The sequence below is a fragment of the Scomber japonicus genome, chromosome 2 (assembly GCF_027409825.1).
Source record: "Scomber japonicus isolate fScoJap1 chromosome 2, fScoJap1.pri, whole genome shotgun sequence".
Lineage (NCBI taxonomy): Eukaryota > Metazoa > Chordata > Actinopteri > Scombriformes > Scombridae > Scomber > Scomber japonicus.
This window is the reverse complement of record NC_070579.1, coordinates 2,009,960-2,080,410: the sequence shown is the minus strand read 5'-3', so window position 1 is coordinate 2,080,410 and position 70,451 is coordinate 2,009,960. Positions and strand designations below refer to the sequence as shown.

The following is a 70,451-nucleotide window of genomic DNA, read 5'->3' as shown; positions in this document are numbered from 1 at the left end:
TTCCTTCCTTCCTCCCTACTCCTTTCCTCCTTCCTTCCTCCTTTCCTCCCTCCCTCCATCCTCCTTTCCTTCCTTCCTCCCTAGTCCTTTCCTTCCTTCCTCCTTTCCTGCTTTCCTTCCTCCCTTCCTTCTCTCTTAACTTCCTTCCTCTTTTCGTCCTCACTCCTTTCCTCCCTCCTTTCCTTCCTTCCTTCCTCCCTACTCCTTCCATCCTTCCTTGCTTCTTTCCTTCCTCCCTCCTTACTCCTTTCCTTCCTTCCTTCCTCCCTACTCCTTTCCTTCCTCCCTTCCTTCTCTCCTAAATTCCTTCCTCTTTTTGTCATTACTCCTTTCCTCCCTCCTTTCCTTCCTTTCTTCCTCCCTACTCCTTTCATTCCTTCCTTCCTTCCTCCTTTCCTTCCTTCCTTCTCTCCTAAATTCCTTCCTTTTTGTCCTTACTCCTTTCTTTCTTTCCTTCCTTCCTCCCTTCCTTCTCTCCTAAATTCCTTCCTTTTTGTCCTTACTCCTTTCTTTCCTTCCTTCCTTCCTCCTTTCCTTCCTTCCTTCCTCCCTACTCCTTTCCTTCTTCCTTCTCTCCTATATTACTGTTGAGTTTAGATAATAATGAAGTGTCTCTTCTTCTTCTCTGACAGATATTAACGAGTGCCAGTCGTCTCCTTGTGGCTTCGCTTCGACCTGCGTGGACCAAATCAACGGCTACCGCTGCGTCTGTCCTCCAGGGAGAACCGGCCCTCGATGCCAACAAGGTAACATATAAGGAAGGAAGGAAGGAGGAAGGAAAGAAGTAGGAAGGAAAGAAGGAGGGGGGAAGGAAGGAAGGAAAGAAGTAGGAAGGAAAGGAGGAGGGGGGAAGGAAATAGGAAGGAAAAGAGGAAGGAAAGAAGGAGGGGGGAAGGAAGGAAGGAAAAAAGTAGGAAGGAAAAGAGGAAGGAAGGAAAAGAGGAAAGAAAAGACAGTGTTGATGAAGGAAGTGATGTTCCCACAGAGCAGAGTGTTGATGTTCCCACAGAGCAGGAAGTGATGTTCCCACAGAGCAGGAAGTGATGTTCCCACAGAGCAGAGTGTTGATGAAGGAAGTGATGTTCCCACAGAGCAGGAAGTGATGTTCCCACAGAGCAGGAAGTGATGTTCCCACAGAGCAGAGTGTTGATGTTCCCACAGAGCAGGAAGTGATGTTCTCACAGAGCAGGAAGTGATGTTCCCACAGAGCAGAGTGTTGATGTTCCCACAGAGCAGGAAGTGATATTCCCACAGAGCAGGAAGTGATGTTCCCACAGAGCAGGCAGTGATGTTCCCACAGAGCAGGAAGTGATGTTCCCACAGAGCAGGAAGTGATGTTCCCACAGAGCAGGAAGTGATGTTCCCACAGAGCAGGAAGTGATGTTCCCACAGAGCAGTGATGTTCCCACAGAGCAGGAAGTGATGTTCCCACAGAGCAGGAAGTGATGTTCCCACAGAGCAGGAAGTGATGTTCCCACAGAGCAGAGTGTTGATGAAGGAAGTGATGTTCCCACAGAGCAGAAAGTGATGTTCCCACAGAGCAGAGTGTTGATGAAGGAAGTGATGTTCCCACAGAGCAGAAAGTGATGTTCCCACAGAGCAGTGATGTTCCCACAGAGCAGGAAGTGATGTTCCCACAGAGCAGGAAGTGTTGATGTTCCCACAGAGCAGAGCAGTGATGTTCCCACAGAGCAGGAAGTGTTGATGTTCCCACAGAGCAGGAAGTGATGTTCCCACAGAGCAGGAAGTGATGATGTTGCCTTTATGTTCTGCAGTATCTGGTCGGTCCTGTCTGGTCGGGGGCTCGGTGGTTCTGGATGGAAGCAGATGGGACGAAGACTGTAACAGCTGCCGGTGTCACAACGGGAGAGTTTCCTGCACAAAGGTACGAAACAGGAAACAGGAAACAGGAAACGCTCAGTCTGAGATCATGTCTGGTAATAAATGACAGCAGAGTTATAAAGTGCTTCAGAACTCATTAACTCATCTCCCCCCAAATATCCTGCTTTGTTGCTCAGTGGCTCCCTCCTTACTCCTTTCCTTCCTCCCTCCCTCCTTACTCCTTTCCTTCCTTCCTCCCTCCCCCTTCCACCCTTCCTTCCTCCTTTCCTTCCTCCCTTCCTTCTCTCCTAAATTCCTTCCTTCCTTCCTTCTCTCCTAAATTCCTTCCTTTTTTGTCCTTACTCCTTTCTTTCTTTCCTTCCTTCCTTCCTCCTTCCCTACTCCTTTCCTTCTTCCTTCTCTCCTAAATTCCTTCCTTTTTTTGTCCTTACTCCTTTCTTTCCTTTCTTCCTTACTCCTTTCCTTCCTTCCTCCCTCCCCCCTTCCATCCTTCTTTCCTTCCTTCCTCCCCTTCCTTCTCCCTTCCTCCTCTCTCCTTCCTTTTTTGTCCTTACTCCTTTCCTCCCTCCTTTCCTTCCTTCCTTCCTTCCTTCCTCCCTTACTCTTTTCCTTCCTTCCTTCCTTCCTTCCTCCCTCCCTCCCTACTCTTTTTCTTCCTTCCTTCCTCCCTCCCTACTCCTTACTCCTTTCCTTCCTTCCTTCCTTCTCTCCTAAATGCCTTCCTTTTTTGTCCTTACTCCTTTCTTTCTTTCCTTCCTTCCTTCCTTCCTCCCTACTCCTTTCCTTCTTCCTTCTCTCCTAAATTCCTTCCTTTTTTTGTCCTTACTCCTTTCTTTCCTTCCTTCCTTACTCCTTTCCTTCCTTCCTCCCTTCCTTCTCTCCTAAATTCCTTCCTCTTTTTGTCCTTACTCCTTTCTTTCCTTCCTTCTTTACTCCTTCCTTCCTTCCTCCTTCCCTCCTTTCCTCCCTCATACTCCTTTCCTTCCTTCCTTCCTTCCTCCCTCCCTACTCCTTTCATTCCTTCCTTCCTTCCTTCCTCCCTTCCTTCCTTCCTTCTTTCCTCCCTCCCTCCTTACTCCTTTCCTTCCTTCCTTCCTTCCTGCCTCCCCCCTACTCTTTTCCTTCCTTCCTTCTTTCCTTCCTCCCTTCCTTCTCTCCTAAATTCCTTCCTCTTTTCGTCCTTACTCCTTTCCTCCCTCCTCCTTCTTTCCTTCCTTCCTTCCTCCCTCCTTTCCTTCCTTCCTTCCGTCCTTCTTTCCTTCCTTCCTCCCTACTCCTTTCTTTCCTTCCTTCCTTCCTGCATCCTTCAGTCTTACCCTCGGCTGTAATTATAGCTCTACAGAGAGTTTTATGATCTCTCAACCATCTAACCTGCGTCCCCGTCTCTGGTCTCACAGCTGTGGTGCGGACCCCGACCTTGTATCCTCCACAGTAAGACTCGCGGCTCCGACTGTCCGGCCGGTCACACCTGCGTCGCCGTCCGGGACGAGAGCTGCTTCGTGAAGCCGTGTCCAAGCCAGGGCGAGTGCTGGAGCCCCGCCCAACAGGCCCCGCCCACTTCCAGGTGTCACCCAGAGAGCAGCTGCGCCAACGTCACCTTCACCTTCAACAAGGACGTCATGACAAAGGTATGAGGAAGGGAGGAAAGAAGGAAGGAAGGATAGGAGGAAGGGAGGGAGGAAGGGAGGAAAGAAGGAAGGAAGGAAGGACGGAAGGGAGGAAAGAAGGAAGGAAGGAAGGACGGAAGGGAGGATCCTTAACCCTCCTGGTGTCCTCAGGTCGAAGAAGGATAAGAGGAAGGGATGAGGAAGGGAGGAAAGAAGGAAGGAAGGATAGGAGGAAGGGAGGAAAGAAGGAAGGAAGAAAGGACAGAAGGGAGGAAAGGAGTAAGGAGGGAAGAAAGGAAGGAAGGGAGGGAGGAAAAGAGGAAGGAAGTAAGGAGAAGGAAGGAAATGAGGAAAGGAGGAAAAGAAGAAGGAATTAAGGAGAGAAGGAAGGGAAGTAGGAAGGAGGAAAAGAGGAAAAAAGGAAGGAAAGTAGTAAAGAGGAAAAGAAGAAGGAAGGAACGGAGTAAGGAGGGAGGGAGGGAGGGAGGGAGGGAGGAAGGAAGGGAGGAAGGAAGGAAAGTAGTAAGGAGGAAAAGAGGAAGGAAGTAAGGAGAGAATGAAGGAAAGGAGGAAAAGAGGAAGGAATTAAGGAGAGAAGGAAGGAGGAAAAGAGGAAGGAAGGAAGGAAAGAAAGTAGTAAGGAGGAAAAGAGGAAGGAAGTAAGGAGGGAGGGAGGAAGGAAAGGAGGGAGGGAGGGAGGAGAGGAAAGGAGTAAGGAGGGAGGGAGGAAAAGAGGAAGGAAATAAGGAAAGAAGGAAGGAAGGAACAGTCAAAACAGCCAGGGTCAATTTAACCCGGGAGGACGACAGGATCCTTAAAGAGCTCAGTCCACTTTAAAAATAGGGTTAAAGAGCTCAGTCCACCTTAAAAATAGGGTTAAAGAGCTCAGTCCACCTTAAAAATAGGGTTACAGAGCTCAGTCCACCTTTAAAAATAGGGTTAAAGAGCTCAGTCCACCTTAAAAATACAAAAGACCTTCAACACATCATCCAAACAGACTATTTTGGAGCTTCTTGACACGTTTTCATGCTTGATGTTGTTCCTCTGGTGGTTTCAGGGCGTGACGGTGGAGCAGGTCTGTCGTGAGCTCAGGAGCCTCTACGCCGTCAAGAACCGTTCCTCGGACTCCTTCGTGTCCATGACCTGCGAGCCGTCGCTCAGCGCCAACAACGAGATCCACGTCTCCATCGTAAGTCACGTCTGCTGTGAAGGTTTAACGTCTTCAGGACATGAAAAGGCTTCAGAGTCTAAAACCCCTCCTGTCGTCCTCCCGGGTCAAATTGACCCCGGCTGTTTTGACTGTTCCTTCCTTCCTTCCTTCCTTCTCTCCTTACTTCCTTCCTCTTTTCCTCCCTCCCTCCCTCCTTACTCCTTTCCTTCCTTCTTTTCTTCTTTCCTTCCTTCCTCTTTTCCTCCTTCCTTCCTCCCTTCCTTCCTTCCTCCCTCCCTCCCTCCGTCCCTCCTAACTCCTTTCCTTCCTTCCTTCCTTCCTCTTTTCCTCCTTACTACTTTCCTTCCTCCCTTCCTTCCTTCTTTCCTCCCTTCCTTCCTTCCTTCCTCGTTTCTCTCCTTCCTTCCTCTTTTCCTTCCTTCTCTCCTTACTTCTTTCCTCTTTTTCTCCCTCCCTCCCTCCTTACTCCTTTCCTTTCTTCCTTCCTTCCTTCCTCTTTTCCTCTTTTCCTCCTTTCTATCCTTCCTTCTTCCCTCCCTTCCTTCCTTCCTTCCTCCTTACTCTCTTCCTTCCTTTCTTCCCTCCCTCCTAACTCCTTTCTTTCCTTCCTTCCTTCCTCTTTTCCTCCTTACTACTTTCCTTCCTCCCTTCCTTCCTCCCTCCCTCCTTACTCCCTTCCTTCCTTTCTTCCCTCCTTACTCCTTTCCTCCCTTCCTCATCCTTTCCTCATCCCTTCCTCCTATCCTTCCTCTCCCTGAGGACAACAGGAGGGTTAAACCTTAAACAAAGGGTCTCTAGAAGGTTGGATCAGTTAAAAGTCGATATTTTCTCTCCAGTCTTTTCACTCAAAACATTCTAGACAAAATAATAATGTTGTTTAAAAAGTGAAAAGATAAGAACACCAACGGGGTACAATGCTGCCACAACTCCAAAGCTTCAAGTTTTGAAAAGTTAATGGTTTCAAACCGCTGCTGCTGCTGCTGCCAGGGAGCTGAAGCATCCTGTGTGCCAGATTGTTGGGAAAGACCAACCAGACCCCAAAGTGTTCGGAGCAAATGGAAAATCATTGTGAATCTGTGATTAGAGGGAACTGAAAGGAGAACTTATAGACGGACCATAACGGTGTTTTTCTGCTGAATCTTCCAGTCGACAGAAGACCAGCGGAGAGGCATGACCTTCGTTAAGGAAATCACAGACAGGATCATGGACCTGGTCAGCAAGCGGAGCGCCAACAGCTCCATCATCAGCGCCATCGCAGAGGTTCGAATCCAGAGGCGACAAAACCTCAACCCCAACGGTGAGTCTAAATATGACGAGAACATCATGACGGACAGCTCAAAGGTCCACTTACTAGCTTATAGGTGATGAGTCTTTCAGTCAGGGTTGTTCCATGGTGTTCTGAGCTACTCGCTGACCTCCACTCCTCTCTCTTCAGCAGACCACCTGGTGCCGCTGCTGGTTTCCGTGGTGATCGTGATCTGGGCTTTGGCGGTCGCCTCGATGTTGCTGTGGTGCGTGAGGCGGCGAAGGAAGCAGAGCACGCACACAGGAGTCAGCACGCAGGCCTCGGCCATCGCTCCCCCCCCGGCCGAGGACAACAACGCCCTCCACAACAGCGTCATGGCCGCCCGCGAGCAGCTCAACCACATCAAGAACCCGATTGAGAAGAACCCGCAGCACCACCTCCTCATCCACCACCACCACCTGTACGAGGACAAGAACTCCGTCAACTCCAAGATCAGGAAGTCAGACACGGGAAGCCTGTCGGAGGACGAGGAAGTGGACAAACGGCTGCAGAAGGCCCGGTTCCCCCGAGCACCACCGGCGTACTCGCTGGTAGATCGGGAGGACCGCCCCCCCCACCACTCCACAGGGAGACCCCCACACTGGACTAGCAAACAGGACAACAGGCAGCTGCATTCGCAGAGCGTGAACAGGATGGAGTACATCGTATAGCCGGTGGTGGCTGGACCTTTGGGACCTGCTGGGGGAGTTTTTGGTCTTTTGTATCTTTTGTATGTTTTTTGTACAGAACTGGAATTTGAAGATGGATTTTTGCTGTTTAATTTATGTTTTGACTGACACTGGTCTGAACGGCCCACTGCGGTTGGCTGGATCTCCGATATTGTGGACGCCGTCGTAAACGACAGAATCTGGACAGCAGCGTAGCTTCGTTGCACCTGTAAGCGAAGCATTCCTGAAGCCTTACGATCAGTCGCTCACATTCAACGAGTTTCAATCTAAAGGTGCTGAACCTCAGCACACGAACAATTTGGAAAAAAAATATTTATTTTGTTTTCTTTTTTTTTCAGTTGGAGAAAATTAAGTGAGTCAGCAGTTTGCTGCCAATATGAAGAATCGTCCACGTCGAATGTTTCTGTTCAGATGTGTACATAATTTTTTAATTAATCATTGTGTATATTTGATTTATTAACTTAATCGTCAAGAGCCTTAAAATATTCCTGTTTTTTTTATTTATGAGTAATGTTTAGCGTTGAATGTCCGACAGCTTTGTAAGCTCATGACTTCTTGATGGAAATATTGTTTTCTGATATTTTCCGTCAATGCCAAAAGTGTTCTTTAAAGAATAGATTATTTTTAGCCGTTTTGGATCTGGGCATTTTTGTGCCTCAAATAATGTTTTGTACATTGTCTGTTTGGTACAGTTCTGTTGGCTGTTCTGTTGTAAGTACTTTACATGGAAATGGAAAAGGGGGGGGGGGGGGTGATGGTGGGTTAGAGACTCATTGTGCTGCAGAGTCCTTTTATACAACCCAACGGCCTTTCCTCCCTGCTGCTGCTGGGATGAAGGCAGATACACGAGACCGGCACTGAGAGGCTCGGGAAGAGTCACAGAGTCTTTGGTCTTTAGGATCCTGGATGAGGTCACTGCCTAAAACTGCCCCCCCGACCCCCTGTACATTTTCACTTTAGTGTTTTTTGGACCTTGAGAAATAAAAGTCTGTGTTTGTTCCTGTCAATACTGTATTATTATTTTTTATAGTCAAAGTTATATTTCTTTCTCTCAGAGTCTGAGTCATGTCCTAAAGCTGAAGTTTGATCATAAAAACAGAAAATTCAACTCTTCACAAAAACAGAAAAAATGCATGAACTCAGAAACCATTCATGACCATTTATGTGACCAAATGTTGGCGTGTTTTTTTAACATCTAGCATTTAAAGTAAACTGGGACTAAAAAGGTTCAAGAACATAACAGTGTTTGCAGCTGTGATTAACCAACATGGAAAACCAGAATAATAAATAATAAATATTAGTGACTCACCAGCTTATCAAGACTCAATATCTGCAGGCTAGTGTGGAGTCAGAAAGCATAAACTCTCCAGCTGTTTGATAAACTGGAGCAAATTTAGCCAGATTAAGATTTTGACACGATAAAAAACACAATCAGACTAAACGTTGCCTCCAGAAAAACACAAAATCATATGTTTCTTGGACTTTGTTGAGCTCTCTTGGGGATTTCTGGGCTACATCAGCTCTCACACTGAATAATCAGACCTTGAGTTCAGATAAGAACATTAATCAAAATCATGATAATAAAGACAAAGTCACTAAAGATTTGAAATGTTCAGAAACAACATGGATAAAAGGTCAATTCTGGTGATTTCAACCTGACATATTTGCCTATAAATGTGTCCAGTGTGACTCTGGCTCATGCTAACGTTTAGTCAGACCACGTTGAAAGAAACAGAAGGGTCAGGTTAAATGCTCCACACCGGCGGCTAGTTTCTGTATTTGCATTTGGTCCGACTGAATCTGTACCAGGGTTATTATAGTTAACTAAAACTAAGACTAAAACTAAAACTAGCAATGAAAACATAATTTAGTTAACTGAAATTAAAATAAAAACTACAATTAAAACAAAAACGAAAACTAAATAAAAACTAACTAACATGAACAATGTAAAACTAACTAAAACTAAACTGAACTGCAGATAAATTCAGCTTTGTTTTCATTGTTCGCTCCCTCGATTACTTCCTGTCCCACAGCAGCCGTGGTTAAAGCATGAATTTTTTTTTTTTTTTTTTTTTTTTAAGATTTTGTTGGCATAGATGCCTTTATTACGAAGGAGTATTAGGGCCAGCCAAAAAAAAAAAAAAAAAAAGCCAGCAAAAAAAAAAAAAATCCGGCAAAAGGGGGGAAAAGCAGGCAAAAAAAAAAAAAGCCAGGTGAAAAAAAAAATATTTGTAATAATAACGTGCAATAACGTAAAGCCTATTCTGAAGTACCGCTTAATCAACGCGTCTGTAGAGGCAGCCATGCCATGGCCTACTTTGATATTTCCTAAATGTAGCCTATTTATTTTTATGCCTGACTTTTTTTTTTTTGTACCGGATTTTTTTTTTGGGGGACAGATTTTTTATTTTTTGTGCTGGAATTTGTTTTTTTGGGCGTTTTTTTTTTTTTTGCCTGCTTTTCCCCCCTTTTGCCGGATTTTTTTTTTTTTGCTGGCTTTTTTTTTTTTTTTCTGCTGGCCCTAATACTCCTTCGTACTTTATTCATCAGTAGACCGACGGGGGGGGGGGGGGGTGACATGCAGCAAAGGACCTCCGATTGGGATTCGAACCGGGGTCGGCTGCGTATATGGCATGCGCTCTAACCACTCGACCACCTGCGCGCCGTTAAAGAATGAAATTAAAAAGTACTTGATGATAAACCATATTTTTCCGTTTCTACAAGTCAAGGCTTTCTCTTAATACCTGAAAAACTAAAACTAAATAAAAACTAAACTGAAACTACTAAATCACTTGTTCAATTAACTAAAACTAAACTGAAATAAAAAGCAAACTGAAAAAATAAATAAAAATAAAAACTAAAGAAAATTTCCAAACTATAATAGCCTTGGTCTGTACACCAGCGATGACGAGTGCAAGGTTAGCAAGATCCATAGAGCTGCAACGGCCAGATTTATGGTCAATTCATCAAGTTGTAATAAACTGGCATTTTCATTTTAGGCCTAAAACGCCTGGAAAAAATGCCAGATATTAAGTTTTTCTGGAAATTCAACAGAAGTGTCAACACCTACTAAATAACTGATTTCTCAGTCTCTGTAGCAGATAGAAATGAAATTCAAAACGTATTTGAGAGCTTATACCTGTGGCTTTCATGAGTTTATTTGTCCAAACTTTCAATAAAGTTTTTTAAAAATTCAACAAACTCATTGCAACACTCCCACTTGTATATTCTGATGCATTTCATCGGCCTGGAGACCGAAAATAGGTGGAAAAAACTACAAATACTACAAAATGACGTATCCACTTTCCGGGCTTTAATGGTAGAAATGCGGTAATGCTTTCCTGGTTTAAATGGGTTAAGGCTTCGAGGGTAAAGATCAAACCCTTAAAAACATAAACTGGACATTCATTGTGATTTGGCTTCAGAAAGTCTGTTGACTAAAGAAGTATGCGGTTTGCAGGCGAGCTAACTGCTAACTAAAAAAAGTTGGAGCTTATGTAGCATCCTTAGCACAGAGAACTGACTCTTCATTCACTGATATGCAACGTGTGTGTTGTGTGTTGGATCTGTTCCAGGTTGATTAGCCAGATTAAAATTTTTACATGATAAAGAACAAAATCAGACAAGATGTTGCCTCCAGAAAAGCACAAGATCATGTGTGTTTCTTGGACTGTTTCTTTGGTCCGACTGAATCTCCACACCAGCGATGACGAGTGCAACGTTAGCATGATCCACAGAGCTGCAACGGCCAGATTTATGGTCAATTCATCAAGCTGTAATAAACTGTCATTTTCATTTAGGGCTTTGAGGGTAAAGATCAAACCCTTAAAAACATGAATTGGACATTCATTGTGATTTGGCTTCAGGAAGTCTGTTGACTAAAGAAGTATTCGGTTTGCAGGCGAGCTAACTGCTAACTGCTAACTAACAAAAGTTGGAGCTTATGGAGCATCCTTAGCACAGAGAAGTGACTCTTCATTCACTGATATGCAACGTGTGTGTTGGATCTGTTCCAGGTTGATTATATAACTGGATGTGTTAATCCCCGAGGCTAATGACTCTCATAATGCTGCTTTCACTGGTTAGCATGACTCAACATCACCAGTAGCAGAATAAATCATCAGCTGTAGACAACAGAGACCCAAACCTTCCCGTGGTCTGGCTGTAACGTGGACTGTGCCGTCTGGTGTCTGGTCGCTTTCTGCTCAACCATCGACCAACCAAGGCGAGACTTCGACAGTATTGGCCGTAACTCTTCAACCATTTGTCCAGTCATCATGAATCTTGGTACATAATGTCAGTCAGCGATTGGGAATCGGTCTACCGAAATATTTTGAGCCCGGCTCATGAGGGGCGCCACAAATGTGTATCAGAATTTCACCAAAATTGGAGTGCGTGCTCTGAGGGTATTAACCAAAAAACAAGCACAATAAGGTTTGAACCTGAAAATTCTTGCTAGCCGCTATAATTATTATTTAATGTCATGCTTTCCTCCTCAATATCTTACTAACCAAGATATATAATAATACCTTGTTATGAGGGTCAGTGACAAATAAGGGTTGGCAAGATAAGCAATGAATGAATGTCAAATGGTGTAACCACAAAAGAATGATAAATATTACATATTTGATCACCTAAAGTGTATTTAAGTGGCTTTAAAGTTATAATGTAAGATCATGCCAAACTAGTTGATATGGTGTTTATTGACTATTTACTGTTTTTAAGCAAAGTTGAATTATTTGGCACAAAGTTTTTATGGTTACACCACTTAGACATTTTTGCCATAATCTTCTAATATATTCTCTCAAAATGGATTAGAAGCAGAAATTTGATGCTGGGTCCACAAAAAAAGAATATTTTATTTTCCCATTTTAACCCTTTAAATTTAAACTAAACCACATGGACTCAATAAAACACCTCATTGACCCAGATAAGATAGATATACTGTATATATGCTCGGATGGTGACAGGTTAACGAGCATATTAGGATTGGGATTCAGTTAATTGAAAGAGTTTTGGATAATGGTTAAATGCGATCCACCCTGAACTTCCTTTAATTGGATTGTGCCTCCTCTGATCCACAGAAACAGAGTTTCACAGCAGGACTGTAATAACACAGCTTGTGTCTGGACACTGTCAGCCAGACACAGTGCTGTGAGGGAGTCATTAAATGTCCTCCCACACATTTGGACCCCCGACAGAAATGAAAAAGAGTCTTTTCCATAATTTGGCTGGGACATGCGTTTGGTCAGCGTGGGCCAAAGGATTGGGTTTGTTGCTCTTTTGACCCAGACATTTCCACTAATGAGGGCGTTTATCGTGGGCAGCGAACAGAAGTCACTTTGTTTCTGTTTTCCCAGCCATCCTCTGCTTTCTCCTCTCTCCTCCTCAGACATGTGAGAGCGTTTATAAAAGGCCTGTACACAGCACAACCAACCAACCCCTTACAAATAAACAACATGGGCATTTTGCATAAATGCTTTTCCTGCAGGAATCTCGGCCCCGATACCCAAACATGATCATAACAAACAAAAAGAGAGGAGCCATACAGGCTGCTGCAGTGCGGTCGACTCAGAGAGGAAGGTTGTGTTTATGTGCATTTTTCTGTAGTTATTCAAACTTGCTGATTTTCAAAGAGAGGCTGGGCACAATCCAAATCTAAAGGCTGATAAGCAGAGATTTTCTCGCTGTGGATACAAGCAGAGATTTACAGACGGAGTCGATCAGTTCAATCTGAACCTCTTTGTCTAACAAACAAGCTGAAACACCGGATTCAAACAAACAACAGAGAAGCTTCATTCTGGCTTTTCTTCCTCCCACAACTTACTGGCGACTGTAGCGCTGATTAGTTACAGTTTATACAATCTGCAACTAGTGATGTTTGTAATTCTAACCAGCTAAAGCAACGACGACGACTGAAAGTGAGAAAGCTGCGACCTGAATGTGTTGCACATTAATCTTTGCTTCTAAAAACAAGCGACGCAGTGAATAAAAGGTTCCATAAGAGAGACATCAGACGGGAAGGTTTTAGAGGATTCGGATGTTTTAGGATCCGGATCCAAAAACAAACATTTGAAACCAAATTCTCATTTATCACGACAGGCGCTGTATCTATGTCTATATAATAAATGACATGACATAAGGATAGATTGGCTGTTCTTAAGAGACTCACCAGTAGTAGAGGAAAGGTCAGGGGTCAAATCATTAGGAATCATCCTCTGGAGAGCAGGAACATCCTCACAGTGTTTCATAGCAGTGTGGACTCATCTCGCTCTCCATGGACTCACATCATCGTCCTCAGACTGTCTGCTGGGTTAAAAAAAAGATTAAAGTCTCAGCAAGATGATTTTAAGATGAAGTTAAAGTGTTAAAGTTTGTTTGTATGTACAGTTTGTTTTCTCATTTATCTCTTTATGAGTTTAACTTCCAGGTGACTGAGGATCAGCAGGTAGAGCAGGTCGTAGGTTTAATCCCAGTCTACTCCAGTCTGCCTGTCACTAAGCCTTCAGGCCAGATGCTGAACGCCAGCTTGCTGTTGAAGGTGCCATCAGTGTGTCAGAGTGAGTTAGATCATCTGTCATCATGTGTGAATGAAGCGTGTCATGTGAAGCACTGAGTGGTTCAAAGACTAAAGCAGTGCTATAGAAATACAATCCATTTACTGCAGGATTTATGACATCAACTAGTTTGGAGCCAATCATGGTCCAGTGTGTAACATCTGCAGCCCAGCAGGGAAACTTTATAACTGAGATTCTGTATTTTAATGAGTATAATGGGAGAAGGAGGAGATAATGTTTTAGGGATGTTTATAAAGATAATGCTCTTTTTTATGGGAAAGAAATGTTCGGCACACAACATTTAAAGCAGTCTTTTGATATGTCTTAAAATGTGTGTGGAGGGGATCTTAAAGTAAACCACGTGCACCCTGGAAGCTCTGAAGGCACATTTGAAAATCATAAATAATGTAAAATACATGTGATTTGTAGTTAACGAGGTAAAACGTTTTAAAAAAGAAAAAAAAGTCTGAATCTCGCACAGAAACACCCACTATCACCACCATGGTGAAACCCAACTGTCTTTACTGTGGTGTCTGTACCACACACACACACACACACACACACACAGACACACACACACACACACACACACACACACACACACACACACACACTTCAGTCACCAAGCACAATCCAGTGTCCCTTTCTCTTTTTGTTGTTTTTAATGGTCCAAGTCATGAAATGTGAGCCTCTGTTCTTTGGCTGCTTCAAAGCTCGTTGGCCGAGCAGAGCGAACGTGATCGTTAGGATCACCAACGCCGGCCGCCTCCACAGCGCTGCCCTAATCCCGTCTGAGAAACACGAGTCTGCCTTTATGTTGAACACACGGGGAAACACGTTGGCACCGGCTTCACGTCAACTGACATATTTCAGGTTTTTGGTAGTTGTTGGATTTTGGTGGTGCGGGCCTCTGTGGAGCGAGGCGCTGCTCACACTGCCAGCGGGTTTGGGGTTCAATGCCCGCTGTGACCGACTCCACTAATACTGTGAACAGATGTGGAGCTGTAAGGTTTCAACCCCGAGAGAATCGATTCAAAGTTCAACTGCTCTCTGGTTGTTATGGCTTTTGTAATTTAAGAACTGAGTGTTTTCACAAATTGCTCTGTAAGGGGTGTGGTTGGAGTGTGTGTGTGTGTGTGTGTGTGTGTGTGTGTGTGTGTGTGAGCAGTATGACTCAGCTCATGCACAGACAGTTGTGGGAACTGCAGGAGTGTGGAGACAGCGAGGAGAGGAGGACTGACGTCAGCTCCCTGAGGCTGAACACAGAGAGGAGTAAATGAAACAACAGCGGTTCCTCGCGTCATGATTCCTGACATGTTTTATTGTTCCTCTCGTGTTCTCTTAGCGTCGTCTGTCCACTGTCTTTTCTCTAAAAAGTCGAACATCTTGACTCAATTTCTCACAGTCAAATCTGCAAACTAAGAAAAGAAACAGAAGCCAGCTCACAGCAGTTTGTTGCAGAGAGGATGAAGTTAAAGCTCCTCCTCTGAGAAACTGTTTACTTCTTGTTTCTTCTTCCTGGTCAAACTTAGATCATGTCATTATAAGATACTTTTTGGGGCCTAATCTTGTGCGGCTGCTTGCGTTTAAAGAACATTTAACATTGGACAGCTTCTTTTGTTACATGAAGAAAAGCCTTTTGCCAGTGAACATGTTTATTACATGTATAATGGTGCAGAAATGTTTGGTCTAATAACATTTGGAAAGTCTAAAAAGCTGCAAGATTAAATTATTTTTTCCACATTTAAGTAAACAAAGAGCCAACGGGAAGTCTCACAACGAGCTGGAGACCATCTCTACTGAGCATGCTCAGTGGGCCAAAAACACAGACAAGGTTTGGCTTCACGTGCCACTGAGTGACTTTCATAGGAATGAATGGCTGCCCTCATTAAATGCAGAAATACATTCACACCATGTCACTGTGACTGTTGGCTGGAGGAAAAGCACCAAGCAAATGTGTTGCAGTCCAGAGTATCTGTGTTATCATCCAGAAAAGGTTTAGAAACAAGGGAAGTAATATAACACCAGTGTACTCAGGCAAGCATTTAGAGTTCACAACCTTAAATACCAAACTTCTTCACCAAACAGATGAATGGACAAATCACTGAGGAGAGCAGCAAAGGACAAGGACTGCTGGAGCTCAAACATAGAAACAAACAAGACAAACGTAGATCCACCTCTGTGCCTCATGTACCAGACAGGACTGGAAGCTATTATGTTTAGTACATTGCATGAAATTAATAAGTAGCTACAAGGAGACAAAAAAATCCCCTGCTCAGTCCCAGAGACGCTAAACGAGAGGTTTGTCTCAGTGAGTTAACAGTTCACAAAGCTGCACAGCTGATTTTTACATTACTTCTACTAGAGTTCACACATCAGTTCACATGAACAGCTGAGTGAACTCATGGTTGGTGCACACATTTAGCATTGTCTCACTTTTCTGCATTAACCATCACATCTAACTACAAATTACATCACATTGTGTTCGTTGTTAACTTCATTTCATCAGAACGTCCTCTGAATAAATGGCTCTAAAGTATTTGAAGTGGTTTCATGCCAGCAGACACACCTGGTTGAATACATTGTGACTCAGAGTTTGCAGGAACTCATCTGCAAAGTCAGGGGGATATCGTTTGATGTCACTGTTCATTAACACCCTGTTCCACCCACATTCCTCTAGGCACTGTTCCTTCACACACACACACACACACACACACACACACACACACACACACATACCTACAACTGCTGTGAAAAGTGCTGAGTTGACATTTTCCCAGTCTCCTACCTGCTGCTGCAAGTTTCTGGGTGGGAGTCTTTGTATCACTGCATCAAACATACGTATCACACACAGAGTACAGAAACATCACGCTCCAGTTAGAATCTACACAAAAACTTAACTCAAGTGGAACAGGAGCCTGAAAGAAGAGACTAACAGTGTGGGAAAGTTTAGTTGGGCTGGTTGGTTGAATTTATCAGTTGAGTTGTGTTGACTGGTTGGTTGGTTGGTGGGATGGTGGGTTGGGTGGTTGGTTAGTTGGTTGGTGGGTGGGTTGGTTGGTTGGTTAGTGGGTGGGTTGGTAGGTGGGTTGATTGGTTGGTTAGTTGGTTGGTTGGTTGGTTGGATGGTGGGTTGATTGGTTGGTTAGTGGGTGGGTTGGTTGGTTGGTGGGTTGGGTGGTTGGTTAGTTGGTTGGGTGGTGGGTTGGTTGGATGGTTGGATGTTTGGTTGGTGGGTTGGCTGGTTGGTTGGTTGGTTGGTGGGTTGGTGGGATGGTGGGTTGGTTAGATGGTTGGTTGGTTGGTTGGTTGGTTGGATGGTTGGATGTTTGGTTGGTGGGTTGGGTGGTTGGTTAGTTGGTTGGTGGGTGGGTTGGTAGGTGGGTTGATTGGTGGGTTGGTTGGTTGGTGGGATGGTGGGTTGGTTAGTTGGTTGGTGGGTGGGTTGGTAGGTGGGTTGGTTGGTTGGTGGGATGGTGGGTTGGGTGGTTGGTTAGTTGGTTGGTGGGATGGTTGGTTGGTGGGTTGGTTCGTGGGATGGTTGGTTGGTGGGTTGGTTGGTTGGTGGGATGATGGGTTGGTTGGTGTTTTGGTGGGATGGTGGGTCGGTTCGTTGGTTGTTGGGTTAGTTGGTTGGTTGGTTGGTTGGGTAACTCTACATATATAGTGTCTATATTTTCCCAGGTAATCCATCCTCTTACATTTTGCCTGTTTTTGAGAACACTGAGTCTTTGTGAGCATCAGTAGAATCTATTAAAGTCAACAGGATCGAACAGGATTGAACAGGATGGTAACATCTGTCTATAGACCATTACAGACCTGCACCCCTTCACATTAATCTGATGACTATTTAACATGTTGGTCTCATGTCTGAATAAGGACCCTGATGACTGTTACATAAATGTCACGACTGCTTTCTTATGAAGTAGGACCAGAACAGTTTCTGTATCACTCTAAACAGAATGATGTTTATATTATAATCTATAAAACATGCAGCAGAATTCATCTTCTAATAACTTTAAGCGATGACGTTGACAGTCGGTGTGTCAGTGGATTCCCTCAGGCTCAGTTTTAAAATCAGTTTTAAACTCAGTCATTGATGCCTGAGAATGAACATGCTTTATCTCAGCTCTCTCCTTCTTATGTTCCATCTGCCAAATATCACATGAGCATTGTCTCTTTCCATAAATGTCCTGTCATGTCTGATTGAATATAAATATAATGTCTGAATGACCTCTGACCTTTCCTTTAAAACACTCTAGTCCTGTCCAACAGTTTTTGGTCTCATTATTTTGTGTTTAGTCTTCAGCACTAATCAAAGCTCTATTTGTGCTGTCTCTATTGATATCTACACTCACTTCATTTCTTGCAGCAAAGACTTGAGTTTCTCCTTTGAGAATTAATTAAATTCCTAATCATGTAAAATCATGCATCGGCACAGGCCAACAGTTTAATTCCAGCAGATGCGAAGCCAAATCATCTTGTCCAATCTCTAAATCGAAGCCCAGAGCAGAGACTGTTATACATACCATAAATTCTCTATAAATCCCAGAGTGTGTGTTTAAGTGTATGTGTGTCTTGCAATAGTGTTCAGTGTGTGTAATGACTACCACATGCTGCTGTACGTCGACCTGAGTGTTTGTTTCCAGTCTGACTCATAACATAATGGCTGAATTTTGAAGCCTGTGCATCTCCAAAGCCGCATGATGAAGAACAAAACAATTAAAACTCTGCCAGCTGAAATGACTCATTGTTAAACTGTCTGCTGCTGCTGCTGGTGATTTGGTGGCATTTCTGAATCGACTAGGACTTGAATCGGCTCGGTCCGGTTTGGGTGGTCTGTTTCTTCTTCTAACAAAGATGCGAATCTGCCGCTCTGAGCTCAGCCTGGCTCACTGTTCCCCAAATGGAGCAGTAGGTAGCGTTGACAGGAAAAGTACTGCTTAGGATGCAGTTTCTCTGCTTTGGTTTTGGGGTAAACATCTGCGGTGTTGCTCACCAGCCTCAGGGATCCTAAACCTGGAAGAAAGCCATGTGGGAGAACACGCAGCAGCCCGCCAAACCACAGTATGCACAATATACCACCGTCCTCCCAGCAGAAATATAAATGAGTTTGACACCAGCAGCATTAGCAGCGTTTTGGCGGAACGAACTGGGGTTTTATGAATTAGTTGTGGCTAAAAAAGGGAAGCGAAATGGTTACGGTGAAGTCGGGATCAAAGTCAGAATATGGAAATTAGCAGTACAAGCTAAACACGGGGTCAGGCAGTTAGCAGGGTGGTCTGGTGGTTTGCAAGATGCCTCAAAACCAAAAAAGGTCAGCAGGTCAGCTCTGCACAATCTTTCCATCATCTACATGTCTGCTGAAGAACCGGAGCGACCAAACGCTTCAAATATGGATCAACTCCTCCAACTTTTCCGCTCCAAGCACCAACGGACATGTCCAAGGCCACGGGGTCGAATCCCAGTGAAACTAAACCGTCCGTCAGCTGCCACAGTATGCTCTCACAGTTCGACTAAGGGAGACGTTGGATCCGTGCCTGCTCACTTATTATTGTGTAACATTTATTAATATAACACAGATATGGGAAGATGGATTCATGCTGTGTGTCCTAGCGAGGTAGGAAAAGGTCAGGTGGAAGGAAAGGAAGAAGTGGAGAGCTGGTCTGTCTGGTGTGTCCTCCTGACTGAAACAAAGGCCTCCTCCTCTTGCTCCTCTTCTTCCTCCTCCTCCTCCTCCTCCTCCTCTTCTTTCTCCTCCTCCTCCTCTCCTATCCTCCTCCTCCTCCTCCTCTTCTTCCTCCTCCTCCTCTTCTTCTTCCTCCTCTTCCTCCTCTCCCTCCTCCTCTTCTTCCTCCTCTTCCTCCTCCTCCTCTTCCTCCTCCTTCTCCTCTTCTTCCTCCTCTCCCTCCTCTTCTTCCTCCTCTCCCTCCTCTTCTTCCTCCTCTTCCTCCTCCTCCTCCTTCTCTTCCTCCTCCTTCTCCTCCTGTCCTCTCCCTCCTCCTCTTCTTCCTCCTCTTTCTCTTCTTCCTCCTCTTCCTCTTCTTCCTCCTCCTCGTCCTCCTCCTTCTCCACCTCTTCCTCCTCTTCCTCCTCCTCCTCTTCTTCCTCCTCCTTCTCTCCTCCTCCTCCTCTTCCTCCTCTCCTCCTCTCCTCCTCCTCCTCCTCTTCTTCCTCCTCTTCCTCCTCTTCCTCCTCCTTCTCCTCCTGTCCTCTCCCTCCTCCTCTTCTTCCTCCTCTTCCTCCTCTTCCTCCACCTCCTCCTCTTCCTCCTCCTCCTCTTCTTCTTCCTCTTCCTCCTCCTCCTCTTCTTCCTTCTCTTCCTCCTCCTCCTCCTCTTCCTCCTCCTCCTCCACGTCATCCTCCTCCTCCTCTTCTTCTTCCTCTTCCTCCTCCTCCTCTTCTTCCTTCTCTTCCTCCTCCTCCTCCTCTTCCTCCTCCTCCTCCAAGTCATCCTCCTCCTCTTCTTCCTCCTCTTTCTCTTCCTCCTCCTTTTCTCTGTCCTCCACCTCCTCCTCTTCTTCCTCCTCCTCCTTCTCTCCTCCTCCTCCTCTTCTTCCTCCTCTTTCTCTTCCTCCTCCTTTTCTCTGTCCTCCACCTCCTCCTCTTCTTCCTCCTCCTCCTTCTCTCCTCCTCCTCCTCTTCTTCCTCCTCCTCTTCCTCCTCCACCTCTTCCTCCTCCTCCTCCTCTTCCTCCTCCTCCTCTTCTTCCTCCTCTTCCTCCTCCTTTTCCTCCTCCTCCTCCTCCTCCCCTCCTTCTCTTCCTCCTCCTCTCCCTCCTCTTCCTCCTCCTCCTCTTCTTCCTCCTCTTCCTCCTCCTCCTCCCCCTCCTTCTCTTCCTCCTCCTCTCCCTCCTCTTCCTCCTCTTCCTCCTCCCTCTCCTCTTCTTCCTCCTCTCCCTCCTCTTCTTCCTCCTTCTCTCCTCCTCCTCCTCTTCTTCCACTTCCTCCTCATCCTCCACCTCCTCCTCTCCCTCATCCTCCTCTTTTTCCTCCTCTCCTCTCCCTCCTCCTCCTCCTCTTCTTCTTCCTCCTCCTCTTCTTCCTCCTCCTCTCCCTCCTCCTCCTCTCCCTCCTCCTCCCCATACTCCTCTTCCTCCTCCTTTTCCTCCTCCTCCTCTTCTTCCTCCTCTCCCTCCTCCTCTTCCTCTTCATCCTCCAGTTCTTCCTCTTCATCCTCCAGTTCTTGCTCTTCCTCCACCTCCTCCTCTCCCTCCTCCTCCTCCTCTTCTTCCTCCTCTCCTCGTCCTCTTCCTCCTCTTCTTCTCCTCCTCCTCCTCCTCTCCCTCCACCTCCACCCTCCTCCTCTTCCTCCTCCTCCACCTCATCCTCCTCCTACACCTCCTCCTCCTCCTCCTCTTCTTCCTCCTCTTCTTCCTCTTCTCCCTCCTCCTCCTCCTCCTCTCCCTCCTCCTCTTCCTCTTCATCCTCTTCCTCCTCCTCCTCCACCTCCTCCTCTTCCTCCGCCTCCTTTTCCTCCTCCTCTTCTTCTTCCTCCTCCTGCTCATACACCTCATACACCTCCTCCTCCTCTCCCTCCTCCTCCTCCTCCTCCTCCTCTTTTTCCTCTTCTTCCTCCACCTCATCCACCTCCTCTTCCTCTTCCTCCTCCTCCTCCTCCTCCTTCCTTCTCCTCTTCCTCCTCCTTCTTCTCCTCCTGTCCTCTCCCTCCACCTCTTCTTCCTCCTCTTCCTCCTCCTCTCCCTCCTCTTCCTCCTCCTCCTCCTCCTCTTCTTCCTCCTCTTCCTCTTCTTCCTCCACGTCATCCACCTCCTCTTCCTCCTCCTCTTCCTCTCCTCTCCCTCCTCCTCCTCATCTTCTTCCACCTCCTCTTCCTCCTCCTCTTCCTCTCCTCTCCCTCCTCCTCCTCATCTTCCTCTTCATCCTCCTCTTCTTCCTCCTCCTCCTCTTCCTCTCCTCCACCTCCTCTTCCGCCACCTCGTCTTCCTCCACCTTTCTCTCTCCTCCTCCTTCTCTTCCTCCTCCACCACCTCCTCCTCCTTCTCCACTACCACCTCCTCCTCCACCTCCTCTTCCTCCACCTCCACCACCTCTTCTTCCTCCTCCTCCTCCACCTCCTCCTCCTCTTCTTCCACCTCATCCTCCCCCTCTCCCTCCTCCTCCTCCTCTTCTTCCTCCTCTTTCTCCTCTTCCTCTTCCTCCTCCTCCTCTTCCTCTTCTTCTTCCTCCTCCTCCTCCTCCTCTCCCTCCTCCTCCTCTTCTTCCTCCTCTCCTCGTCCTCTTCCTCCTCCTCTTCTTCTTCCTCCTCATCCACCTCCTCTTCCTCCTCCTCTTCCTCTCCTCTCCCTCCTCCTCCTCATCTTCCTCTTCATCCTCCTCTCCCTCCTCTTCCTCCTCCTCCTCCTCTTCCTCCTCCTCTCCCTCCTCCTCCTCATCTTCCTCTTCATCCTCCTCTTCTTCCTCCTCCTCCTCCAGACCAGCCGATCAATATCAAATTAGAGGACCTGGCAGTGGCGCTCTGATCTATACGGCTTGCTTACTCTCCCAGCGATGTGGGACCAATTACTGCTGCTGATCTGAAGTGCGTCCGGGTTTTTCTCGGGGGCTGAAAGGTCGGTTAATAAACTCTTGGACAGTTTCGTCGGCCTCTACATTATCCAGCCATGTCTTCTAAATCTCTCATTTGTTCACATTTTCTTCCCAGAACTTAACGGATAAAGCTGCACAGAGACAGATTCTTTCTTATTTATGTTTCAAACATTCAGTGTTATGAGACGAGGACTGAAAAGATATAAATTCAGGACACTTTTACAGTTAGTCTGTAGTTTTTATTGAACTCATGTAATCTGATGACTTAATATGCTGCTGCATGTTAGTATAACGGGGGAATAAAAGTAATTTCTAGGAGACCGCCGCAGAATTTGGGCCGTTTTGGAAACATGATAGAGAGAGTTTAAGAACCACTGACCAGGACTCATACTGCTTATATTTATTACAGCTGCTAAAAGTCACATTTTGGACTAAAGTAAAAGATTTAAAGCAAATTTAAGAATAAAAAACGATATTATTTAACCCTCCTGTTGTGTTCGAGTCAAGGAAGGAAGGGAGGAAGAAGGAAGGAAAGGAGTGAGGGAGGGAGGGAGGGAGGAAGGAGGGAAGGAAGGGGGGTAAAGGAAAGAAGGAAGGAAGGGAGTAAAGGAAAGAAGGAAGGGAGTAAGGAAAGAAGGCAGGGAGGAACGACAGAAGGAAGAAAGGGGGGGATGGAGGAAGGAAGGAAGGAAGGAAGGGAGGAAAGGAAATAAGGAAGGGAGGAAGGAAGGACGGAGGAAAGAAGTAAGTAAGGAAGGAAGGTAGGAGGGAGGGAGGAAAGAAGGAAAGAAGAAAGGGAGGAAAGAGAGGAAGGTAGGGGGGAGGAAGTACAGAAGGAAGGAAGAAAGGATGGAGGAAGGAAAGAAGGAAGGGAGGAAAGAGAGAAGAAGGAGACAGGAACCAGATGGATGGAAGGAAGGAAGGAAGGAAGGAACAGTCAAAACAGACGGGTCAATTTGACCCGGGAGGACGACAGGAGGGTTAAACTAGTTTTGAGTGTAAATTCTGTTAAATGTCAGACGGCTGCAGTGACTAAATGTCTTTGATCAGCATCATTAACAATAGTCATTTTAATTATATATTATTTAATAAGATGTTGCACCAATTCTTCTATTTTCATTTATATTCATCAGACAAACAATTTTGATTATCAATGACTTTGATTGATGACTCTGATCATCTTCATTAACAGCACAACTTAACTTCCATTAGAACCCATTTACTGTCATCTTTATTTATATATTCATATTATATTAATTACAATTTATTTTATAATTCCCTGTGTCTTCTTGCATCCGACCAGCAGTCCAAAAACCCAAATATATTCAGTTTATTATCAAACACAATAAACAGGAGTATTCAATGGTGGACAGGAGCATTTGAGAAGCTGAAACCAGAAAGATTTTTGGCATTTATACATTAAAAAATGATATAAATCAATTATCAAAATTAATTTTCTTATCTAGTCACTTAGCTATTGCTGCTCTATATTTATACATTTTAAATATATTACCTTGTCATTTATTTGACATGTTAATTAATCCCAGAGATTTAGAGATTTAACAGAAATGAAATTAACTCTTAAATAAATCCTAACCTAACCCCTTAACCCTAACCCGTTGCGGAATAACAAACCTCTGAATAAACTGTAAGCAGCAGTGAGTCAAAGGCTGTGTTCATATTACATGATGGACTGACTCAAATCTGATTTCTTTCTTTTTTCCCCTCTAAGTGACTCAGATCTGATTTTTTAATCAAAGTTTGAACAAACCAAATTACATGTTTTCATATCAGATCTGGAGCGCTTGCATGTGTTCATAGATCTGATTCATATCTGATCTCTGACTGTGACGACCAAGGGCGCATTAACATCACTGGAGGCCCCTAGGCTACAGAACTTTATCCGTCAGATAGTTGAACCTCAGATTTAGGAGGAGCAGTGTGGTTTTCATCTGGGTCGTGGAACTGTGGACCAGCTCTATACCCTCTGCAGGATCATTGAGGGTGCATGGGAGTTTGCCCAACCAGTCCACATGTGTTTTGTGGACTTGGAGAAGGCATTTGACCGTGTCCCTCGGGGAGTCCTGTTGGGGGTTCTCCGGGAGTACGGGGTATCGGACCCCCTGACAGGCCATCCGTTCCCTGTATGACCGGTGTCAGAGCTTGGTCCGCATTGCCGGTAATAAGTCGGACTTGTTTCCAGTGAGGGTTGGACTCCGCCAGGGCTGCCCTTTGTTTTTATGGACAGGATTTCTAGGCGCAGCCAGGGCGTGGAGGGGGTCTGGTTTGGTGACCTCAGGATTGGGTCACTGCTTTTTGCGGATGATGTGGTTCTGTTGGCTTCATCAGACCGTGACCTCCAACTCTCACTGGATCGGTTCGCAGCCGAGTGTGAAGCGGCCGGGATGAGAATCAGCACCTCCAAATCTGAGTCCATCGTCCTCAACCGGAAAAGGGTGGAGTGCACTCTCTGGGTCGGGGATAAGATCCTGCCCCAAGTGGAGGAGTTCAAGTACCTCGGGGTCTTGTTCACGAGTGAGTGAAGGATGGAGCGTGAGATCGACAGGCGGATCTGTGCGGCGTCTGCAGTAATGCGGACTCTGCACAGATCCGTCGTGGTGAAGAGAGAGCTGATCCGAAAGGCAAAGCTCTTGATTTACCAGTCGATCTTCGTTCCTACCCTCACCTCTGGTCATGAGCTTTGGGTAGTGACCGAAAGAACAAGATCGCGGGTACAAGCCTCCGTAGGGTGGCTGGGCTCTCCCTTAAAGATAGGGTGAGAAGCTCGGTCATCCGGAGGGAGCTTGGAGTAGACCCGCAGCTCCTCCGTGTCGAGTGGAGCCAGATGCGGTGGCTCGGGCATCAAAAGTTAGGCCAACAAATGAAGTCTGTCAATAACAACCTGGGATAAAGGAAAGTCGATGTGTCCTTGTTTTAGACATTGAACTCTTTATAAAGTGGATGAACAGAGCAGCTAAATACTTTGGGCCTTATTGATAACACACTTACTGAAACCTCCACCACCTTATTGCCCACTTTAACCAGCTTTGCCAGCCTGTTGGACAGGCCACAAAGTAATAAGAACAGATTCAATAAAACCTTAAACAAATTATTTTCTTAAAAAAGAACAAGCACTGCTGGAGCCCTTGAAGAGAGCATCAGAGTTCGATTAAAACCAGTGCTTCATTTGTAAATCATAAGGTGCCGGAACGCAAAGTACATCTGACAGCTCAGGGATGACGAGACGGGCACGAAAACGTGCTGAAAACAACATGAAAATGCCCACTTGCCACGCTGTGGGACTTACAAGTCTCAATTTCAAATAATATCCATGGTATAAATGTTACAATAATTTACTATTATTTTAGGCTATACTCCGCACAGCACAGGCAAATGCCCACATCGCCACAGGCGGGACTTACAGTATACAGTCAGCAATTAATTTCTCAACAGGTCTAACGTGTAAAAAAAAAGGGTTAGGTGCCAGCCTCCTGCCGCGGCTTGTCTAGCTGTCGGTGAACCCGGCTAGCTGTTGCGGCGCTAGCCTCCTGCTGCAGCCGGTTTTGACCATCAAGATGACCGCTACAGCTGCCCTCGTCGCCGCTTGTGGAGGCTTTTCTGACTTGTTTTGAAGTGTCATGCAACTCTTCCTTCTTTTTGAAAAAGACAGTAAATTTAACTGTCTTTTTGACATGGTAACCATTTTTCCTCTTTCGTTATTATTACTATTATTAGTGATACTGTTATTATTATATAACAGGTCGAGGCAGATGGTCGCCTAGCTAAAGTCCAGTTCTGCTCGCGGTTTCTGACCATTAAAGTTTTTCCTTGCGGTTTTCCCCAAGTGCTGCTAGGAGAATGTTAAATTAAAGAGTATAGAGACCTGCTGTATGCTTATGTTCAAATTGACGTTATATTGAACTGAATATCAAGTGATATCTGACACATTTACAGTCTTTTTAGCATCAGATTCCCTCTTAGTGTTTCCTGTTGAGCTGTGGTGGAAGTATAGTAACAAAAAGACTTTGCTACTAAAAACACTGTAACGTTGAAACATAGAAGATGAAGATTTGACTCATTTGGACGCTGAAGCTTCATATTAACTTCAGATCAACTTTTAAATCCATGTTTCCACAGAAGGAGGACTGTGGATTTAGTCCTCCACCACTTCCATTGTAAACATTATGAAGGGATCTTCTAATGGTCAGTATGAGCAGGAGGAATCATTACAGACAGATGAAAAGGTTTCACTGTTCATTTGGGCTCCTGACTGTTGGTCTAAGACAGACTTGTAAAATTAAGTCTAAATTAAGTCTAATTCTTAGAAATCTGTTCTATTTTCTCTTCTCTTCCCTAAAATATCCAAACTAGATTATCTGTCATCAGAGTGTCTCTAATTTTGTGAAGAGAATTAGATCAGTTGATGCTTGAATGACTTTTTGTTTTCCTTGATGTGGTCTTAAACCATAAAAGGCCTTTTTCCACTCTGATAAGAATAAATTCTGCAGGAAAACTGAAGCAAGATCATTCTTAGCATCATAAAAGTAAACCTTTTAACCAAAACAAACTCTCATTGGTCAAAGCTGGTTTTACTGTTGACTTAATTGTTAATGTTTTGACATTAAATCAAAAATAGTAGGCTCTTACCCTGAATAGAGTGTTGCTGGTTTCTCAGAGAGAGAAAAACCCGGTGATTCTTCGTCCTGGGAAAAGGCCCGGGAGCTGTGGCTGTCCACTTCCCATCATCCTCCACCCAAAACCTAAAAAACAAAACACTGATCCAGCTGAGGCTCAGTTATTCTGCTGGGAGGTAAAACAATCAGAGGAAAGAGCAGGAAAGGAATTTAAAAAAGAAAGAAAAAAAAAAAAGGGCAGAAAAACCATCCAACCAGAGCCGATAAAAATCTAAACAGCTCAAACAAACCCAATGAAAGGGAAAAAGAATTCAAACAAAGTCGAGAAAAAGCGGAGCCAATAAAAAACCACAACAAGAGAGAGAAGCAGGATTATAGAAATGATTTTCTGTTAAAAAGAAAAATCTTCCAGCTGATGGAGAGGACAGAGACTTCATCTTCCTCTTCCTCCCCCCTCAGGACAGCAGACCACAGCCAAGGAACCAGGTTAAGCTGAAACTTCAACCACCATGACTCAATGAAACCAATGTGAAGGCTGCAGTTCCTTCTAATGGCCACTAGATGCTGCTCCCAAAAAACATCTGCACTATCCAAATTCTTTCATTTCTCGGAAAAAAAGTCACATTTTGGTCTCGGTGGCCAATGCCAAGGCTGGAATAAGCTAGTTTACTTGATTGACAGGCGTCTCAGCCTATCATGGTCAGCTGAGGTACTTCGCCCAAATTAGCATTTTTTTGGCTCCAGCAGCCGAGCATCAAAGCGTCGAGTGGTTTCAGTGTGTTGTTTTTAGTTTATGATCTATTTCAACTTGTTGTGTAAAATGTCTTTGAGTGTCTTGAAATGCGCTCTATAAATAAATGTATGATTATCTTCATTATGAAAGGATTTGTTTGGCGATTTTCTTTTTTTTTTCTTTCTTATTGTCAACAAATCTCAAACCAACAGAGTCTTTGTACTGATGTTCTTTGAGAAATTTGCAATGTAGCACAAAGTCAAGAGGTTGTGATATGTGGCACAACAGTGAAGCTGTAATCAGAACCACGTTTCTGCACATGCTCAGTGGCGTCGGCCTTACAGGACTACTCTCCAGAGACTGAAAATTATGATTATGGTATTAGTCTTTGGAGCCGTTTCTAAACAAACTAATGTGACCAAACCCTGCATTATGAAGGAACATGTCACCCAGTGCAGCGGTGTGACTCGCTGATGTGTTTAAATCGTTTTTGGACAACAACAGAGAAATAAGATATATCAGGATTTGATATACACACAATAATTGTTAGTAGATCAGTTCATTCTTGGTTTGACTCCAAGCAAGAGATCTGTTGATCCTTTAAATCATAACAACATCTGGCTCATCGTAAAGTGTTTGTTTTGATCCTTCATTTGGAAGACTGTTTGTGTCCTGATTAATCTAATTTAGACAGGATGGACATCTCAAGGGGAAGGTGGGGAAAGAAACATTCTTTTGTGCTCTTCTGTAACTGAACTCATGTTTGGGAAAATGAGAGATCTCTAATAGACACGAACATTAAAGGGGCAGTGTGTAGAATTTAGTGGCATCTAGCAGAACAGACATGGCACAAATGGAATATAATATTCATAAGTATCTTTTAATTAGTGTATAATCATCTTAATATATGAATTGTTGTATTTTCGGTATCTTAGAGTAGACTGAGCTTTTATTACTACAGATGGAGCCGCTACTCTTCAGTGGAGCCGACCATCTGCCTGAACCGAGCACAGTGAACAGTCTGTCTAAACACTCAGTCAGCAAAAAAATCCATAAAAAGTTCTGGTCCCAACTTGAAGTGATTAGCAGTATCTTAATGTCTTTGACCTCTGACCTCCTGCAGCCCTGCAGCAGAGAGAGATATCAGCACTGTGGTGATTGATGTTGGTGGAAACCAGCACAGGGTTCTTTATCTAAATCCAACAGGACCAGAGAGCAAGCAGGCGGAGAACAGCCGGGAGCGGTGGGACAGGTTCTGTGAAATCTGAGCTTGATGTTTCTCATGTAGTCTGAAAACACCCGGAGAGGATGATGAGATCTGCAAGTTAAAAGGATCAATTCACACAAACTAACAAACTACAAAAACATGTTCTCTCTTGCCTCCAGTGGTTTCTGTCCATTGAGGTAGTTTTGGTTTTAATAGTGCATGTTTGGAGATAAGTTATTTCTGCCTATACTCAGAAATACTAAATAAGCCCAACTGTCATCGTCTCTGTCTCTCTATATTATACATAAAACACAGTTTTCATTGGAACTGCTTACTATAGATGAATCCAAGTTGTAGGTAGAAGTAGATAACCTGTGTAATAAGTGTAGAAAAGAAAAAGGTTTGAAAAGTATTAAACTTGTTAAACCTATTCTTATAAGGTACAAACTAAATGTTTAAACTTCAGCTGCTCCAACAACAAACTGACATCACAGCCTCTGCTGTCAGAACTCATTTTTGAGATTTGTATGAAATTATTCATTTCATCTTATTACAGACACCAGAAGCGATTCTAGCTTGTATGTTGCCCTGGACAGACCCCTGCACTCTTTCCCAATATAGAAAACCTTTCCTGAAGGTCTGAGGTTGCAGCATCAACAATGACTGTCTCCTGCTTCTTCAGGGCATCACTCAGAGGCTCATCAAATGATTTGTATGAAAAGTGGACCTCAGCCTTTTGTTGTAGAATAATCTCCTCGCGAATGTCCTGGGCTGACAGTTGTGCAGCCTTAAAGCCTGTAGTTGCTGAGACTTCTCTGTCTTTTGGAGAAGACTAACTGCAATATCTACATGCATATCGGGAGACTGTATCAGCTTGTACACATGCTGGATCTGGCTCAAGATATCATACAACATCACTGTACAGGCGCTGAAGAGGTATGAACCTGCCTCCACTGACTGGGCCTCAACCTTTATCACAGTGTCTTTGGTTTGATCTCTCACCTCAAACAGTGCCTCTCTCACTTTACTCCCCCACCTTGTTTCAGTCCACATCGTCAAAGTGATGTCTACATGTTTTCCCAGGATAGCTCATCATGTGTTGAGGCTGAGAACGAGGTGTACTGCTTGTGTAAGTAACCTTTCTCTGGCGCTATACAAATAAAGATTGATTGATTGATTGATTGATTGATTGATTGTGGCATCAACAGAACTTTTGGCAGCATCGGCCTCAACCAACCAATGTTTGCACCACATGGCACAAATACAGCACTTGGATTCATTTCCAGGATTCTGGCTTGGACACCTTTGTTTTTGCTTCTCGTGTTGGCCTTTAGCTCCTCCAATCTTTTTAGAATCAGGGATGCCAAATGTTGGCCCGTGGACTCCTGTGCCTCCAGGAAACCCATTAAATGTTCCTTTCTGTGGGCTGACATCTGGAGTGCAATCTAGGATATCTAGCTTAACTGAAATGACCTTCCTGCTCAACAAATGAATGAGTTTTTTCTGTATTTGGTGGCCAACGTAGCTGCTATGACTCAAGGTCTATTTTTGGACATGTTTTGGACATGATTAAATCAACCTCTTTAAGGAGATTTCCATTAGACGGAGAGTCCGGTGTATCAGTTTGTCCCCTTAGCGCCACATATCTCATGGTCAGAGACTGTACAATGACAGTAAGACATGTCAGCACCTCTCTCCATCTTATCCTCTCAGCTTCCACAAGTGCCATCTCCTGCTTATCAATAGTTTCCCCTTTCTTTATCCTCATTGCCACTACTTTCCAAATAGTTTGCAGGACAAGCAGAAGAGGCTGTTTTTCCTTTCAGAATACACCGACCAACTTCTAGGCATTTCTTCACCAAGGTTGTCCTGAAATACTGGTGCTGGCAGCTTCTTCCATCACTCTCATTCATGTGGAAAACAAAGTTAGGTGGTTCCTCACTTGGTCCTCTGCAAACCAGCTGTGTTTGTTCATCCTCAGCAGCAGAATTTGGTGGAGACGCTGCTTCAAGTATTTCTAATAGAAAGCACGACACCAGCATTAGTTCACAACTGTATATAATCAGCATTGTTAACTACAATATGGAAACTTAAAAGTAAAAAAAGGTAGATTATGTATTTTCTTTATGTTATGCAGGGTCTTCATCTTCATCATCAGGCTCAGAGAACATCTGTAAAGACATCTATGTGGCTGAGGAGGTGGATGAGTTGGCATCCTAAATACACTTCTTAATTAATTACATACATGTCATTATTCATATCATATATATCTTATCAAACTTGTAGAATAGGTTCCAAATAAAGCATACAACCTCCCGAAATATCCTAAAATATTAGCATAATATAGGTCTACTAAGATTAATCAATTGTCAAAATAGTTGATTCATTTTCTGTTGGTCAATGAATCACTGGAGCTTAATGTAGACAAAATAAGTGTTTGTTACATTCATTATTTAGCTGATTAGAGCTGAAAAACCTTACATACCTGAAGGAAAGGGCGCTGTCCTCGCTAAACTTGGATAACAGAAGGCACTTTGTCACTATCAAAGCTGAAAAAGAGAGTTGATGCTGAAGATTATCAATTCAAAGCGACTGTGTAGGACTGGTTCTTTGTGATATTTGTGTAAAGTAATCAAACATATTGGCGTATTATCCTGAATGTAAACAGACAGAATAACAGGAAGACTTGTAGCCTAAAGAAATCCAATTAAACACCACAAACTGCATCGTTAAATATGATCACAGAGCTGAATCAGCTTCTCTCTGACTTTAACTCTCTCAGAGGGAAACTTGCTGCAGGGTTCTTCTATCGGATCTCATTACATTCATTCATTGGTCCAGAGCAACATGAGCCGAAAAGGAAAAACATGAAATAAATCACACATGTTGCCAATACTAACACATGGAGATTAGCATTAGCTGGTGGTTAGCACATGTCTGCAGGCGCGAGGATGATCAATGTCTTTAATTATCTGTCTGGACACCTGAAAATGAGAATAAGTAATTACATTCAGATTCAGCGAAAACCAGCCGGCACAATCAGCAGAGTGATTATGGAGCCGGGTTTATTAATTGATTTGGAGATTAAATCAAATAAAGTAAAGTTTGTGCAACTTTTAATTGCTTTTATTGTGAAGTCGGTCTGTTTCTGCGAAAAGTCGACCCGCTTCGGTTCAGACTGAAATATCTCAACAACTATTGGATAGATTGAGATGAAATATTATACAGACTTTGGTGGTTTCCAGATGATGAAATCTTTCCAGTAGTGCCACCATGAGGTTTACATGATTTTAGTTCAATATCTCAACAACTATTAGATTTATTAAGATAAAAAACCTCTTTCCACAGGCTGAACTGGGATCATGTTCGTGTTGGTCCTCTGAGTTTTCATACAGTGGCCCCAGACTGGGACCCTCAGGTTGGGAACCAGTGCTTTAACCCACAGTCAGCCCTTTGAGGACTAACAGAAATGACCTCACTATGATGCTTTAAACTAAAATTCATCCTCAGTGTGCTGATATGAACTCCAACCAAACTGCTTCTCTTGATGTTCCAACTGGCGACACAAATAAATAATGTCTGTTAGTCTCAATCCAAGACTTATTTATTCAGTTAAGATATTAGTTTTCTGTTTGGAGGCAGCACATGAATGTAAGCAGGAATGTTTGAGAGCTCTTTGGTTTCTCAGCACTGAGAGAAACACAGCAGACTGCTCCCTCTACAGGAAGATCAGAGCACTGCAACAACTCCTCGCCTGCAGCTGAGACAGAGAGCGTCAGTGGTTAAATCACTTCAGTCAAACACCCAGAGACGCCAACAGAAGGATGAACCTTGCACATAAGTTCTGGTCTGTGTGGTCTGGTCTCAGGAGGACGTCCAGGGTCAGTTTGGCCTTCAGCAGCTGAACTGGAAGCATCTGACTCAACGACACTTCATCACACAGCAGAATCAGCAGGTCAAAAGAGTATTTTATGACTTCATTAAAAGTCCTGAGACAAACTCAGTTTTCGGTTCCCATGGTTGGGAACCACTGGACTAAACCAGTGAACTGTATATGACGTAGTATAAACTAGCTAACTGTATATAAAGTAGTGTAAGCTAGCTAACTGTATATAAAGTAGTGTAAACTAGCTAACTGTATATAAAGTAGTGTAAACTAGCTAACTGTATATAAAGTAGTGTAAACTAGCTAACTGTATATAAAGTAGTGTAAACTAGCTAACTGTATATAAAGTAGTATAAACTAGCTAACTGTATATAAAGTAGTATAAACTAGCTAACTGTATATAAAGTAGTGTAAACTAGCTAACTGTATATAAAGTAGTGTAACTAGCTAACTGTATATAAAGTAGTATAAACTAGCTAACTGTATATAAAGTAGTATAAACTAGCTAACTGTATATAAACTAGCTAACTGTATATAAAGTAGTATAAACTAGCTAAGTAGTATAAACTAGCTAACTGTATATAAAGTAGTATAAACTAGCTAACTGTATATAAAGTAGTATAAACTAGCTAACTGTATATAAAGTAGTATAAACTAGCTAACTGTATATAAAGTAGTGTAACTAGCTAACTGTATATAAAGTAGTATAAACTAGCTAACTGTATATAAAGTAGTATAAACTAGCTAACTGTATATAAACTAGCTAACTGTATATAAAGTAGTATAAACTAGCTAAGTAGTATAAACTAGCTAACTGTATATAAAGTAGTATAAACTAGCTAACTGTATATAAAGTAGTATAAACTAGCTAACTGTATATAAAGTAGTGTAAACTAGCTAACTGTATATAAAGTAGTATAAACTAGCTAACTGTGTATAAAGTAGTATAAACTAGCTCCACCTCCAGCAGCTACAACAGTAACATGCTGCTCTAACACTGATGCTTCACTATTAATAAACTAATGATGTCATATATAATAATATATCACTACTTTTACTGTAATACTGCATACTACATCACTATAATACTGCAGTACTTTTACTGTAATACTGCATACTACATCACTATAATACTGCATACTACATCACTATAATACTGCAGTACTTTTACTGTAATACTGCATACTACATCACTATAATACTGAAGTACTTTTACTGTAATACTGCATACTACATCACTCATAATACTGCAGTACTTTTACAGTAATACTGCATACTACATCACTATAATACTGCAGTACTTTTACTGTAATACTGCATACTACATCACTCATAATACTGCAGTACTTTTACTGTAATACTGCATACTACATCACTATAATACTGCAGTACTTTTACTTGTAATATAGTATTATTACCTTCCTGTATTAGTACTTGTACTTCAGTATCTCAGTACTTGTCCTGCTGTCAGTTCTTGGAGCAGATGAGGAACTTCTGGACCTTCAGCAGTAAAATCTTCCTGTAATCTGATCTGTAGAAAACAAAGTTACACGCTGGATTTCATGCTGGATTTCTGAGTGTTTAGAGACGGAAACATGTTTTCCATTCCTCTCTCACACTCTGCACAGCTCTCATGAATTACAGACCAGTTGTTTTACCTTTTTTTTTTTCTTCTTTTCTTAAATTTCAACCCACTCCATCACCTACTTGATTTTGTCCAGTGGATATTTCTGATAACAGACCTGAACAGTTTCATTTTCTCAGCATGAACAGAGACAGTGTTTAAAGAGTCCTGCTGATGTCAGAGTCTTTAAAACAGGTCAAAGGTCACTGAAGGGTTTTTCCACACATTGACCTCTACTGACTTTTTGTTCCTTAACGTCACTGCGCTGGTTCAGAAGCTCAACAACACAAGCTTTTAATTAACTGTTTGATGATGTAATCAATACACATTAAAGGTGCAGTAGTTATATATGGTGATGGATCTATGAAGTGTTGATTGGGGAGGATTTTTATTTCCTGATAGTTTTACATCTCTTATGTTTTAGCTTTTACATCACATTTCCTCTTTTATTATTTTCTTTTCTTATCTGTTTTCCTTTTAATACCTCTCCCATTTTACTTCTTACTGAGTTACTTTCTTTCATTATTACTATTTTATTAATCTTTCATTCTTTTAAAGTATTGTGTTACCATGTTGACAGGGTTTTTATGGGTTTGCTGGATTCAGTATTTATTGTAATTGGAACTTATTTTGTATTAATTGTGTTATATTGGGGTTTTGTGTCACTTCTCATGTTCAAACTGTTTTGGACACAGTTCGTGAAATATATATTTAATAAACTAAATATAATATAGTCCTCAAATGATTTCAATAGTCTGAAATTTACTTAAAAATACTTTACAATATTGTACATTTTTTACTTTCCCTCTATTACAATTTCCCAGACTATATGTTTAACTTAAAAAATGAAAAAGATTGGTATAATTAGTTTAATTTTTTCCCTATCAAAATAAAAGACTGCCATGTTAACAGGTTTCAGTATTTTAGTGTTGAGATGGACGAACACATTCAGAGAAACACAGAATATCTAAATATTGATCCTTTAATCTGCTCAAACTGAGACACACATTAAGGACATTTTGGCAATAAATTTCTTCATTGAGGATTTCTTTTGTTTTATTGATTTACATGAAAATAATTTATCATTAAACATTTGAAACTGAACTGCTTCATGTGGATTTGCTCCGGTTTTTAATGATTGATTCACTTTTGGTTTATTGATTAATGTTTTAATTTACAGCTGCTGGTTTTACTGTTTGGACTATTCACACTGCAGTGAAACTTTACTGATGTCTCTGTCTCTTAACCCTTTATAGGACACTCATTGAAAGGAAGGGAGGAAGGAAGGAAGGATGGAAGGAAGGGAAGGAAGGAAGGAAAGGAAGGAAGGTAGGGAGGAAGGAAAGAAAGAGAGAAGGAGGGAGGGAGGAAGGGAAGAAAGAAGGAAGGAAGAAGAAAGGGGGATGGAGGAAGGAAAGAAGGAAGGGAGGAAGGACAGATGGAAGTAAGGAAAGGAAGGAAGGACGGAGGAAGGAAAGAAGGAGGGAGGGAGGAAGGACAGATGGAAGAAAGGAAGGAAGGAGGAAATAAGGAACGGGGGAGGGAGAAAGGAAAAGAGGAAGGGGAGAAAGAAGGCAGGGAGGAAGGAAAGAAGGAAGGAAGGAAGGAAGGATATTTTGGGATATTTACAGAAGTTACCAAATATAATTATTTGCCCAGTAAAGGGTTAAACAGTTATTTAACTGTTAACGAAAAGAAAGAAACCCATCCAGAAATCAGTTTGATCAAGAAAAAACCCCAAAGTATGAAAGTATGATAAAGTACGACTGCTTTAAAGTGTCTGAAACTCCGTCACAGTGTGAAGTGATTTAAATATATGTTAACATGACCAGTGTAATTTCAGGAAACACTGCTGATTATCGTGATAATACCGTTTACCGTGGTATCTTTATTTAGCATAATCGCAGCGTGAAAATGTGAAGCTGGCACCATCAATCGTCCCTGTAGCAGCCGATGACATCATAACTTTTACTGGTTTTACTTTTTGCCAAGTAAAAAAAAAAAAAACAGTCTTTATAAATGTAATAGGAGCTGATAACGTAATAATATACTAATATCACTTTAAGCTAAATTTAAATAATAATGATGTAATAATATTAGTATAATATGACGTTATCGGCTCCAGTTATAACATTTGTAAAGGATTTTTTTTACCAAGCCGATAACGAAATAACTTATTACATTACCGGCAAAAAGTATTACGATATTGCTTCAGAAAGTCTATTACATCATTGGCTTTATTACGTTAAAATATGGGCTAAGTTATTACATTATTGGCTCCAGTTGTTACATCTGGAAAGTGGGTTTTCTTTACCTAGCCGATAATGGAATAACTTATTACGTCATTGGCAAGATATTACGTTATCGGCTTTATTACGTTAAAATACAGGCTAAATTATTACATCATCGGCCGTTATTACGTCATTGGCTGCTGCAGACAGAAAACACCAAAAACAGCTTTTTTCCCTGGAGTCATGTTTGTTCACACTTTTTCTCCGTCAGTGTCCCGGATCGTGTTTCTGCGAATGTTATCGAGCCGCCGTGCTGGTTACAGTCCGTCCCTGTTTTCTGTCCTTCCAGCAGTAAAAAGTCTCATTAGTGTAAAAATGTTACGGAGGTCAGTGTCAGTCCTCAGCCGGTTTCTGTTTGAGCGCCACCTCGGAGCGAACCGAGTTCTTCATGGTTCTCTGCATCAGCCAGGTGACCAGGTGGATGGTGACGAAGGCGCCGCCGGCCGCCCACATCCAGTTCTTCCTGAGCCAGCTCTGATGCTTCATCCTGACCCGTCTGCAGAGAGAGGAAGAGGAGAGGAAGAGGAGAGGAAGAGGAGAGGAAGACTCTGGTTAGACACAGTTTAAAGCTGCAGTTGGTAACTTTGAGCAGAGAGAGGACTTAGCATCAAATTTGAAGAAGTACAACTTTCAGATCCACTGCACTCCTGCCCTGCCTCCAAAGTCCCTCCCCCAGAGGATGGCTATACCTTACCTAGAAACTCAGAGATATGAGCTTGACCGAGCTGAGGAGGAAGGGGGAGGGGCCTGTGAGGAGGAGGGGGGAGGGGCCTGTGTGCGTGAGCAGTGATCGACAGCTATGATCAGACACAATCCTGTGCTTCCATATCTACTGTTGTCTGAGTCTGAGATATACTGGTGCATACCTAAAAAATATTTACTTAATTTTAATTTTATTGCTTTTATCTTTCTATTGTGTACTTCAGCTTTTATTGGGCTTCTATCACGTTATCTATTTATTGTGTTTTATCTTGTTGTGCAGCACTGTGCAGGAAAACCTTGTGTTTGTTAAAATCCTGCTACATAAATAAAGTGGATTACAACAGAGATCACAGACTTATGAGATAGAAATTCATAATGATGAGAAATTAAACTCAATGAAATGTCTCCAGTTATTGTTGTTTGTGAACGTGCTTCTGTAACGGACCAATGGAGGTAAATGAGAAAACATATTTATTTGTCATTTGAGTGAATGAACCCTTTAATTATAATCAAAGACACATTCAAAGATTAACAAGAAGAATTTAAACTGTTGTGTAAAATCTGTAAAGACTAAATAGTTTGGGGAGAGAAGTAGAGGAGGCTTTTTCCCCTCTCAGTTTAAATTGTCCTTGATCACCATCTAGTGGCCGTTAGAGGGAACTGCACCTTTCATACAGGGGATGCAGCTCAAAGTGCTTTACAGAGAAAAATAAAAATACAATAAAACAGCAAATAAACTAAAAATTAAAAAAAGGATCTAACATTTAGTAAAAATAAGTTTAAATGACATTAATTAAAAGATTAAAGAAGACTCAGATAGACACACAGAGAGTCGGTGATATAGCCAGGTCCCCAAAAACCATTTAGAGCTTTAAAAATAAAGAAAAGAAGCTTAAAATCTATTATAAAAGATACTTGGAGCCAATAAAATGTAGATAAAACAGGAGTAAATATGCCCACTCTTCTTTGATTTAGGTAAAAGTCTAGATAATTTGTGGAGAGGAGTAGAGGAGGCGTTTCCCCTCTCAGTTTAAATTGTCCTTGATCACCATCTAGTGGTCGTTAGTGGGAACTGCACCTTTCATACAGGGGATGCAGCTCAAAGTGCTTTACAGAGAAAAATAAAAATACAATAAAACAGTTAATAAAGTTAAAATGACATTAATTAAAAGATTAAAGAAGACTCAGATAGACACACAGAGAGTCTGTGATGTAGGCAGGTCTCCCAAAAACCATTTAGAGCTTTATAAATAAAGAAAAGAAGCTTAAAATCTATTATAAAAGATACTTGGAGACAATGAAATGGAGATAAAACCAGAGTAAATGTGCTCACTCTTCTTTGATTTAGGTTAAAGTCTAGAGTTGTAATCTTTTAAAAGGGACTGCTTTGGACAGAATAAAGGTTGCACAAATCACAAGCTGTGTTTTCATGAATCTGCAGGTCTGTAGAGTAATCCTGTCCAGATTTGAGAAGTCTAGGCATAGTGGGTTTTTTATCTGGACCCAGTAGAGCTCTGAGATCTACTGACTCAGGTCAGATAGTTGAGCCCAGAGCTCTGAGATCTACTGACTCAGGTCAGATAGTTGAGCCCAGAGCTCTGAGATCTACTGACTCAGGTCAGATAGTTGAGCCCAGAGCTCTGAGATCTACTGACTCAGGTCAGATAGTTGAGCCCAGAGCTCTGAGATCTACTGACTCAGGTCAGATAGTTGAGCCCAGAGCTCTGAGATCTACTGACTCAGGTCAGATAGTTGAGCCCAGAGTTCAAACTAAACATGATGAAGCAGCTTTTACACAACTGGAACAAACTACCAGCAGAACTGAAATCATTTTTAAATCCAGGTTAAAAACATTTCTCTTCTCCTGAGCTTATGATTGAGCTCTTTTAAAGCACTTTACATTTTAATCTTTCATTTGCACTCTATGTCCTTTTAATGATTTTAAAGCTAATTATTATTTTATGCTGCAATCTTATATTTAATGCTCTATTCTAGCATTTTATTTATGTCTTTCTATTTTTCTGTACTTTGTTTTTATTATGTTGGGGGGGGGGGGGTTAATTGTATGTTTTAGTGTTTCTGTTTTATGTAAAGCACATTGAGTTGCCATTGTGTATGAAATGCGCTATATAAATAAACCTGCCTTGCCTTGGACCTGGTCTAATGTGGTCTAGGTATGAAACAAAGACGGTGAAATTTTCCCTTAAAGCTTCTTCACAAATTAAATAAAAGTTTAATAAATACAATAGCGGGTGTTAGGCAAAGCTGATGTCTTACCTAAAATGTAGACAAACAGTCGCGCTGCACATTGCGTTAATTTCCCCTTAACTCTCCCCGAATCCCCTTAAGTGCCGAATCGGAAGCCAACTACAGCGTCGTCTGCTTTGGTAGATTTTCGGAGAATCATGGTTTCATACCTCAGACTGAGTTACTTGCTCTTGGCAGCAGGAGGAGGAAGAGGAGGAAGAGGAGGAGCAGCTACAGGAGGAGAAACGTAAGCGACGATGCCCGGCTCGGGGATGTATTCGTCTCTGGATTTATGCAGCATTGGGTTTGACTTGAGATTGTACCAGCCCCAGTGGATCAGTCCCAGACTCGGGCCCATCACAATCAGGACTTTGTAGTTCCTCCAGAACTCCCGCAGCCCCATGATGGACGGGCTCCCGAGCTGGGAAACAAACAACGGACGGACGATTGGATCGACAGACACAAAAATCTGATGTCAAATCAAGTCAAGTTTGATTGATTAGAACAACAATGTAAATCAGAGGAGTCAAACTCATTTTCATTCAAGGGCCACGTACAGCCCAATTTGATCTAATGCGGGCCGGATCATTAAAAAGATGGAAGGAAAGAAGGAAGAAAGGAAGGAAATAAGAAGGGAAGGAAGGAAAGAGACGCAAAAAGGAAGGAGGGAAGAAAGGTAGGAAGGACAGAAGGAAGAAAGGGATGAAGGACAGATGGAAGGAAGGACAGAAGGAAGAAAGGGATGAAGGACAGATGGAAGGAAGGACAGAAAGAAGAAAGGGATGAAGGACAGATGGAGGGAAGAAAGGAAGGAAGGAACAAAGAAAGGATGAAAGTAAGTAGGAAGGACAGATGGAAGGAAGGACAGAAAGAAGAAAGGGATGAAGGACAGATGGAAAAAAGGGAGGAAGGACAGATGGAAGGAAGGACAGAAAGAAGAAAGGGATGAAGGACAGATGGAAGGAAGAAAGGAAGGAAGGAACAAAGAAAGGATAAAAGGAAGATAAGGAGACAGATGGAAGGAAGGAAAAGAACACAGGAAGGAAAGTGGACCGGATTGCACCCCTTGGCGGGCCGGTTCTGGCCCACAGGCCTCATGTTTGACACCCCTGGATTAGAACATAATTTGAAAAAGCATTTATTCACCAGACAGTCCTGTAAGAACACAAAACCTTTGTTTTTGGTTGTGTGCATGGTGATCTGCAGAGCCGCACAGTAACAGAGTACATTTACTTGAGTACAGTACTTAAGGGATCTGTACTTTACTCGAGTATCATCTTTGGGGAGTACTCATGACTTTACTCAAGTACATTTGAGAGGCAAATATTGTACTCTTTACTCTACTACATTTCTATCCATAACCGTGAGTACCCGTTACTTCTACTAAAAAAAAAAAAAAAAAAAAAACCTCAATTTGTCGTTTACCTCTCAAACGTGATTGGATTGTGCAGGCACCACTGATTGGGACAGCCTATCAGCAATCAGCAATCATAGTCAGGTTAGATGAGATGAGTACTTTTACTCAAGTAGACATCTGACCGTAGTACTTTTACTCAAGTAGACATCTGACCGTAGTACTTTTACTTCAGTAGACATCTGACCGTAGTACTTTTACTTCAGTAGACATCTGACCGTAGTACTTTTACTTCAGTAGACATCTGACCGTAGTACTTTTACTTCAGTAGACATCTGACCGTAGTACTTTTACTTGTACTTGAGTAAAATTTAGCAAGGGGTATCTGTACTTTTACTCAAGTAAAGAAGCTGTGTACTCTGTGTTTTTTTTTGTATTTTTCTTTTGTATCTCTTTGCAGTTTGGCAGCATTTCATTGTGAGTGGTTGTGTGGTCCCTTGTGAGAAGATGTATGTTTCTCTAAGTTTTGTTGTTTGTGTGTTCAATTAAAAAACACAAACACAAAACCTGAGTAGTGTTCAGTTCTTCGCACAGGAGGGTTAGGGTTAGGGTTAGCGTATATATTAGCGTACCGAAACAGTAAACTCCATTAAAAACACAGAGCAATTTGGGTTAAGAAAAAGCACCAAATATACATAAAATATTGTGATATGATACAATATATGTGTGATAGGCCAATATCAGCCAATCATATGCTGGGCTCTACATAAAGAAACAGTCAGTGTGTGTGTGTGTAATGATTCCTCCTGTTCACACTGAGCATTAGATCCTTCATCATGTTTACAGGAAGTGATGGAGGAATAAATCCACAGTCCTCCTTCTGTGGAAACATGGATTTAAAAGTTTAATATGAAGCTAAAATGAAGCTTCAGAGTCTGAATGAGTCAAATCTTCATCTTCTATGTTTCAACGTTACAGTGTTTTTAGTAGCAAAGTCTTTTTGTTACTATACTTCCACCACAGAGAAACAGGAACAGGAAACACTAAGAAGGAAGGAAGGAAGGAAGGAAGGAAGGGAAACACTAAGAGGGAATCTGATGTTAAACAGACTGTAAATGTGTCAGGGAGGAAAGGAAGGAAGGTAGGAAGAAAGAAAGTAAGGAAGGAAAGGAAACACTAAGAGGGAATCTGATGTTAAACAGATTTTAAATGTGTCAGGGAAGGAAGGAAGGAAGGAAGGAAGGAAGAAAGTAAGGAAGGAAAGGAAACACTAAGAGGGAATCTGATGTTAAACAGACTGTAAATGTGTCAGGGAAGGAAGGAAGGAGGGAAGGAAGGAAGGAAGGAAGGAAGGAAGGAAGGAAGGAAGGGAGGGAAACACAAAGAGGAGATATGATGCTAAAAACACTGTAAATGTGTCAGGGAGGAAAGGAAGGAAGGTAGGAAGAAAGAAAGTAAGGAAGGAAAGGAAACACTAAGAGGGAATCTGATGTTAAACAGACTGTAAATGTGTCAGATATCACTTGATATGACTAACTCACACTGATGAAGCTCAATAGAAGCTGATCAGAGACTTTAAATGACTGATTTTGTCCTCTATGACTGACCACTGGAAGTTAATATTCAGTATGAACAGGAGGAATGATTACAGACTGCTGCTTTAAAGACACTGAAACACTAGATTTCCTTCTGCAGGCAGCTTTAATTCAACACCTGACTCTAGATATGTTACACAATATATCAGATAATATAATATACAGCTGCGAGACAGAGAGGAGGAAGAGCTGAAGCGTGTTTATGTTTTTATTCCATTTAGATATTTATTATTATTTATTATAAAAGCTGCAACTCAGAGCAGATGATTAAACATGTAACTCAGCTATCAGACACACGAAGAAACCAAAGTTTAAAATGTTTAAACTCACCTGTATGATATGTAACTGCACGCGCTCACCTTCACCGATCAGCTGTTTCACCTACGCACGCGCCAGTGTGTCCGGGGTCCCGCGCTGGGCTCGAGCTGTCCTGAGAGGAGCCTGAACATAATTATCAGTTTATAAAGTCTTTAAATATAAAAACACTGTAAATAATCTATTACATGTTAAAATGTCAATTAAAATAAATCGTAAAATATAAAAAGTGTTGATGTTTTATAACATGTTTCGTAACCAGGAAGCAATGTCAGCGCGTGCATCGGTCACGTGACAATATATTCAAATTGGGCTAAAAAAAAAAAACACGAAGTTGTTTTCTTTCAAAATTATTCAAATTATACTTCAAATCTTTTAAAACTTGTTCAAGCATATAAATAACACATTATTATGATTATTATTTTAAAATATTATATTTAAATAGGCTATATATAAATATTGATCATATTATTATTATGATTTATAGTTAATAAAGAAGGAAAAAAGACCACTTACACAAAAAAGTATGATTCATAGCCTACATGATGGTACAATGAAGTTACTTTACTAACTTTATTTTGGTATTTGGCCCATTTGTGAAGATATTCTGACAAAACATTTGTGATTTTATTGTTGAAAATATTGATGCAAGTTATAATTTAAATTGGAGGAATGTATGTTTGGTCTCATGGATAATAATAATAATAATAATAATATTAATAATAATAATAATAATAATAGTAATAATAATAATGCATTTTATTTAAAGGCGCCTTTCAAAGCATTCAAGGAAACCTTACAAGGCAAAAATAACAACAACAGTAAATCAAACAACATAAATCAGGTGACATTTAGTGCCATGACAAAGAATAAATATGAATGTGACTACAATAAATAAACAAGAACGAGATTTCATAGTCAGTGTAAGACAGAGTATGTATATATGTATATAATAATGTATAATATATGTAAAATATATAATGGACAAATTCCATATGAATAAATGTAAATTTACAGGCAAGAAACTGTGCTGCTTTATTGCATTTAGCAATGAAATCAAACAATAAATTAATTCAATTCTCCCCAAAACTAAAAGCAATTACAATTGTCAAACACTGTGCTGATAAAAATCTTGATATAGGTTACCTAGCGTTAATTTCTACTTGTAATATTACTTTACTGTAATTTTCTTTTACTTTTCTATGTGTTTGTTTTGTACGGTTCTGTACATCTACATACAAACATTTCCTTTTTCCTTTTTTTGTCAATTAAAAAAACTAGTATTTCCATGTGATGCTACTTTCTACATCTCAGAGGGAATTGTACTTTCTACTCCACTACATTTATTTAACAGCTTTAGTTACTTTTCAGATGCAGATTTGACACAATGGATAATATAACAAGCTTTTAAAATACAACACATTGTTAAAGATGAAACCAGTCAGCAGTGTGTAGTCGGCTCACATTTCAGATGTCTATGAGTTGTTAACAGCTCCACCAAATACTGATTCTTCCCTCTAAACTTCTCACATGCTTTCATTTCAATAAATGTTCAAATGATCCAATATTTAAGCAAAAATCAAAGATTAGATTATAAATCACAGTGTTCCCAGGTTTTTGGCTTGTGGCCCTTTTGTGGATCAGGTCACTGCATTAGGTATAGATCACCTGTCATCATCATTCAGTGTCGACAGCTCACAGCTGCTAAAAATAACCATGGAGGAGCAACAACAGTGAAAGTGGTTCATTAGAGACACAAGGAAGTTTTACATTTAGTTGACATTCATGGAGAAGCTTCTATTGAATGCTAGCAGCCATTTCCTCCATGTTAACAATTTAACCATCACACAAATCACATTTTTGCATGATTATACACATGTGAGGCTGTTTGGTATCTCGGTGGGGCTGAATACCCACAATCTGCCTAAAAATAACTCAACTTTACACTTTAAATTGTGTTCAGTGCAACTTTGCCTTTTAGCGTGACATCTAAGAGATCATCGCTTGTGACCAACAGTGTCTGGATTGCCCTTATCATGTGATAACTTGAGATGTCCTGTCTTTGTCTTGTATATCTTCCAAAAGCAGGTTTTTACTTAGGTTAAAGGTTAAAAGTCATGGGCCATGGATCAGAGGGTTTTCAGAGGATGGTGAACCACATAGTAAACCCAGGCGGGGAGCTCTGGTCCTCTGAAATGAAGCCAACCAGGAAGTAACTTAGAACTGCATTCTATCAAAAAGGCCACAAGGGGGCGACCATCTCTATACAAGTCAATGGAGAATTCACCAACTTCTCACTTGATTTCTAACCTCAGTAAACGTTTTCAAAATGTGTTTAAGGTCTCAATCGCTAGTTTAAAGCCTTCTTCAATGCAGTATGATGTTCATTTGGGACATTTTGGCCTCCCTGATTTTATACGTGACGATAAAGCAGGGTATGCATTAGGGCGTGGCTACGTCCTGATTGACAGGTTGATCGACCAATGTCCTCGGGATCCAGCCCTCGCAACCAATCACAACCTCACCACTCCGCCGTTGGTCCCGCTTGTACTTCCGTCCATGGCCCCGCCTCATGCCCATATAAGTAGAATCCATGTTTTTATTTTTTCCAGCATGCACCTGAAACTTTCAAGATGGCGCTGCCTAGATTAGAAACTATTGGCTTCTGAGCAGCAGTCCACAAACCAATGGGTGACGTCACGGATGTTACGTCCATTTCTTTTATACAGTCTATGGGTAAACTGCATGATTGTGTCCAAGAAGCAGAGCAATATTGGAGGCTTAGGTCAGATTTTCAACCCCTCCCATTGCATGAATCGGACTTGGGGTATTGGACTGATGTCTGACACCATTCTCTTTTGTAATAAAACCTTTAAAATATACAAGTGAGATGTGTCAGCGGTGGTTTTCCTTCAACACATCAAGAATCAACCTATTAATATAAACTTCATTTGTTTGTCTTTTCACAAAGTTCACCAAACAGTCTAATCTTTGTTGCCAATATTTTCCAATTTGTCAGCAGATTTTCTCTCCTACACTGAGCACAGAGACACTGAGGAACCAGACTGGAAGCTAAACCCAAACCCAGCATACAGAGGTTCAGTGAATGTGGTGTTGAAGGTGTGGAGATGGATCAGTCTGTCAGAGGAGACTCTGTAGAAGGACAGAGTCCCAGCAGGACAGTCCACATACACTGCTACTCTGTTAGAGGCGGAGGAGGAGGAGGAGGAGGAGGAGGAGGAGGAAGGAAGGGAAGTTTCTCTCTTATTGTGACAGACAGAGTAATGACCATCAGAGCACCTCAGACTCCAGGACTGATCGTTCCCTCCAAACCTGCAGTCAGTATCGAATCCTTTCCGGCTGATTCCTCTGTAATTCACTGATACATGAACCACTCCTTTCCACTCGACCTCCCAGTAACAGCGACCAGTCAGACCATTTCTACACAGCAGCTGATAGTAGACATCAAACCTCTCTGGATGATCAGGATATGACCGCTTCTCTTTAACATGTGTCACCTTCCTGTTGTTGTCAGACAGTTTGAGTTTTCTGTTGACTGTGTATGTGTCCACTGTGAGTTCACAGAAATCTGATGAAGAGAAGTTTATTTGTTGCTTTATTAACAGATTGTTTATTCGATAATTCCATAATTTGGATCTTCTATAAAATTGGAAACACTTACACTTCCTCAGACCAGGTTTCAGCCTCTGCTCTCCACCATGATCCAGTCTGGAGGAAGAAACAAAAAAAATGTGTTGCACAATTTCAGCACATGATCCTGGAAGTCAGCCTCTGGGACACTCAGCACATCATTACTGTCTTCACTGTTTTCAGCAGAGCTGCTGGTACAGACTGTAAACCAACAGTCCTCAACAGAGAAACAGTGTGTGAGTTCTTCATGTCTGTTCATACCTGAGAGTGTCCAGTCTCCAGCGTCGATCCTTCAGTCCAGAAGACAGCAACTTCACTCCTGAGTCTGGATGATTGTATCTCAGGTCAAGCTCTCTCAGATGGGAGGGGTTGTGGTTCAGAGCTGAGGCCAGAGAAGTACAGCCTTCCTCTGTGACCATACAGCCTGAAAGCCTGTAAATATAAACACACCTGATGATTTGCTTTTGTGTATCATTAGGTGTCCATTTCCATGTTAGAGTGAATAACCTGTTTAGAAATTGATTCTGACTTGATTGAGTGTTTTATTTGCTGCACAATTAATGAACAAAATACATTTCTCAGGCAGGAATTTCCAGAACTGAACTTCTTTGTCAGGCAAAACTTTTGAATCTCACCCGAGAGTCTGCAGTCTACAGTGTGGACTCTTCAGTCCAGAAGAGAGCAACTTCACGCCTGAATCATGCAGGTCATTGTTGCTCATGTCCAGCTCTCTCAGTTTAGAGGACTTTGAGCTGAGAACTGAAGACAGAGCTTCACAGCTTCTCTCAGACAGATTACAGCCACTCAGCCTGAAGAAGAGTTGTGATAAAACAAAGACAAAGACATCACACTTCTATTGTTGGTAGTCAAATACTCATGCATTACGGTCTTGAATGACAGAAACCTTTTTGAAAGATTATTCAATTAATCAAATAATCAATTACTTGAATTAGACATTTATTAGTTAAGAACAACTACACATGTGATACAGTTAGTATCTGCAGTTATCTGTACTTACAGAGCTTTGTTGGAGGCTTTGACCACTGGCAGCAGCCTCAGAAGAGCCTCCTCTGAAGAAGAGTATTTCTTCAGGTCAAACACGTCCAGATCTTCTTCTGATGACAGTAAGATGAAGGCCAGAGCTGACCACTGAGCAGGAGACAGTTTATCTGTGGAGAGACTTCCTGATCTCAGGGACTGTTGGATCTCCTCCACTAGAGAACGATCATTCAGTTCATTCAGACAGTGGAACAGATTGATGCTTCTCTCTGCAGGCAGATTCTCACTGATCTTCTTCTTGATGTACTCAACTGTTTCCTGATGGGTCTGTAAGTTTCTTTTCTTTTTCTGTACATTTCGTAGGAGAGTCTGATTGGTCTGCATTGAAAGACCCAGGAGGAAGCGGAGGAACAAGTCCAGGTGTCCATTTGGACTCTGTAAGGCCTTGTCAATAGCAAACCTGTGGAGCTCTCTCATAGACGTTTTGCTCAAAAACATTCGTACATGTCCACTACAAGTTTGCCCTGGCTCAGACATGACATTCTTGTTTCTGTTAACAAGAGACTTCTCTACATAGAAAGCTGCCAGAAACTCTTGAATGCTCAGATGGACAAAGCTGAACAATTTTTCATCATTCTTTCTTCCACGCTCCTCTTTAAAGATCTGTGTGAACACTCCTGAGCACACCGAGGCTCCACTGACATCGATGCCACTCTCTATCAGGTCTTTCTCGTAGAAGATGAGGTTGCCATTTTCCAGCTGCTCAAAAGCCAGTTTTGCTAATGACTTAATGTACTGAACACACTTTTCTGGTCCATATTTTTCTTTTGCCTGATCAACCTGGAACACCACAAATTCATTGTACATCTCAGTCAGGGTCTTGGGCAGCTCTCCTCCCTCTCTGCTCAACACATCCTCCAGAACTGTAGCAGTGATCCAGCAGAAGACTGGGATGTGGCACATGATGTGGAGGCTTCGTGATTTCTTGATGTGGGAGATGATGGTTCTGGCCTGCTCCTCATCTCTGAATCTCTTCCTGAAGTACTCCTCTTTCTGTGGGTCAGTGAACCCTCTGACCTCTGTCATGTTGTCAATAAAATCAGAATGGATCTGATTGGCTGCTGCAGGTCGTGTGGTTATCCAGAGGCGAGCAGAGGGAAGCAGATTCTTCTTGATGAGGTTTGCTAGCAGCACATCCACTGAGGTGGACTCTGTAACATTAAAGTATTCATTCTGCTTTCGATTAGTGAAGCAGTCCAGTTGAAGGCGGCTCTCATCCAGTCCATCAAACACAAACAGAAGTTTGAATGGACTCTTGTCAAAGTTGGTGTTTCCTGATGACTGCAGAGTTGTAAAGATGTGATTTAGAGCCTCTTCCTTGATGTCTCTGGTCTCCCTGATGCATTCATGAATGAGCTCTGCCAAACTAAACTTTTCCTCTTTCAGTGGATTCAGCTGACGGAAGGTGAAGGGGAAAATGAGATGCACATCTTGATTGGTTCGTCCTTCGGCCCAGTCCAACACAAACTTATGTACAAGAAATGTTTTGCCGATTCCTGCAACTCCATTGGTCAGAACTGTCCTGATGGGTCTGTATTCTCCAGATGGGTGCTTGAACATGTCACTGGGTTTGATTGGTTTCTCAGTGTCTGCTGGCTTCCCTGCTGTCTCAATCTGTATGACCTCATGCTGTGTGTTGATGTGTACGTCACCACTAGCTGTGATGTACAGCTCTGTGTAGATATTATCCATACGTTTCTCATCCTTTTTCTGGGCCCACCCCTGCTGCGCACACATAAACCTGTCTTTGAGGTTTGACTGAAGACCATCTTGGTAATATGAGCTGGGTTGTGGCTCCGGTACTGGAACCATCATGTCTTCGTCACATAAATAGTAAATAGAAAAAAAACATATAAGATGCACTGCCTTTTTCTCACAAGCAGCAGTTAATACTTTGAATCTGTAGAAGAACTAAAATACTATAGGTGATATGTATTTCACAACAAGTAAGTTCTCCTGCCTTTGCTTTAATACAGTTATAATGGAGTCACAAAGTCTCACACAGAAAGTAATACTTATTTACACTTTGCATGTAAAAACAACAGTTTGTCTTCCATACATACCAGAGAACACAGCAACTTTGCCTTCTGTGTGTGAGGAGGAAGGTCCTCTTTTCTCTGAAGTCTCTTTAGCATCACTGACATCCACTGAGACAGAAACGGAGATACAATGTTCTTTTTAAATTGGACTTCTTGTTTTTAGTGGGTTAATTATTGCTTGTATCTATAAGTAATTCTATATGTAACCCTCCCTAACCCTAAATTGATCAATGGACTACTGTATAAATGAATCAATTTTATTTTGTATCTTCAGTAACTCAAATGCTTTGCACAGTGCATCCCATGTATACACACCAACAATATAGATATGTATGAAATGTGACTGACCTCGTGGTTCTGAGCTGCTGTCTGACAAACTCTGCACCAGATCCTTCCTGTTTATCTTCCCTAAAACCTTCTTGGTCACCGTCAGAGCTCCATAAAGTTTACAGGTGTGCACCATCAGATCCACAGTGTCCCGCCTCTCTGCCTTTTCCAGCCTGGACGCTTTGATGGTTTGGCAGCCTGCCAGGATGTCAGGCTGCTGCAGATACCATTTGAAGTCCTGGAATTCCTGGTCTCTCAAATCCTCCAGAGTGTTCAAGAGGTCCTCTGGTATCATCGTGACACGCTGGTATAATGAGGCCATATTATCAACCTGGAGGATGACTGTAATACAAATACACAAACTGTAAATGTGAAAGCAGGATGATAATGAATCTTCAATGAGAAATGACTCTTAATTTACTATGTTACACTATATTTACCCTCAGAGTGTCCAAATGTCGCCTGTGAAAATGTATCTACTATTTAGTACCCATGAGTTACTAGGTTACTGTGGTTCAACCTGCATCTGGTAGTTTGGGCCTTAGACTATTGGGGTGATCTCTCTCTCATTACTAACTTGGCTGACTACCATTATTTTATTGTAACTTAAAGTCCATGTAAAGTAAGAACAAATATGTGTTCTGAGTTTGACATTCCACAGAAAAGTGTGTTGTTAACCACCCTGCCAAATTTGAATGATAAAAAAAGCCAAATATTATTTTATATTATTTAATATATTAATATACTAGGCTTCAAAGTTGTGTAAAAATCAGCCTCTTTCTCTGCTCCCAAACGCTGTGGGCGTGGCCGCCGAGTCCGCTGAAACCCCGCCCCCTACCAAGTGTCACCTGTCAATCAGCTTTTTGCTGCTAACTCAGCTGCTACCTCAGCAGCTAGCTCGGCGGCGAACTGACTAACTGTAGACTGTAGTAGTAGTAGTAGTGTGCGCTGAATGTATATATACCTCTACAGCAGCAGGGGCGGGTTTATGCTAATCACTAAATCCTGAACACAGAAATGTTGAAACACAGTTTGTGAAGCCTAGCTCCACAGTTCAAATCTAAATGGTTGAAATGCTTTTTACACCTTTTTTAGAAATACATTTATGACCTATTTAATGTGTTTAGAAGAAAATGTCTGAATTCACTTTACACGGTCTTTAAGTTGATATCAAATGTTATTTTAGAAGCTTTATTCATGTGTGATTCCCTTTTTTGTCTTGGACTCTTAGTCAGTTCATGACACTAGTGAGAATCTGAAATCTCAATTTTCTACAAAGCTCAGCTGAGGTTGATGAGTTTTGCAGATATTTGGTCATAAATCAAAGTATTAAACTGTAATCTTGACCAGGCAATGATGCTGGATGAAAACTAAAGTGATCTCCAAAGTTTAACAATTCATCCTGAAGGAGACGTGGATGTCTGTACCTTATTTCTGGTTCTTTACATCTTACTCAAAACTACAAAAGTCAACCATGTGATGGTGCCAGAATATCTTTAAGATTCATCCTGAGAGGAAAATTAAAAACTCATTCCTAAAGCTGCAGTGCTAGCACGCCTACTAATGTGATGTTTTATTCAGGAGTAGCTGTTATTTTCAAGTACACTAAATAAAAAGGAAGTATCTTTGCAGCTGCAGTGCTGAGATCTGTTCACAGTGTGTGGAAGTTAAAAAAAACAGACGATGAGTTTCACAGATTACAAATGAAGTCACCAGACTGTAATGAGTACAAGAATAAAAAGGAAGACATAGAGCCTCTTACCTGTCACCGAGGGTTTAGAGCTTTTTTACAACCTGCCAACAAGTCCGCTCGTCCTGCTGTACGTCAGGCAAGTTATTTCATAAAGGAGATTTCAAGAATGAGGAACTACAGTCTGTGTTGGTAAAGATGTGAAATTCCAACCTCCAACAAGCTCAGACAGGTTCCTCTTTCTTTTTTTTGCTGTTCTGTTCTTGACTTTCAACCAGAGCAAAGATACAAACACACACACACACACACAACATATGTCATTCCTTATAGAAATTAAATTATATAAAAGTGATCTGCTTTAATTTGCTTTATCTCTAACTTCCATACAACCATACAATTCCAAATTTTATTATCTTCACGCACCAAATTATATACACAGACTAAAACAGACACTCAATCACAGGCACACGTACAGACAGACCTGATTAAGAGACAAATAAGAGAATACATTATAAGAAACAAAACAATAAAACAGTAAAAAAAAAATTAGCTTCTTTTAGTTTATAATTGTCCTTGAATTATTATTTATGATATCTGATCATTTATGAATTCTGCATTTTATCCATGTGTTCCAGTGTAATTGAGTAATTTGAATAGTTACTGATAGCTTATTCCAAATGTGTATATGTTGTGGAAGTTCTGTTTCTTGGCCTTTTTAATTTTTTCCTCTAGTATTTAGTGAACTTTTAATCAAACTAGTTTAATTTGCTGCTAGAAGTAAATTATTTGGTTATAATTGATGATTTGGTTCAACATCCACTCGTCCTCCTCAATCTACAGGTTATCACGTATAGAAAAAAATGAATAAATAAATAATAAAAAATAAGGTTCCTCTTTTTCACGTGACTTCCTCTAAGTATCAACCCTATGTTGCATAATCACAATGTCATAACGCTTGCTTTACTTTTCCTGGTAACTAAAAATGTCCAACATGATGAATGTGTGCTGTCAGCCTTTAACATTTTATTAATGCCTTAAACTTTTCAATCCTTCTCACGACTCCATCTCTAAAATATCATGTCCAATTATTGTTCAATCCTACAGAATCTAACTTTAAATTCTAATGTTTCCAAAGATGTTAAATATTTCAGCCTGTATGTTAAAGAAATGTGTTTTAAACTGTAAAAAATAAGAGTAGATGATGAATGATGCAGTTTTTAAGACTCATTGAGAACATTATACAGCTTCAGTGAAGAGTAACTGACTACACAATGGACAAATCTCAAGTTTCTTCATTTCATGTTTTCCCCCTTACTTGTGTTCTTTACATGCGTCTTAGTTCCTCTCACTGAGGATGAGGAAACGATGTGAAGAGAGAGGAAATGAAGCATCAAGTGACGCGAAATCATTTCCCGGTGACAGAAGCAGCTGATCACAGCTTTAACCCTGTAGTACCATCCATGAGTTTTAGAGAGCTCTACATCATCAGTGTGAGAAACCTGATGTATAAGATCAGATACATGTAAAGCAAAGATAAACCAATGCACTGTTGAATTACTAGATATTTTGTGGTTAGTTTTATTATATTAATTATTATATTCCTGTTGAGAATGTGTGTATGAAATGAGATACAGCAGATATAGAAGCTCATTTATCTGTTTGTATCATCAACATGCATATAAAGTTTAGCAGGTGGTGATATGAGCTTTATACAGGATTTATAAGGGCTTTAAACGCTGTATTCATATGATTGTTTGTTTAAAAAAGAAAAAATGCTACGAAAATAAACTGCAAAAACTTCCAAATGTATAAAAATATGATACAAAATAAAACACATACATAAACATAAGTGCTTTTTAATCAAATTTACACTAATAAACACTCCAGGTTCAAATAATCACAATTTTCTGTTTTTTTGGTTCAGACTTCTCCTTTCTCTGCAAACTGTTACCATAGTTTTTAAAAAGCTGCATTATATATTCATAACGTCCACTGTCTCCTGCTAAGTATTCATACTGTGCACTGTAGTATTTATACTGTATGCTCAGTAAGTTCTAGCTCCTCCCTAATCTGCTCTTACCCAGCTGTGCTGAGTGATGAATCTCAGTTGACCTTAAAGTCTGTGTAAAGTAAGAATAAATATGTGTTCTGAGTTTGACATACCACAGAAAAGTGTGTTGTTAACCACCCTGCCAAATTTAAATGATTAAAAAAATCGCCAAATATATGAAATTAAGCTTCAAAGTTGTGTAAAACTCAGCCTCTTTCTCTGCTCCCAAACGCTGAAGCCCCGCCCCCTACCAAGTGTCACCTGTCAATCAAAGTCACCACCTCTACCAGAAACATGGACGCTACGTCTGAGAGCTTTCTGCTGCTAGCTCGGCAGCTAACTCAGCTAACTGGCTATCTATAGACCGTAGTAGTAGTAGTGTGCGCTGAATACCTCTACAGCAGCAGGGGCGGGTTTATGCTAATCCGTTATAATTCAGCCACAGAGCCAATGTCCTATCAGCCTCACTCAACCATGAATTAGACAGCTAGGTGCAGCAAATCAATTCACAAAAACTGTGGAATCATATTTTTACAAAGTAGAATGATTGGTACATTGTGTGAAAACAATAATAAAGAAAACCTAAAACTAAAATATTTCTTATTCAATTATTGTGGTTGTCATCAGTGTGAGTGTTTCTCCACACAGGAGAAGACTCTTCCTCCTACAGTGAACACAGAGACGCTGAGGAACTGGACCCCCAGACCTTAAACCCAGCATACACAGGCTGAGTGAATGTGGTGTTGAAGGTGTGGAGGTGGATCAGTGTGTCAGAGGAGACTCTGTAGAAGGACAGAGTGCCAGCAGGACAGTCCACATACACTGCTACTCTGTTAGAGACAGAGGAGGAGGAGGAGGAGGAGGAGGAGAGGACTGTTTTTTTCTTATTGTGCCAGACAGAGTAACGACCTTCATCAGAGCATCTCAGATTCCAGGACTGATCATTTCCTCCAAACCTGCAGTCAGTGCCATTTCCTTTCCTGCTGATTCCTCTGTAACTCACTGATATATAAACTCTTCCTCTCCACTCAACCTCCCAGTAACAGCGACCAGTCAGACCTTCTGTACACATCAGCTGATACCAGTAGTCAAACCTCTCTGGATGATCAGGATATGGCTGTTCCTCTGTCACTGCCGTCACCTTTGTGTTGTTGTCAGACAGTTTGAGGTTTCTGTGTGCTGTGTTTGTGTCCAGTGTGAGTTCACAGGTATCTGATGGAGACAACAAGACATGATACAGCAGCAGTTTATCATCTAACACACCTGGTTTATTTGTTGATTCATTAAGAGACTGAATTAATTAGATGAAAGTTAATTGGATAAAATCTTCCAAATCACGTTTTGGGTTTTCTTTCAAACAGAGTTAAATGCAGATATGCAAGCTTTTAATTTAAATTACTTTACAGCATATGGCTGGTGATTTTCTATATTTTTTATTGTCAACAAATCTCATGTTTGCATCCAAACCAACAATGAATTGATCTACTAGCAAGTATTGTGTGTATCAAAGTCTGATATCATCTATGCTGCAGGCCTCCATTATTGTCTAAAAACTATTAAAAACATGTCAGTGAGTCAGTGATTTGTTGCTACCACTGAGGCAGTGCTTACTGTAGCATTTAGAAACAGTTGCAGACTGTAAAAGCAACACTATCACAACTGTCGGGAAAAAGCATGGCAGACAACTGCCACAGGAACAAGCTAAACATGAGATTTACTGAAAATAAAAAATAAAAATTCACCACTCAAATCCTGTAATATATGCTGCCTTGTTTTCATGAATGGAAGTGTAAATACTTACATTTCCTCAGACCAGGTTTCAGCCTCTGCTCTCCACCATGATCCAGTCTGTAGGAAGAAACAAAGTCAGAATGAACTTTCAGAAACTTTTAATCAATGATCCTTATTTAAATCAACAATTACAAAGCAAATGAAAGCTGTATTTGTAAAGTACACTTAAAACACACATTCATGTCAAACTACTAGTGCAGCAAAGCTTCTTCTCCATACTTATTCTTCCCCCAAATTTCAGCGCATAACTCGTCCCGCAGCTTTGAGAAAACCCCGACAATATATACACCAAAACATGCGGCTTGATCGGGAAAGAGGTGCTATGACTTTTGGTGTTGACATTTTTTTTACATTGACTAAGAATGACGTAAGAATCTCGACTCTCCAATTATGAATTGATCCACCAATGTCAAAAATGTTTTTCTAAATAACGTGATGTTGACGGATCAAAAACGGCAGAACTTCACGGTAGTGTTATCCTGGCATTACTGTCAAAAACTGTTTGTCCCTTTTGTCTACCAATATCTGATATCTAATCAAGAGGTCCTACCCATGCCAATATTGATTATATCATAAAGGTAACACCTCATATACAAATTGGAGAACTACATTTAATTGACCTCTCTAGTAAATAGCTTCTTCTGCTGTTATCAGCAGCGCTGCTGGTTGAGTCTTCAGCTCGTCAGCATGACGGAGAAACAACAAGTGAGCTTTCTGAGCTTTCTGTTCATACCTGAGAGTGTCGAGTTTCCAGCTTGGATCCTTCAGTCCAGCCGAAAGCAGCTTCTCTCCTGAGTCTCCTGGATGATTGTAGCTCAGGTCCAGCTCTCTCAGATGGGAGGGGTTGGAGCTCAGAGCTGAGGCCAGAGAAGCACAGCCTTCCTCTGTGATCAGACATCCTGACAGGCTGGACGGACACACACACACACACACACAAACAAAATTAATATTTGTGTGGGGGGTTTGTACCGATGAGTGTCTTTTTTCCTTGTGTAAGTTTCTGAACTCTGTGTTACTCTGACTTGTGTTAAAGTTAGCTTTTGGTAAGTTAGGAACTTTATTGTCCACACTGTGGAAAATTATAATATAGTAATAGTGTAGAAACTAGCAAAGGACCACTGTACAGCACATGAAAAATGCTGTGTCAGCAGACAGGCTACACCCCCTTAAAATACAGAATTAGTGGATTTAATCATCTGGTGAATGTTACATTTGTTGATTTACAGTTGATTTTCCAACTAGTGGGCTCTTCCTCCTGAGCCACAGACGAGTTCCAAATCTGAGCTAGTTTTAAAAGTCCGGTCGATATAACCGCTACATTCTGACCACTAGCAGAATGCATCCCTGTGTCACAAATAAGTAAATAACTAATAAGGGGAGAAAGGGGTTGGAAAACACACTTTTTGCTTTCCTTTGAATTCCCTTTTAATTTGTAATGAAAGTCTAAAGTCCTGGGGGTGGGGCTCGGAGGCGAGTGCTTGGTGGCCGGGCCTTCGCCCATGGGGCCCGGCCGGGCACAGCCCGAAGAAGGGACATGGGACCCCTCTCCCACAGACCCACCACCAGTGAGAGGGGCCAAAGGGGTCGGGTGCAGTGTGAGCTGGGCGGCAGCCGAAGGCGGGGACCTTGGCGGTCCGATCCTCGGCTGCAGAAGCTAGCTCTAGGGACGTGGAACGTCACCCCTCTGGTGGGGAAGGAGCCTGAGCTGGTGCGTGAGGTTGAGAAGTTCGGCTAGATATAGTCGGCCTCACCTCGACGCACAGCAAGGGCTCTGGAAACAGTCTGGGACCAGTCTCCTCGAGAGGGGTTGGACTCTCATCCACTCTGGAGTTGCCATTGGTGAGAGGTGCCGGGCAGGGTTGAACCCGGCTTGGTGCCTGTATGTTGGAGTTTACCCCGGTGGACGAGAGGGTGGCTTCCCTCCACCTTCGGGTGGGGGGACGGATCCTGACTGTTGTTTGTGCCTATAGTCCAAACAGCAGCTCAGAGTATCCAGGCCTTTTGGACCTCTTGGTGGGGGTGCTGGAAAACACACCCCTGGGGATTCCCTCGTTCTGCTGAGGGACTTCAACGCCCATGTTGGTAGCGACAGTGAGACCTGGAAGGGTGTCATTGGGAGGAACGGCCCCCCCGATCTGAACCCGAGCGGTGTTCTGTTATTGGACTTCTGTGCTCGTCACGGATTGTCCATAACGAACACCATGTTCAAGCATAAGGGTGTCCATATGTGCACTTGGCACCAGGACACCCTAGGCCGCAGGTCCATGATTGACTTTGTAGTCGTGTCGTCGGACTTGCGGCCGCATGTCTTGGACACTCGGGTGAAGAGAGGGGCGGAGCTGTCAACTGATCACCACCTGGTGATGAGTTGGCTCCGATGGTGGGGGAGGATGCCGGGCAGACCTGGCAGACCCAAACGTATTGTGAGGGTCTGCCGGAGTTTCAACTCACACCTCCGGGAGAGCTTCGACCATGTACCGGGGGAGGCGGGGGACATTGAGTCCGAGTGGGCCATGTTCCGTGCCTCCATTGTTAAGGCGGCTGACCGGAGTTGTTGCCGCAAGGTGGTCGGTGCCTGTCGGGGCGGCAATCCTCGAACCCGCTGGTGGACACCGGCAGTGAGGGATGCCGTCTAGCTGAAGAAGGAGTCCTATAGGGCCTTTTTGGCCTGTGGGACTCCGGAGGCAGCAGACAGGTACCGGCAGACCAAGCGGAGCGCAGCTAGGGCGGTCGCTGAGGCAAAAACCTGGACATGGGAGGAGTTCGGTGAGGCCATGGAAAAAGACTTCCGGACGGCTTCAAAGGGATTCTGGACCACCATCCGGCGTCTCGGGAGGGGGAAGCAGTGCGCCATAAACACTGTGTACGGTGGGGACGGTGCGCTGCTGACCTCGACTCAGGACGTTGTGGATCGGTGGAAGGAATACTTCGAAGACCTCCTCAATCCCACCAACACGCCTTCCGGTAAGGAAGCAGGGCCGGGGGACTCGGGTGTGGGCTCTCCTATCTCTGGGGCGGAGGTTGCCGAGGTGGTTAAAAAGCTCCTCGGTGGCAGGGCCCCGGGGGTGGATGAGATCCAGCCCGAGTTCCTCAAGGCCCTGGATGCTGTGGGGCTGTCATGGTTGACACGACTCTGCAGCATCGCGTGGACATCAGGGGCAGTGCCTCTGGATTGGCAAACTGGGGTGGTTGTCCCCCTTTTTAAGAAGGGGGACCGGAGGGTGTGTTCCAATTACAGGGGAATGACACTCCTCAGCCTCCCAGGTAAGGTCTATTCAGGGGTGCTGGAGAGGAGGGTCCGTCGGATAGTCGAACCACGGATTCAGGAGGAGCAGTGCAGTTTTCATCCAGGCCATGGAACTGTGGACCAGCTCTAAACCCTCTGCAGGATCCTTGAGGGTGCATGGGAGTTTGCCCAACCAGTCCACATGTGTTTTGTGGACTTGGAGAAGGCATTCGACCATGTCCCTCGGGAGATCCTGTGGGGGGTTCTCCTGGAGTACAGGGCATCGGACCCCCTGATACGGGCCGTCCGGTCCCTGTATGACCGGTGTCAGAGCTTGGGCCGCATTGCCGGTAATAAGTCGGACTTGTTTCCGGTGAGGGTTGGACTCCGCCAGGGCTGCCCTTTGTCACCGATCCTGTTCATAATTTTTATGGACAGGATTTCTAGGCGCAGCCAGGGTGTGGAGGGGGTCCGGTTTGGTGACCTCAGGATTGGGTCACTGCTTTTTGCGGATGATGTGGTCCTGTTGGCTTCATCAGACCGTGACCTCCAACTCTCGCTGGATCGGTTCGCCGCCGAGTGTGAAGCGGCCGGGATGAGAATCAGCACCTCCAAATCAGAGTCCATGGTCCTCAACCGGAAAAGGGTAAAGTGCACTCTTCGGGTCGGGGATGAGATTCTGCCTGAAGTGGAGGAGTTCGAGTAGCTCGGGGTCTTGTTCACGAGTGAGGGAAGGAGACAGGCGGATCGGTGTGGCGTCTGCAGTAATGCGGACTCTGCACAGATCCGTTGTGGAGAAGAGAGAGCTGAGCCGAAAGGCGAAGCTCTAGATTTACCAGTCGATCTTCGTTCCTACCCTCACCTATGGTCATGAGCTTTGGGTAGTGACCGAAAGAACAAGATCGCGGGTACAAGCGGCCGAAATGAGCTTCCTCCGTAGGGTGGCTGGGCTCTCCCTTAGAGATAGGGTGAGAAGCTCAGTTATCCGGAGGGAGCTCGGAGTAGACCCGCTGCTCCTCCGCGTTGAGAGGAGCCAGATGAGGTGGTTCGGGGATCTAGTCAGGATGCCTCCCGGACGCCTCCCTGGTGAGGTGTTCAGGGCACGTCCCACCGGTAGGAGACCCTGAGGAAAACCCAGGACACGCTGGAGAGACTATGTCTCTCGGTTGGCCTGGGAATGAAGAGCTGGACTAAGTGGCTGGGGAGAGGGAAGTCTGGGCTTCCCTGCTTAGGCTGCTGCCCCCGGGACCCGACCCCGGATAAGCGGAAGAAGATGGATGGATGGATGGATGGAAAGTCTAAAGTATCAGGTAGGAATAGAGAGGTCTGACTCTCCTTCAGCCGATTCTGTCCAAAAGATATGAACCGTCGAATATGTGACAACCGTCCCCATTGTGGGGTTGGTAGTCCCTTTGTTATTTTAATGAAGAAAAATCAAAAATGCAGACAATCTTAAAAAAATAATTTAGAATGTTTAGTTTCATTGAAATACAACAACCTAACACATCTCCTGCACCAAGAGAACCTTAACAGTAAAAATCATTTGTCGTTATATAACAATATCATGCAGTTTAACCTCTCTGACTGTCCTGAGCTTTAAGTCTGGAAGAGTCTGGCTCTTGTCTGTCTCCCTGACAAAGTTGCTGATCATTTTGCTTTCTTAAAAGAAAGAAAGAACTAGATATATCATATTATATACCAACATGTGACAACCAACCCCAAAGAAAATGTGGAACTGGGATTTTTAGCTACCAGCAAAGCTAACAACGTAACCTAACTATTGCTGTCTCTTCATACTTTATAAGCTCATTGTGTAAAAGCCCAGAATAGAAACACTGAAGAGTTGGATATTTACATTTTCACATGAAAAACACTAAACGTCCTCTCACCTCAATGTCAAGTGGTTTACTACAGAAATTCCCTTGGAAGTAACATCTCACCCAAATTCTGAAACTTTCAGTACCAACACTGTACAACAGCGCCCTCTAGGGACCGAGGTCTAGTGAATGTGACAACCAACCCTGTTCTCCCCAATGAACATAGAAACAAAAGTAAGTAATTTATTTCTAGTAATTTCATTCTAAACAGGCTAATTCTGGGACACATTTCTGAAGCAACATATTAGCTGAACTTTGGAACAAGGCCTGTGAATTTTGGCCCCCATTTATATTACAGTGAAGTCAGTATGGAGAGTAGGAATTGTTACTGTGTACCAAGAATTATAGTGTCAATATTAAGACAGACTATTTTTTAAAGCATGTCCTACTGTAGCCTACTGTTTAAGACGCCTGCCACACAACCATGATTCAATTCCAGTAGCACCTTTGTTGAATGCCATTCCTAGTCATTCTCTCTCCCCTCACTGTCATTAAATAGCCAAAAATATATTTAAAAAAAAACACTGATCCTTCTATGTCACATGGCTGCAGCTTCACAAGTGGTGTCAGTCTTCTCATCAACTTTCTACAAGAAAGAAAATAGTTGTATTTCCAAAAATGTTGAAAGAGTTATTTTACACAGGTACTGACCTTAGAGTCTCCAGGTTACAGTGTGGACTCTCCAGTCCATAGGAGAGCTGCTTCACTCCTGAATCCTGCAGGTCGTTGTTACTCATGTCCAGCTCTCTCAGACTACAGGACTGGGAACGGAGAACTTCAACCAGATCTTCACAGCTTCTCTTCGATAGATCACAACCACTCAGCCTGAAGGAGAGTTAGGGATAAATATACACACTGATGTTCCCTCTGTTAAATACAAATTTAAAATATCAATTTTTCATCAAATGTTTTGAGTTGCTATATGTTACCCAGTGAGTTTACTGGTGTTGGTAAAGAGATAAGTTACAGATGCCCATTACTTCCTAGGATATGGCCAACAATGAACTCATCCTACTTACATGTATTATAAATAGTTGTTCAAAAACTATTGAAAACAGATTAGCTAGCCACACCACTGCACTGGGAGACACACAAAACACACGAACAAAACACACACACACAAACAAACAAAATTAATATTTGTGTGGGGGGTTTGTACCGATGAGTGTCCTTTTTCCTTGTGTAAATTTCTGAACTCTGATTTGGTTAGAAAGACTCATTGGTCCACTACTTTTGATAAGTTAGGAACTTTATTGTCCACACTGTGGAAAATTATAATATAGTAATAGTGTAGAAACTAGCAAAAGACCACTGCACAGCACAGGTAAAATGCTGTGTCAGCACACAGGCTACACCCCCTTAAAATACAGTCATGGAACATCAGAACCCATCATCAATAGAATCAGTGGATTTAATCATCTGGTGAGTGTTACATTTGTTGATTTACAGTTGATTTTCCAACTAGTGGGCTCTTCCTCCTGAGCCACAGACGAGTTTTGAAAGTCTGGTCGATATAACCACTACATTCTGACCACTAGCAGAATGCACCCCTGTGTCACAAATAAGTAAAGGACTTAAGTAGGGGAGAAAGGGGTTGGTAGTCACACTTTTTACTTTCCTTTAAATTCCCTTTTAATTTGTAATGAAAGTCTAAAGTATCAGGTAGGAATAGAGGTCTGACTCTCCTTCAGCCGATTCTGTTCACAAGATATGAACCGTCTAATATGTGACAACCGTCCCCATCGTGGGGTTGGTAGTCCCTTTGTTATTTTAATGGAGAAAAATCAAAAATGCAGACAATCTTAAAATATAATTCAGAATGTTTAGTTTCATTGAAATACAACAACCTAACACATCTCCTGCACCAAGAGAACCTTAACAGTAAAAATCATTTGTCGTTATATAACAATATCATGCAGTTTAACCTCTCTGACTGTCCTGAGCTTTACGTCTGGAAGAGTCTGGCTCTTGTCTGTCTCCCTGACAAAGTTGCTGCTCATTTTGCTTTCTTAAAAGAAAGAAAGAACTAGATATATCATATTATATACCAACATGTGACAACCAACCCCAAAGAAAATGTGGAACTGGGATTTTTAGCTACCAGCAAAGCTAACAATCACATGTTTTAGTGTAGCAAAGAAAAAAACCTACCTAACTATTGCTGTCTCTTCATACTATATAAGTTCATTGTGTAAAAGCCCAGAATAGAAACACTGAAGAGTTGGATATTTACATTTTCACATGCAAAACACTAAACGTCCTCTCACCTCAATGTCAAGTGGTTTACTACAGAAATTCCCTTGGAAGTAATATCTCACCCAAATTCTGAAACTTTCAGTATCAACACTGTACAACAGCGCCCTCTAGGGACCGAGACCTAATGAATGTGACAACCAACCCTGTTCTCCCCAATGAACATAGAAACAAAAGTAAGTAATTTATTTCTAGTAATTTCATTCTAAACAGGCTAATTCTGGGACACATTTCTGAAGCAACATATTAGCTGAACTTTGGAACAAGGCCTGTGAATTTTGGCCCCCATTTATATTACAGTGAAGTCAGTATGGAGAGTAGGAATTGTTACTGTGTACCAAGAATTATAGTGTCAATATTAAGACAGACTATTTTTTAAAGCATGTCCTACTGTAGCCTACTGTTTAAGACGCCTGCCACACAACCATGATTCAATTCCAGTAGCACCTTTGTTGAATGCCATTCCTAGTCATTCTCTCTCCCCTCACTGTCATTAAATAGCCAAAAATATATTTAAAAAAAAACACTGATCCTTCTATGTCACATGGCTGCAGCTTCACAAGTGGTGTCGGTCTTCTCATCAACTTTCTACAAGAAAGAAAATAGTTGTATTTCCAAAAATGTTGAAACAGTTATTTTACACAGGTACTGACCTTAGAGTCTCCAGGTTACAGTGTGGACTCTCCAGTCCATAGGAGAGCTGCTTCACTCCTGAATCCTGCAGGTCGTTGTTACTCACGTCCAGCTCTCTCAGACTACAGGACTGGGAACGGAGAACTTCAACCAGATCTTCACAGCTTCTCTTCGATAGATCACAACCACTCAGCCTGAAGGAGAGTAAGGGATAAATATACACACTGATGTTCCCTCTGTTAAATACAAATTTAAAATATCAATTTTTCATCAAATTTTTTGAGTTGCTATATGTTACCCAATGAGTTTACTGGTGTTGGTAAAGAGATAAGTTACAGATGCCCATTACTTCCTAGGATATGGCCAACAATGAACTCATCCTACTTACATGTATTATAAATAGTTGTTCAAAAACTATTGAAAACAGATTAGCTAGCCACACCACTGCACTGGGAGACACACAAAACACACGAACAAAAAAACAACACACAAACAAACAAAATTAATATTTGTGTGGGGGGTTTGTACCGATGAGTGTCCTTTTTCCTTGTGTAAATTTCTGAACTCTGATTGTGTTAGATAGACTCATTGGTCCACTACTTTTGATAAGTTAGGAACTTTATTGTCCACACTGTGGAAAATTATAATATAGTAATAGTGTAGAAACTAGCAAAAGACCACTGCACAGCACAGGTAAAATGCTGTGTCAGCACACAGGCTACACCCCCTTAAAATACAGTCATGGAACATCAGAACCCATCATCAATAGAATCAGTGGATTTAATCATCTGGTGAGTGTTACATTTGTTGATTTACAGTTGATTTTCCAACTAGTGAGCTCTTCCTCCTGAGCCAGAGACAAGTTTTGAAAGTCTGGTCGATATAACCACTACATTCTGACCACTAGCAGAATGCACCCCTGTGTCACAAATAAGTAAAGGACTTAAGTAGGGGAGAAAGGGGTTGGAAATCACACTTTTTACTTTCCTTTGAATTCCCTTTTAATTTGTAATGAAAGTCTAAAGTATCAGGTAGGAATGGAGAGGTCTGACTCTCCTTCAGCCGATTCTGTTCACAAGATATGAACCGTCGAATATGTGACAACCGTCCCCATCGTGGGGTTGGTAGTCCCTTTGTTATTTTAATGGAGAAAGATCAAAAATGCAGACAATCTTTATAAAATAATTTAGAATGTTTAGTTTCATTGAAATACAACAACCTAACACATCTCCTGCACCAAGAGAACCTTAACAGTAAAAATCATTTGTCGTTATATAACAATATCATACAGTTTAACCTCTCTGACTGTCCTGAGCTTTACGTCTGGAAGAGTCTGGCTCTTGTCTGTCTCCCTGACAAAGTTGCTGCTCATTTTGCTTTCTTAAAAGAAAGAAAGAACTAGATATATCATATTATATACCAACATGTGACAACCAACCCCAAAGAAAATGTGGAACTGGGATTTTTAGCTACCAGCAAAGCTAACAATCACATGTTTTGGTGTAGCAAAGAAAAAAACCTACCTAACTATTGCTGTCTCTTCATACTATATAAGTTCATTGTGTAAAAGCCCAGAATAGAAACACTGAAGAGTTGGATATTTACATTTTCACATGCAAAACACTAAACGTCCTCTCACCTCAATGTCAAGTGGTTTACTACAGAAATTCCCTTGGAAGTAACATCTCACCCAAATTCTGAAACTTTCAGTATCAACACTGTACAACAGCGCCCTCTAGGGACCGAGACCTAATGAATGTGACAACCAACCCTGTTCTCCCCAACGAACATAGAAACAAAAAGTAAGTAATCTCATTCTAAACAGGCTAATTCTGGGACACATTTCTGAAGCAACATATTAGCTGAACTTTGGAGCAAGGCCTGTGAATTTTGGCCCCCATTTATATTACAGTGAAGTCAGTATGGAGAATAGGAATTGTTACTGTGTACCGAGAATTACAGCGTCAATATTAAGACAGACTATTTTTTAAAGCATGTCCTACTGTAGCCTACTGTTCAAGGCGCCTGCCACACAACCATGATTCAATTCCAGTAGCACCTTTGTTGAATGCCATTCCTAGTCATTCTCTCTCCCCTCACTCATTAAATAGCCAAAAATATATTTAAAAAAAAACTGATCCTTCTATGTCACATGGCTGCAGCTTCACAAGTGGTGTCGGTCTTCTCATCAACTTTCTACAAGAAAGAAAATAGTTGTATTTCCAAAAATGTTGAAACAGTTATTTTACACAGGTACTGACCTTAGAGTCTCCAGGTTACAGTGTGGACTCTTCAGTCCATAGGAGAGCTGCTTCACTCCTGATACCTGCAGGTCGTTGTTACTCACGTCCAGCTCTCTCAGACTACAGGGCTGGGAACGAAGAACTGCAGCCAGAGCTTTACAGCTTCTCTTCGATAGATCACAACCACTCAGCCTGAAGGAGAGTTAGGGATAAATACACACACTGATGATCCCTCTGCTAAATACAATTTTAAAATATCAAATTTTCATCAAATTTTTTGAGTTGCTATATGTTACCCAGTGAGTTTACTGGTGTTGGTAAACAGATAAGTTACAGATGCCCATTACTTCCTAGGATATGGCCAACAATGAACTCATCCTACTTAAATAGTTTTTCAAAAACCATTAAAAACAGATCAGTTAGCCACACCACTGCACTGGGAGACATTTTCCATCATCATGAAGAGTTTCATTATGATAGTTTGGATATGTGATCATGTTTTCAGTCTTTGTTAACAGAATTACTCTTCTGAGATTCAAAATGTGATTTCTGTTATTAATCTTAAGTTTTTGTAAAACAACAGAACAGCTGAATGAAACATATCAGAATGCACACAGATATATCCTGTAAGTTACATTTCTTAGAATTATTTAAACAAATAGATTTTGGTCCTCAGTGAGGAATCACAGTTTGAATGTCTGCATTAACCTGGGAAAGTTTCACAAACAATTTGTTTCTGGTAAACGATCACCTCATCAGTTAGTCATCAGTCATGTCTTGTGAGTGTTATTGAACTAAGAAATTCATGACATGAGAACAACCTTCTCATGTGATGCAGTTAGTATCTGCAGTTATCTGTACTTACAGAGCTTTGTTGGAGGCTTTGACCACTGGCAGCAGCTTCAGAAGAGCCTCCTCTGAAGCAGAGTATTTCTTCAGGTCAAACACGTCCAGATCTTTTTCTGATGACAGTAAGATGAAGACCAGAGCTGACCACTGAGCAGGAGACAGTTTATCTGTGGAGAGACTTCCTGATCTCAGGGACTGTTGGATCTCCTCCACTAGAGAACGATCATTCAGTTCATTCAGACAGTGGAACAGATTGATTTTTCGCTCTACAGACACATTCTCACTGATCTTCTTCTTGATGTACTCAACTGTTTCCTGATTGGTCTGTGAGCTACTTCCTGTCTGTGTCAGCAGACCTCGTAGGAGAGTCCGATTTGTCTGCAGTGAAAGACCCAGGAGGAAGCGGAGGAACAAGTCCAGGTGTCCATTTGGACTCTGTAAGGCCTCGTCCACAGCTCTCTGGTAGAGATGTGTCAGTTTTGTTTTGTTTCTCTCTGGTTTAGGGCGCAGGGCTGTTTTTTGTTCTTCTGCCAGCAGATTGACTCCAGAGTTGATGAATGTCAGATGGACATGAAGAGCAGCCAGAAACTCCTGAAGGCTTAGATGGACGAAGCAGAACACCTTGTCCTGGTACAGCCCTCTCTCCTCTTTAAAGACCTGTGTGAACACTCCTGAGTACACTGAGGCTGCTCTAATATCGATGCCACACTCTGTCAGGTCTGATTCATAGAAGATCAGGTTTCCTTTCTGCAGCTGCTCAAAAGCCAGTTTTCCCAGAGACTTAATCATCTTCCTGCTCTCTGGACTCCAGTGTGGATCTGTCTCAGCTCCTCCATCATACTTGATGTTCTTCAGTTTGGTCTGAACCACCAGGAAGTGGATGTACATCTCAGTCAGGGTCTTGGGCAGCTCTCCTCCCTCTCTGCTTTTCAACACATCCTCCAGAACTGTAGCAGTGATCCAGCAGAAGACTGGGATGTGGCACATGATGTGGAGGCTTTGTGATGTCTCAACATGAGAGATGATGGTAATGGCCTGCTTCTCATGTCTGAATTTCTTCCTGAAGTACTTCTTCTTCTGTGGGTCAGTGAACCCTCTGACCTCTGTCATCAGGTCGACACACTCAGGAGGGATCTGATTGGCTGCTGCAGGTCGTGTGGTTATCCAGAGGCGAGCAGAGGGAAGCAGATTCCCCCTGATGAGGTTTGTCAGCAACACATCCACTGAGGTGGACTCTGTAACATCAGTCAGGATCTCAGTGTTGTCGAAGTCCAGAGGAGGTCGACACTCATCCAGACCGTCTAAGATGAACACAACCTGGAACTCTTCAAACCTGCAGATTCCTGCTTCTTTGGTTTCAGTAAAGAAGTGATGAACAAGTTCCACCAAGCTGTACTTTTTCTCTTTCACCACATTCAGCTCTCTGAAAGTGAATGGAAATGTGAAGTGTATGTCCTGGTTGGCTTTGGCTTCAGCCCAGTCCAGAGTGAACTTCTGTGTTAAGACTGTTTTCCCAATGCCAGCCACTCCCTTTGTCATCACTGTTCTGATTGGTTCATCTCTTCCAGGTGAAGCTTTAAAGATGTCTTCTCGTCTGATTGTTGTTTCTGGTCTGACTGGTTTCCTGGATGCTGTTTCAATCTGTCGGATCTCATGTTCATCATTGACCCCTGCAGTCCCTCCCTCTGTGATGTAGAGCGGTGTGAAGATCTCATTCAGAAGGGTTGGGTTTCCTGCTTTAGCGATCCCCTCAAACAGACACTGGAACTTCTTGTCCAGCTTAGATTTGATTTGTTGTTGACACTCTGCAACACGAGTTCCTAAATGAAGATAAAACAAATAAGATCAGTGAGTGGATATTTGTGAAAACATGAGAAAAATAGTTGGGAAAATCCTCTTACTGCTCAGCAGACAGTCAGCCAGCTCCTCCTGCTTCATTATCCTCAGAAAGTGCAGTGTGATCTTCAGAAATGCGTCTCTGCTGCTCCTCCTCTGCTCTTTCTCCTCATCATCCAGCACCTCCTCATACTCACTGTGCCTCTCTAAACATTCTGGGTAATCTGGACTCAGAACATTCTGGATCTTCTTCAGTTCATTCTTCACAAAAGTGACAATGTTCTCCTCAAGAAGCTGAAAAAGAATGAATGCTAAAATTTAAATCATGTTTCTGTTTTTTTAGCTGAAGTTGTTGGATATTTACTCACCATAAATATGGAGTCCGGGTCTGTTGGATGCTGCTGGACAGACTGATCACTGGGAACCTCTGACCTTTGCTGCTGAATTCTGTGGAGAAAACAAAATATTAATAAATGCACATTTTCATATGTCGCTTTTGTAAAAGGTGTCACCGAGGTGGTCAAAAAGCTCCTCGGTGGCAGGGCCCCGGGGGTGGATGAGATCCGCCCCGGGTTCCTTAAGGCCCTGGATGTTGTGGGGCTGTCATGGTTGGCATGACTCTGCAGCATCGCATGGACTTCGGGGGCAGTGCCTCTGGATTGGCAGACCGGGGTAGTGGTGCCTCTTTTTAAGAAGGGGGACCGGAGGATGTGTTCCAACTATAGGGGAAGCACACTCCTCAGCCTCCCTGGTAAGGTCTATTTGGGGGTACTGAAGAGGAGGGTCCGTCAGATAGTCAAACCTCGGATTCAGGAGGAGCAGTGCGGTTTTCACCCAGGCCGTGGAACTGTGGACCAGCTCTATACCCTCTGCAGGATCCTTGAGGATGCATGGGAGTTTACCCAACCAGTCCACATGTGTTTTGTGGACTTGGGGGGAGTCCCTCGGGGAGTCCTGTGTGGGGTTCCCCGGGAGTACGGGGTATCAGACCCCCTGATAAGGGCTGTCCGTTCCCTGTATGACCGGTGTCAGAGCTTGGGCCGCATTGCCGGTAATAAGACGGACTTGTTTCCAGTGAGGGTTGGACTCCGCCAGGGCTGCCCTTTGTCACCGATCCTGTTCATAATCTTTATGGACAGGATTTTTAGGCACAGCCAGGGCGTTGAGGGGGTCCGGTTTGGGGACCTCAGGATTGGGTCACTGCTTTTTGCAGATGATGTGGTCCTGTTGGCTTCATCAGACCATGACCGCCAACTCTCACTGGATTGGTTCACTGCCGAGTGTGAAGCGGCCGGAATGAGAATCAGCACCTCCAAATCTGAGTCCATGGTCCTCAACCGGAAAAGGGTGGAGTGCATTCTCCGGGTCGGGGATGAGGGTTAGGGCTGCCCCAAGTGGAGGAGTTTAAGTACCTCGGGGTCTTGTTCACGAGTGAGGGAAGGATGGAGCGTGAGATCGACAGGCGGATCGGTGCGGCGTCTGCAGTAATGCGGACTCTGCACAGATCCGTTGTGGTGAAGAGAGAGATTAGCCAAAAGGCAAAGCTCTGGATGTACCAGTTGATCTTCGTTCCTACCCTCACCTCTGGTCATGAGCTTTGGGTAGTGACCGAAAGAGCAAGATCGTTTCTAGGATGTGGCTGTGACATTTGTACATAGGAGACCCATTGTGACCATGACTTTGTGAATTTATCCATTTGTAGGTGTGAGAAAGTAATCTTTTCCATTATATAAATTTCAAGTTCACATGCATTTTCATCAATTATTTTTTGTTACTTAGCCTTCATAAAATTCCTCACATTTGGGAAGCTGGAACCAAAGACTGATTAACATTGTTGCCTGATAAAAGAACAAGTGATATTAAAATTGGTGGCCCTTTTTTTCTGTTCATCTACCACTTGATTACTGCACTTGTTATTGTTTCAGCACAGTTGTTTATGTTAGTTTGTTTTAGAAATCTAACTTGAATCCCAAATGTTCCTCTTTTAAAGTGAACATTAAATCAGTAGAGTATGAATGTCTTGTCAGTGGAACTGCAGAAAAATATTTCAATTCTTACCTTTGTTCAGCAGAGTGATGTTCATCTCTGAATTTAAGAGGTGGAATCATGGACTGGTCACTCTTCATGGACACACAGCTGGGTACAGGAGAGTCTGGTCTCTGCTGATGAACCCTGATAGAAACACAGGATCAACAACAGAATAACAGTTTGAACCTCAACATGATGGGAACATTTTCTGCTGGCTGAGACTGTATTGACTTACTGAGTATCAGGAGGAAGTTCTCCTTTAAAATTAAAAGGTGGATCCATGGACCAGTCACTCTTCATGGACACACAGCTGGGTACAGGAGAGTCTGGTCTCTGCTGCTGAACCCTGATTGACAACAGAGGGACAGTTTGAACCTCATGATGAAATGTTGTGGGAGCGCTTTATTACGGTTGAGACTGTGTTGACTTACGGAGTCTCAGCAGGATGTTCTCCTTTAAACTCTGAAGCTGTCTCCATGGACTTCGTGGGTTCTGGTCCAGCAGAGTCTGGTCTCTGCTGCTCTGGGCTTCAACACAACACACACACACACAGATGTTTGAGTGTGAATAATGATGGTGGAGTGATGTGAGTGGAGGACAGTGATGGACAG

At 42.5% G+C, this 70,451-nt stretch overlaps 3 protein-coding genes and 1 pseudogene across 3 annotated transcripts in view; 1 reads left to right on the top strand and 3 right to left on the bottom strand.

The window, feature by feature from the left end:
* Nucleotides 1-1,753: 1,753 nt before the first annotated feature.
* Nucleotides 1,754-6,576, top strand: LOC128377300 (protein jagged-1a-like). Its single transcript, XM_053337227.1, has 5 exons — nucleotides 1,754-1,885; nucleotides 3,240-3,470; nucleotides 4,507-4,638; nucleotides 5,767-5,917; nucleotides 6,056-6,576. Exons 1-5 carry the CDS (start codon nucleotides 1,754-1,756, stop codon nucleotides 6,574-6,576), a joined length of 1,167 nt encoding a protein of 388 aa, XP_053193202.1.
* A 13,277-nt stretch (nucleotides 6,577-19,853) lies between these two features.
* LOC128377282 (cilia- and flagella-associated protein 251-like) lies at nucleotides 19,854-29,680 on the bottom strand (annotated as a pseudogene).
* Nucleotides 29,681-45,315: 15,635 nt separating this feature from the next.
* LOC128377886 (NACHT, LRR and PYD domains-containing protein 3-like) lies at nucleotides 45,316-49,702 on the bottom strand. The gene is made up of 7 exons (XM_053337602.1): nucleotides 49,386-49,702; nucleotides 49,062-49,145; nucleotides 46,958-48,815; nucleotides 46,575-46,748; nucleotides 46,201-46,371; nucleotides 45,971-46,017; nucleotides 45,316-45,877 (listed from the first exon to the last, which is right to left on the bottom strand). The coding sequence occupies exons 1-7, from the start codon at nucleotides 49,684-49,686 to the stop codon at nucleotides 45,321-45,323; spliced, it is 3,192 nt and encodes a 1,063-aa protein (XP_053193577.1). The 5' UTR covers nucleotides 49,687-49,702; the 3' UTR covers nucleotides 45,316-45,320.
* A 3,897-nt stretch (nucleotides 49,703-53,599) lies between these two features.
* The window catches only part of LOC128377807 (NLR family CARD domain-containing protein 3-like), an 18,637-nt gene continuing 1,785 nt past the window's right edge, over nucleotides 53,600-70,451 (bottom strand). Inside the window, exons 3-12 of the mRNA XM_053337596.1 lie at nucleotides 70,272-70,367; nucleotides 70,076-70,186; nucleotides 69,871-69,984; nucleotides 68,181-68,259; nucleotides 67,878-68,106; nucleotides 65,993-67,796; nucleotides 60,650-60,823; nucleotides 55,629-55,802; nucleotides 54,906-54,952; nucleotides 53,600-54,316 (exon numbers count right to left, since the gene is read on the bottom strand). Of these exons, the coding sequence (XP_053193571.1) occupies nucleotides 53,769-54,316; nucleotides 54,906-54,952; nucleotides 55,629-55,802; nucleotides 60,650-60,823; nucleotides 65,993-67,796; nucleotides 67,878-68,106; nucleotides 68,181-68,259; nucleotides 69,871-69,984; nucleotides 70,076-70,186; nucleotides 70,272-70,367 (3,376 nt within the window). The 3' untranslated portion in view covers nucleotides 53,600-53,768. The remainder of the gene's footprint in view (nucleotides 54,317-54,905; nucleotides 54,953-55,628; nucleotides 55,803-60,649; nucleotides 60,824-65,992; nucleotides 67,797-67,877; nucleotides 68,107-68,180; nucleotides 68,260-69,870; nucleotides 69,985-70,075; nucleotides 70,187-70,271; nucleotides 70,368-70,451) is intronic.

Excerpts from the sequence above, each read along its gene's own strand:
- LOC128377300 (XM_053337227.1), top strand. The coding sequence starts at position 1,754 with ATGTTGCCTTTATGTTCTGCAGTATCTGGTCGGTCCTGTCTGGTCGGG. Across the intron at positions 4,639-5,766 it reads ACGAGATCCACGTCTCCATC|TCGACAGAAGACCAGCGGAG; the intron begins GTAAGTCACGTC and ends TGAATCTTCCAG. Across the intron at positions 5,918-6,055 it reads ACAAAACCTCAACCCCAACG|CAGACCACCTGGTGCCGCTG; the intron begins GTGAGTCTAAAT and ends CTCTCTCTTCAG.
- LOC128377886 (XM_053337602.1), bottom strand. The coding sequence starts at position 49,686 with ATGGCCTCATTATACCAGCGTGTCACGATGATACCAGAGGACCTCTTG. Across the intron at positions 49,146-49,385 it reads CAGCAGCTCAGAACCACGAG|TGGATGTCAGTGATGCTAAA; the intron begins GTCAGTCACATT and ends TTTCTGTCTCAG. Across the intron at positions 46,372-46,574 it reads TGTAGACTGCAGACTCTCGG|GCTTTCAGGCTGTATGGTCA; the intron begins GTGAGATTCAAA and ends TTATATTTACAG.